The 71,931-nt window shown below is 45.2% G+C and overlaps 2 protein-coding genes and 3 long non-coding RNA genes across 7 annotated transcripts in view; all 5 read right to left on the bottom strand.

The window, feature by feature from the left end:
* eef1e1 (eukaryotic translation elongation factor 1 epsilon 1) overlaps positions 1-2,927 on the bottom strand; it is a 5,096-nt gene extending 2,169 nt beyond the window's left edge. Inside the window, exons 1-3 of the mRNA XM_076161137.1 lie at positions 2,818-2,927; positions 2,136-2,327; positions 165-260 (exon numbers count right to left, since the gene is read on the bottom strand). Of these exons, the coding sequence (XP_076017252.1) occupies positions 165-260; positions 2,136-2,327; positions 2,818-2,901 (372 nt within the window). The 5' untranslated portion in view covers positions 2,902-2,927. The remainder of the gene's footprint in view (positions 1-164; positions 261-2,135; positions 2,328-2,817) is intronic.
* Positions 2,928-11,991: 9,064 nt separating this feature from the next.
* Positions 11,992-28,758, bottom strand: LOC143009121 (uncharacterized). 2 transcript variants are annotated; one of them, XR_012964663.1, is made up of 4 exons: positions 28,425-28,758; positions 28,178-28,304; positions 20,290-20,491; positions 11,992-12,078 (listed from the first exon to the last, which is right to left on the bottom strand). It is a non-coding gene; the product is annotated as an uncharacterized LOC143009121 (long non-coding RNA). The 2 variants fall into 2 exon arrangements; XR_012964662.1 differs by lacking the exon at positions 11,992-12,078 and adding an exon at positions 18,765-19,418.
* A 477-nt stretch (positions 28,759-29,235) lies between these two features.
* On the bottom strand, positions 29,236-30,792 carry LOC143009074 (uncharacterized). Its single transcript, XR_012964656.1, has 3 exons — positions 30,721-30,792; positions 29,683-29,850; positions 29,236-29,284 (listed from the first exon to the last, which is right to left on the bottom strand). It is a non-coding gene; the product is annotated as an uncharacterized LOC143009074 (long non-coding RNA).
* A 36-nt stretch (positions 30,793-30,828) lies between these two features.
* On the bottom strand, positions 30,829-43,664 carry LOC143009110 (uncharacterized). Its single transcript, XR_012964661.1, has 3 exons — positions 43,505-43,664; positions 31,022-35,214; positions 30,829-30,906 (listed from the first exon to the last, which is right to left on the bottom strand). It is a non-coding gene; the product is annotated as an uncharacterized LOC143009110 (long non-coding RNA).
* Positions 43,665-44,457: 793 nt separating this feature from the next.
* Positions 44,458-50,337, bottom strand: slc35b3 (solute carrier family 35 member B3). Of its 2 annotated transcripts, none has more exons than XM_076161144.1 (10): positions 50,207-50,337; positions 48,714-48,950; positions 48,489-48,610; positions 47,932-48,086; positions 47,028-47,135; positions 46,415-46,512; positions 46,184-46,276; positions 45,964-46,075; positions 45,784-45,853; positions 44,458-45,345 (listed from the first exon to the last, which is right to left on the bottom strand). In XM_076161144.1, exons 1-10 carry the CDS (start codon positions 50,228-50,230, stop codon positions 45,195-45,197), a joined length of 1,170 nt encoding a protein of 389 aa, XP_076017259.1. In that variant the 5' UTR covers positions 50,231-50,337; the 3' UTR covers positions 44,458-45,194. The 2 variants fall into 2 exon arrangements, with proteins under 2 accessions (XP_076017259.1, XP_076017260.1); XM_076161145.1 differs by lacking the exon at positions 50,207-50,337 and adding an exon at positions 49,771-50,003.
* Between the last annotated feature and the right edge of the window lie 21,594 nt (positions 50,338-71,931).

The raw sequence follows: 71,931 nt of genomic DNA, 5'->3' as shown, positions 1-71,931 counted from the left end.
GATGGATGACGGAGGGATGGAGTGTTGAGACATGAACCAGAGTCACCTTTGACCCCACACAGTTGGGAAAACATACATTCAACTCCAAACAGTGGACTTGGTTAGTGCCAGACTGAGCATCACTGGGCTCTCTGAATGTGTGTGTGAAGCTTAAAGTGACTCACCATGAGAGGATGGAGCCCATAGTACATCAGGATGTCTGCTAGGGTGAAGTGGTTGCCAGCCAGGTAGACTTTATCCTGCAGGTACAGGTTGAGGACCTAAGAGAGAAAACATAATGGATCAATTATGGAACATTAGTTAAGAGAGTGATGTCATATAAATGAGGATTTGTGTGCAAACAATCCTCAAACTATAACAAATAAGATGAGGAAGAGAATTGTTAATTATCAAATAAACAAACTTTAACAAAATGATAGCAGAGATCTAATGGGGGAATAAGGGCAGATATCTGTGTGTGTGTGTGTGTGTGTGTGGCTCCTAGCACGCATTTGGGTTTCTGTGTGTGTGTGTGTGTGCTGTGCTATGTGGACAGGAATAATCTATAACCTGAGGCCACTGGCCACTTAGCACAGATGTCATATAAAACAGACTATTTACTTTGATGCAACCAAATGACAAACACTCGCCTGAGAAACTAATGAAGCCGTCTGAAACTTGTGCAGCAGCATCATGTGTGTGTGTTTGAGTGTGCAGAGTTGTGCGTGGAAGTGCAGGTCCCAGGGGACGGGACCATCTTTAGCACTTGTACATTGTGCGAGGGGAGCAGCCCGTGCACACCGAGCATCTCGGGGGCAAATGGAGTTATTGTGCGGCGAGAGTGGCTGATGCCAAACAAGGCATGAAGACGGCAGACTTCCTCCCCTTCCACCATCAGATCCTTGCTCTGCTTCGCCTAAAGCTACGGAGGCTGAAGCCCAGTGGAGCAGCAGAGGAGTGGGAGCTCAACCGCCAACAACCCCACCCAGCACACCAGAGACCCAAACCGTGGCCCCTGCGTGATGATAAGGACTTTAAAGGACAGACATTACGCTGAAGTAAACGGACACGCAAACGCTTTAAGAGACTCAAAATGGTTTCCTCCTTTACGTCAGTGGTGCACAGACTGGCACAGACTTCATTTGAACATTAGAGTGAAGTGACTGAGCTGAACATACTGAGTCTGATTGACCGGGTTCACCCTGACACTCCCTTTAAGAGAAACACTTAAAAACAGGTCCGTCTCGTTTAATGGAGGATAACATCTAGTCTGGCATGTCTGCTCACACACACACACACTGCTGCAGATCTGCTGAAGCTTCCAAACAAAACTAATAATTCATTCACACAGACGTTTCTGATATCAGCCATGCAGGCCAGCGTCTCGGGCTGTCGGTAGATTTGTTGCCGTCAGTCCCAATCATGCTAATCGTTCACACCTGTGAGCAGCAGGTTGGGAGAGGAAGGACCCTGCAGTTCAGCTGAGGAAGAGGAAGGCCGAGTGGGAAGGATTTATGTGTGTTAACTGTGCAGTGTGTGTTTAGTTCGACATTTTCTAGATCATAAAAGCTGTGGTAATGAAGTTAGCGGTCATAGTGAGTCAGTCAGTACACACAGGATGGGACTCGGACAGATTTGAGGGTACAGTGACGTTTCTTATTTAGATTCTTGGATGAGAAGGTTAAAGAACTTCTGACAGTAATTCATTTAATAGGAGATGATTGGTGTGTCTGCAAGTGAAGTGTGTGAAGCAGCGAGATCAGCAGGACAGGGGGGCCGGTGGGCTCGGGCTCTGAGCCGCTCAGGGGGGCTTCCCTCTGTAAGCGGCACCATTAAAATATTTAAGAGCCCAGTTGGAGATAACATGCTGCCACACAGCGTGACGCCTCAGCACAGACACAACAGTTTGGCATGCTGAGCAGTGTGCACATACGTAAACACACACACACACACTCTTCATCCTGACAGGACAGTGCCAAGAGGCGCCTTACATCAAGCAGACCAGTGGCTGGTGATCCATTTCACACTGACTGGCATCAGGCACATTACAGTTAAAGGGCCAAACATCAGTCTGTGTTCCAGTCACTTGTCCCTTTACCCCCCCCGCCCCCACACACACACACACACACACACACACACACACACGTCCTCTCTACCTTCAGAGTGCTCTTCACGTCTTCCTTGCAGTCATCCACTTTAGTGACCCTGAACTCCAGCCACTGATGGACCACCGCCCGACTCTCCGCAGTGTCGCCCAGCAACTCTGGGCGCTTGGCCTCCGTCACCAGGTGACTAGCGATGGTTACCAAGCCAACCAGTGGAGAACCATTATTCTGTAGGACAGGGACCTGGAAGGAGACAGATGGGAGAAAAGAGAGATTAATTCAGACTAGATTAAACAACAGAATATGAATTATAGATACAATGTTTGTCTCTCTAAAGTAGTCACAGTATAACAGATCTCCACATGTGATACTGGAGGTGGAGTTGTGAGTATTTAGCTGCATTTCCACAGTGACAGTTCACTTTCATTGCCTCTTGTAAACAGACATGCGCAGCTACGTGGACTGATACATGGACATGAGGCAGCTGGTTATGAGACGTTACAGCCACGGTATCCTGAGAGAATGATCTTATTGATGAGTGAGATCCATTCCTGTCATCTGATGAGACGATACACAGGCAACAAGAACGAGCTGACGGCTGCTGCACACATGGGTGGCTCGTTAGCATTACCTAGCTAGCGACCGAAAACTGTCCAGTCTGCAAGCTTCTCTTTCAATAAAATAGCGGTTAATAACCAACAGAGGAGCCTAAGACGTTATGTGGTCATTTCACCTTTCTATCCCCTTGTGTAGTGTACTTGTTGGGCTTTTTCAATCCTAAATATTTCTCCAGCGACGATAGCTCCTTTAACGCCATGGCTGAGGCTGTCGGATGAGCACAGAGCAGTGACGTCTGTTCTGATTGGGTTAAATTATTTTATCCCACCCACCGCCTTTGATTGACGCTAGATTTGACCAATAAAAACGCAGAAGACACAGATCGAGTTCCTTCAATCTGTCATTAGATTGCATCAGTGACTGAGACGTCAGCTCGAAAATAAAATAAAATAAAATAGAAAAAAATAAAAAATACACACGAATGTCTTTTGAATACTTAATAAATTAAAAGAAAGATAAAAAAAATGTATACACAAGCATGCATAAAGGCATACATGGTCAAGGGCAATTTTTGTTAATTACGTTAATAAAGTATGTATAATAGTTTGAATTTGAAACTGCATTGTATTACATAGCTGAAGATCTAATTTTTCACACATAATCAGGAAAACACACACGCACACGCACGCACACGCACGCACACACTTAAATCCCAGCATTCCCATGGTGTGCTCACCCTGTAATCCAAACCCCCAGCAATTTGAACTGAACTGATAAAAAGTGAGGAATGCAGAGCTGCCAGTTCATAGGAACCTGCCTGTTTCCGCGTAACGTCTCTATCTGGATTCGCGTTTAAATGGAATCAAGATGACAGTGAAAGGTCTGGAGCTTCAATCTGAAGTCAAGCAGCAACATTTCCCAGGGTGCATCTGACCTGCCTATCTCTGTCTCTGCAGTGTACGGGGCTGTGACATTATATTTGTCATGTCTGTTTGGATTTGTACAATGGGCCTTTGACTTCCCCATAATGAAATGTCACCTGTCAGTCAAAGCGGACGTATTTATCTAGGTATTGGCCAGGTGTACCAGTATGTGCTTGTTTATATAAGTGGGATTATGTGTGACTCCATAGAGAGTGACAGTTAGGTGAAGGTGTCGCACATGTTTGGCTGAAGAGGCTTGAGGTGACGTGAGGGATGGCGGCAATGCAAATAAAACAATACACTTATTTGTTTACAATGCCATCACTGTATTCTATCATACTGTTACATACTCCATAACATCACATCCAGCATTGAAAATAAATTGTGCACATCTAGATCACTATGGTAGCACTGTAAAATAATTGTAAATATCTATAATAAAGTGAAAATGCTGGATATACTGTTTATACTTCCTTTCTCATCTTAGCCCTGCTGCTTTATGTGTATTAATTTCTGTGATGTTTACTGCCTTGCACAGAGCCCTGGACCAACAACCTCCACTTCCACTGCATGCACTTAATATAAAACAACAGATGTTATTTTTAAACCCAATTCGTTGAGAAAAAGCTGTCCCAGAAAACAAATTAATTAAAAGAATGAGTACGCAGACTATCACGAATGATTAAATGCCATGGAACAAGGTAAGACTAATGCTCTCTGCCTTTTTTTCGACAACCTCCCCTTTTTTTTGCCGTTTGTTTATAGACTCCAGCACATCGTACGCTTTTACCCCAGCAAGGCTTCCATAAATGCACGCCTGCAGCGTTGAAGTGCGTCTCCTCTAACTAAATGCCTCCAAGCTGCCACATCCTGTCTGCACTCAGGCGGGCTGAGGACAACGATCCCCAGCGCAGGACTAACTGTAGCCCGTGGGAGTTTTCTCATGACGGTTATGATACACAATCTGGGGTCACGTTAGTAAGGAAATCTACTGTAGGGGTCACCAAGAGTGCCGTGGGGCTTCCCAAGGCAGGCATAGCCATAAACACAGCCTCAGTCCTGGTGCATATATCCCCCCTTCCCCTGGTCTGTAGTCTACAATATGCTGTTACACTGATTTGTCTGGCCTGAATGCAGGGCCACGGTCCTGGCTGTCTCCTCTGTTACCTCCTATAACCTATGAGGTCTGAGTGCCGCCTTTTAACTACAGCTGTGAGTAGTCGACATGAATGCTGTCAGCACGGATTGGGGAAATTGCTTATTGGTGCTGGGTCGGATCCCCGGTGTGGAACGAATATTTGGACGGGCGGTAGGCAGCTGGGTGACAGATTGGGGGAAGGCTGAGAGTTTGGAGATGAAGACAGGCAGGAGGTTGGAGGATATTGCATGGTCAACTTGGTTTTAAGGGAGATTTAGACAATACCCTGTACATTGTAGCCCTATATCTATGTATATATCTTTACTTTCATCAGATGCTTCTCCTGTAATTTGGACACTGAAGACATAAGCCGATTAAATCTTTTCTTTAGGTAAGGGTTAGGGCTCTTTCCTTGAAGTTAACTTGGAATTAGAGCCGAGTTTAACAGTATAATCTCATCTCCATGACAAAACCTACTACATGCTCTGAACCAGTGTATTAGTTGGACTCGTAGCAGTCCGCACAGCGCGTCTCGTAGCTCTCGTGGCTCTTGCAGCGGAGGAGAGACAGAGGATGCCAGAAATGTCGGACCTCCGGGCGAGCCTTTGGGCCTTCATGACGACAACAGTGATGGGATTATAGGAACCACCCTGCTGCTCTGTGCGCAAACAGGCACCCAAAGGCTAAAAACAACAAGCTGGTCCCCCACTTCATCACACATAAACAGATGCACACATGCAAATGAGTGTGTGTTTGAATATGTTTACAAGGCGGATGGAAAGGGTTGGATAAACCAGTGACAGGAGTGGAATGATGACATTTTTGTGGCATTTCATGTCTTCGCCTTAACATTAGCGACACGAGATTAGCATTGGAAGGCACGGGCATGAGGATGACAGTGTGTGTGTATGTGTGTGTGTGTGTAGAAGGAGTCTCTGGCTGATTGCAAGAGACCCCCGGAGACAAATGAACGAGTAATAAAGGCAGTTTCTCCATTTCCTCCTCTTCTGCTTACATGTCAACCCAGAAGGCTTAGGGACGTGCTGGGGGACACAGTACCAGCTCGCAGTAACAACAAACCCCCGTCCCTGCCTCCCATCCAGCAGTACTCACTTAGGACTATTAATTACCGCTCTGAATTTCCTGCTCCTTACCCGTGGCCATCCGTGTCCCCCTCAGACAAACAACCACGGTGGGAGGATCTTGATTATTATAGCTTCTGAAAAGTCAGATTGTCTTTTATTGAAGTTGCCCACTGGCCATGCAGGTCTCTCTCTCTCTCTCTCCCTCTCTCTCTCTCTCATTCCATGATTCAGACAAACTCTTGAAACAATTACGCCTGCCCTCTTGCTATGCCTATGAGGTTGATGAGGGAGACACTCATGTTGTTGCAGGTTTGAAGTTATACAACTTATGTGAGCTCAAAGCTGTTCACACACACACACACACACACACACACACACACACACACACACACACACACACACACACACACACACACACACACACACACACACACACACACACACACACACACAGAGGCTTGACTCTAGCTGTAAAATGTGGCCTCAGCTCGAGCGTAGAGCCGCTCAGACTCACCAGCAGGGAGCACTGTGGATCTTTCACAGAAGCCCCAGTCCAGCTCTCATTGCAGTCCGGCTGCATCTAAACCAGGTCTTTGCTTTGTAAAAATGAACTATGAAATAAAAAAGTAGCTATTTTAAAAGGATGGCGAAGAAATTTTATTGAAATCATGGAAAATGTATCTTTAAAATGATTGATTTTAGCATGTTAGATTTTTATGGAGAGGAAAATAGATCATTCCTTTCTGTTATTGAATTTTACTAGTTTTATTTAAATTTGCAGTTTCCAAACCCAGTGTTTTCACCACTTGATGATACTTTTCCTAACTTTCCTGTATAATCTATGGTTTAATTCTGCACATATGTTGTTCAGTGGCAGCAGAGTATGAGAGGAGGACCAGGCAGTGTGTTAGTAGTGAATGCTTTGCTGTGAGACTCATGAATGATTTTCTTTCAGGGTCCTTTTACTTAAAAATTGGTGGCAGAACAAGGAAGCTCCATCTCTTAAATCCTGAAGTTTAAATGTTTAAGGATCACAGACGTGTGAGGATGCATTTGGGAAACCTCTGCCCAGGTCTTAATCCTCCCCGCTCATCTGTCTTCATGTCTTTAACCCATTAATTTGATTCACTACCTCTGGAGCCGGAAAGTGAAAGCTCAGGCCGGCACTTGTCTCTCCTATGACTATGTCCACTATATCCCTTTTGTGTGGCACTTTATGGCCTGGTTGAGAGGGTAGAAGGGACGTGTGTGCGTGTGTGCGTGTGTGCGTGTGTGCTTGTGTGTGTGTGTGTGTGTGTGTGTGTGTGTGTGTGTGTGTGCGTGTGTGAGTGAGTGTGTGTGTAACTGGGAAGAAGACAGAGTATGGGGGGAAGGAGAATGAAAAAAGGATGGAGAAATAGATATAGGGAGATTCAGAGGGTTATTTGTCCCTCTTCTCCTCTCTGAGAGCGAGGAATCATGGTCTGCATGACAGGTCGCCAGCCCCCGTCGGGGGTGATCTATATGAGACCCTCTTTATTGGCAATTTCAACCCAGGGACAGATGAGACTGCAGCCAGCCAGCTGGACAGCCAGACTATGATGAAAGCCACCAGGATTCACCTGTGACTCTCGCATTGAAGGCGAGAGAAATAATGCATCAGAGGTTATATGTGGAGCTATGTGCGGCACAGTGTGTAGATGTATGAGCAATGAGTGTGTATGTGCGTGTGGTAGGAATAATGTATGGCTCCTGTCATGCCCAGAGGTCTCTGTTTAGTATGGAGAGAATCACTGAGCTGTGTTGCAGGCAGATTTCGATTGAGATGGTTTGGATACTTTACATATTGTTGGAATGTAGGGTAAATAATTCAACTCAGAGCAACAGTCAAGAATGTGTCCGGGACTTATTGGCTTCCTCTGAAAAGACATAACTTTTGAATATATGTATTCCATAAAAAAGCACATTCTGTGCTGTATATGAACCGTATAAACTTAGAACTTTTTCTACTGTATTGTTCCGCCTCGCTGCTGGAAAAGCATTAAATAGAATTGTGAAACCTGCATGTAACACTGATTGTGATAAAACATTAAAGCTACCATAAGTGCTAAACATTACTTTAAGATTCTGATTGAAGTGAAACATAACTCCATTCTCCCACAGATTTTTTTTTCTCTTCTTGACGCTGATATCACATCCAGCCCTCACTCCCAAGTCTGCGAAACACATTTCCCATTTTTCAAAGTCTTGCACGAGGCAAATCACTGGGAACTAGCATGACAACATTCAAGCTCTGAGCAGACAATATATCCCCGGGCCATTCCTCCATCCAACGCGCTGCTGAATGAAAGACAGAAGCTTGCAAAGTGACGAACACCATGAAATAGCCCTGTAATGAACAATTGCTCTCATATGAGGAGGCACGTTCAGTCAGGACCAGCCATTAGACCCGTCTCTCTCTGTTCACTCCTAATCCATTAGTACAGTCCACATAGCTTATTGATCAGCCGTTTGCTTTCAAGTCTTGGTTTTGGTGTGGAGGTTTACAAAATACAGATTTAACTGGAAATTAAGTTTAGAAAGCAGCAAATTGCAATCTTCACGCCTGATTCTGAGTAAAGTGGTGTCAGTGGGTGCAACGATAACAACGGCAGGTTAATTAATGATGTAAGATAGGGATTTGGGATATATGTGTGTGTATATAAGTTGTAAATACACACTGATCATAGTGCTGATAATAATAATGAGGAAATCCAATGTTTAAGCACTCATAAATGCTTCTTCAATCTAATCTTAATTTGACTGACAGCACACGTGTATGTTTTCTCTGTACTGCTAGAGGCCAGATCTGTACTTTGGCTTCATTTTGTCATGGAACGGAAAAAAAATGCAGTCAAGTATTCACTTTCAAGTTTGCACTAATGATGGACATGCAGGTGCACATGCTTACATTTCAATGGAGTGTAAGGAGGCAATGCTCTATAATACAAGTGAGTGCCTCTGTGTGATTGTGCTCTTGTGTCTACACTGCAGGTTTGTAAGTATCTTTACACAGATGCATGCTCCTTGTACACAGTATACAGCAGGACTACCCAGTATGTCCCTATGAGTGTCTTCCTCCATGGTCTTGTCTGCAGTGCCTGTCAACACTCAATGTTTGTCATTCTGTCCGTCTGCATTTGTCGTCCTGTCCCTGCCTCTGTGTACACTCAGGCTCTAATTAACTTAATAAAGTGTAGCAATTTTGACATTTAGGGGCCTAATTTGCTCCATAGCGGTTGACCGGCTGACCGCCCTTGCAGATAACGTGGAGTGACAGGATCAGAGAAAAGTGTGTTTATCTGGGGAATTAAAGGGTAGAGAGAGGCCTGGCTGGGTGATAGGTACTCTCCTGCGTGGTCGTGTGTGAACATTTGTGCATCTGTGTGCAGTAAACTGAGAGGAAAAGCCCGGTTATTACTAAATGACTTCTGATCTCTGCCGATGGAGCGCTCGCTTGTTTAGGCCTGTCAATATTAGCCATCTAAAATTTTGATCTTTGCCTCAGGTTTGGTCCAGGTTTGTCAGTGGAGCTCAGCCTGTCCTGTGTGTTCTGTCCTTGCAAATCAGCCTTTTAATAACCCTATCAGATGTACTCCTATAGAGACACAGAGGGAAGTGCTCTGTTTGCAGATATAGACAATCTTCCCATCTACCTGGGGGCACCTGGTGGCTCTGGCGCTTTGCCGCTAGACACATCTTCCATCAAAACATCACTGACAGAGAAGTCAAGTCGCCCTTTCTCTCCTCTCCCGCCGCCTCCGACCCGTAACCCATTTATCTTGAGATAACTTTGTCAGATTGTCAACCAAACTCTCCGGTGGGAGCCGAGCCCAAAGCCTATTACGGGGGAATCAGCGCAGGCCGAGGCTGGTCACTGCTAAACGGATATTCCCTCCGAGCCCCCCCGCCCCCGCCGCCCTCCCCCCCCACCCTCCCCCCCCACCCCGCCTCCGCTGCATTATTGGCACTGCTGTTCCCACATCCGCTCCAGCCGGCCAGTCAGGCGGCAGGTAATCTGGTTGCCGAATCCCTCACCATCAGAAAACGGTGTTGTTTCATTGATTGCATAAACGGAGATTGGTTTTCAGCGAGCAGATGTAAGGCTTGTAAAATGTGACTCTAACTGCATTGGGTGTTGTTGTCCTCTGATGTCACTCACTTCTGTTTCTTCCTTCCTGCATCGCCCCTGGCTGTTCTGGAAAGTGTGTGACGCGTACGTGAGTGTGTGTTTGTGCATACCGGATATCCAAATCACTTGCTGTTAATAACAGTTCTGTTGGTGTTGGTATCAGAAAGATGTGTAGCTCACTTGTGTTTCGGCGTTTTGTGTGTTCACGTTGTCTAGAGCCGCAATGCTTTGTGACACGTCAGCCCGGCCGCTCGGTGCTATTCCAGTCCAGGAGAGCTCGGCTTCATGAATAATTTGCCACCATTAATCTTGAGCAGTCTTGATTTATTCTGGGATAGCGTTTAAAGCGCCAACATGCTGAGGGCTTTACAGGGATAGATACCAAACTAAGGAGACTAACAACAGCAATAAAGGAACCTGAAAGAGGAGAGACAGAGGTGGGGGTGATGCAAATCTATCCTCCTTAGAAAGTTGCTGCTGTGTTTTCACTCTGAGGCTCTGAGGAGAGGGAGTGATTTGTTATGTAACGGCCGAGAGTGAAATGTTGTTGTATCACCGACTTTGCAATAAGGTGAAGTTAGCATGACTTATTGATTTGACATTTGACTTGCAGATACCAAAGTTCCCTTCTTGGCTGACTCGACTTAACATATTCCTATAGAGCAAACAATATCCTCAGCTGAACCAGGCATCACTCTGCTGTTTGAAAACAAAGGTAGAATGGGAGCATTTATAGGGGAATCACCTGTGGTTAGAGAAGCAAGACGGACAGCAGACCACAGGAAATACAGTAAGTTAAGTGTTTTGGTTAAGGGGGATTTGTGGACGCGACCAAAGAGATGGAGAGATGAGAGGATGAATAGATAGAGAGAGAGAGAGAGAGAGAGAGAGAGGGGCACCCATGTCATCTCCTCTGTCGCCCTCTATGTGACACCCCAGTTTAGCAGTGTAATGACCTGGCACTAACAACTTTCATTTGACTCTATCAGGGTCAATGTCAGCCTGGATTCTGACGCACCGGCCACACAAACGGACACACACACAGGTGTGCAGAGAATACGCGATTAAAATACGAGTCAACTATGGAATACAAGTCAACTATTATCCATATCCATCATATAAACATTCATTAATACAGTTTTTCTGCCTTTTACACAATCACAGTGTTAGGTGCTCATTATCTATTCTATCCTATACCTGCACTTCAATACTTATTGATAATAATACAACTTAAACATTGATGGATGGATGCTGAGGGATGATTTCTGCAACTTGTTTGAAATTGATGATAAACAACCACATTATGAAATAAATTCATTTACTTCAGGAAACACCGTCTCCCTGATGGTGTATTCTTAAGTTAATATAAAATAGGGAGTGTGCACGTGTGTGTGTGTGTGTGTGTGTGTGTGTGTGTGTGTGTGTGTGTGTGTGTGTGTGTGTTAGTGCAGAGCAGGGACCTATCACAGTCCCAGGTGCTCTCCGTGGGATCTTATCATCTTTTTGTTTATGTATTTTCCGTAGCTTTTAAATTATAGCTACTCTGCGTTTCATAAAAGGACTACAATGGAAGTAGTTAAGAGACATGAGCAGAAACAATAATATTGATTTAGAACAACTGCAACTTTGGGGACTCCGAGCATCTTGGCGAAGGCCTGAGGGGCTGCGATAGAGAAACCGAGCTTAAAAACACAACCCATATGCATTTAGGATTTCTCCCTCTGTTAATTTCCTCTCTGCATTATCCACTTAGACAGAGAAACGGCTGCGATGTGTATCGCCCCGGATATAAACTCACTTCCAGGAAACACTTAACTAGGATGTCCTGTTTATTATGCTTGTCACTCATCAAACGGAATGTCTAATATACTACAAGCCTTTTGTTATTGCAGTTGCTTCACACAGGTAATAGAATGGATTCAAGGTTTGAATATTAACTGGAACATTATTCAAAAGCACTTTGTAAAATAAGAATTCTGCCAATGTTAAATGTTATGTATGATAATGATAGAGATGGATGTTTGTGTCTGTGATGATTCTATTGTTTACCCTGTCTGGCTGGGAGATGTTTTGGGATTGGGGTCCTCCAACAAGAGCTGGAAGAGCTGGGAAGAAGGACATCTGGACTACTGTGCACAACCTGGGAGTGGGGAACCAGTGAGAAACGGATGAATACAGTATACGGATTATTAAAGATAAAGAACGCTAACCGGCTGTGTGTTTTGCATTGGATTGCCACTCTGCGCCAACATTTGTGATAATGCGGCCTCGTCCCTGGCTGTTGCTGATGTCATGAGGTAGACAGTAAAAACAACAATGATGATCATGTTTATGGCCTTTAGAGGGGATAAAGTGATAACAGACCAGAAATATTCAACTTATTACCCGGTCCGATTTGCCAGAACGCAACCAGACGTGTGCAGCGGCCATGACTAAGCACACACCAATCAGCTCAGGAAGAGGAAGTAAATGGGGCTGCATAACATCGATTCTTTTTTTTGGGGGGGGGGGGTGTCTTTTTTTTGTTTTGAAGCTAACTGACTGAGACGGACAGCCACATCATTACCCAGCGAGACAGATCCAGGGAGCGCCCGCCTCACCTTCCCACGCCAAGCGGCGGCCCAGTGAAGCCAGGGACCACGGCGACGTCGGGCGGGAGCAATTGGACGGCGGACCGGGTGGGGGTAGGACTGGATGGGGGTAGGACTGGATGGAGGAGTCGTCACAGTGGAATAACGGGTAGCTTGCCTGTCATCTCTGTCTCGTCCACACTCGCCAATCTCACTAACTATACTCTCCAACGGCTCAGCCTCTCTCTCTCTCTCTCTCTCTCCTTCTCTCTCTCTGTCCGGGTTTTCTACCAGCGCTGACAACCCACATATAATTAAGGAGCATGAATGCTGCATTACCTATGAGTGAAGCTGACAGCCAGAGGCCCACCTATAGCTCGCCTCTTCACTAGCCTCTCCTCCCTCTCCTCTTCCTCCTCCCTTTCCCATCCATGTCCCTCACACTGGTTGAGCAGCAGCTCAGTGGAGCAGCGGGGAGACAGAGGAGCAGCCACAGACACGCTGGCCCTAATTGATGGTCTCTTATTCCAAAGAGAGAGAGAGAGAGAGAGAGAGGGTGGGCCTGGGTGGGCACAGGGGTGGGGGTACAGAGATTGTGAGGGGTTGGCTATCTATACGCCCCCCCGTCCCATCATCACCACGCCAACCCCCATTCTGTCTGCAGCTCCTCTCCTGGCTTGCTTAACACTGAGGTCTGACACAATTTGCACCTCGGCTGAACAAAATGCCAAAAATGTGATATGAAAATATTGAAAAGAAAAATAGAAACTTTGGTCAATAAATCTCTCACATTTTTGAGAGATTTACAAACTCCTAAGAAAATAATATTTATTTTTCTAGATGCTCAACCATCCTCACCAGTCAGTCATGAACATGATCTGTATCAAGAAAGTGAAAGGATGGACACACAGACACATGGAATGAAGGGGGGGGACAAGAAACTGTAGGAGGAGGAAAGATGGGTGATGAGGAAAAGAGAGTGACAAGGGAACGACAGTGGGGGGATAAAGTGGGGAATAAGGTCAACTCACAGCTCTGCACTGCACCCCAAGAGGTCGCCTGTATCTCACACACGTGTGTACGATGAAGGCTCGGCTATCTCTGAAGAGATCTTCATGCACCGGGCGCTACATTCTGCCATTGTTACTGCATGGGAGAGCGAGTGAAGAGGGGGGGGCGAGATGATGGGGGTGGGTGTTGCGGTCGCGTGATTAAAGCAATTACACGTCAAGGCCCTGTCACGGCCAATCACGTCTGTGCCTTTCGTCTCTGCAGAGACAAGCGAGGGGGTGACCCAGACCTGCCTGCATGGGACAGACTGCAGTACTCTGGGAGTGAGTGTGTGTGTGTGTGTGTGTGTGTGTGTGTGTGTGTGTGTGTGTGTGTGTGTGTGTTCCCATTCCAAGACAGGGCCCTGTCCTGTGTAAGTTGTCACTGACTCTGTGTGTGTGTGTGTGTGTGTGTGTTTGTTTAATAGTGATATTTTGTGATGTTTCTGTGCCCTGACACATTCCAGGTCATTATTCCCTCACTAATGATTTCACAGTACAGATGTGGGAGAGGTGTTGCTGTGGTTCATAATTGGGTGGGTGGCCTTTGTGGTGGTGAGGGTAAGGTGTGTTGGCATGTTTGTATGTGTGTGTCTGTACCAAGAACACATTTGTTAACATTTGTCTATGTGCATGTAGATGGTCACTGGATTTCCACAAGAACAATGGAGAATAAAGCAGAATACACTAGAAACAATACATTTTTGGGCTTTGGTAGATTTTCTTTCTTAGTAAAATGGAGCATCTAAACATGATAGGAACTAATTCTGAAACAACTTCAGGGCAGATGTCTTGATTTGCTGATCTACGACCAGAGGGAAGGCTACGTGTGCGCGCTTACTCTTAACTAACACCACACACATCATCACCCATAGCTCCTGCAAAAAGGTCAGAGCCAGATTCCTCGTTTTTGGATTAACAGAGTGAAGGTTAGTGCGCTCGCTCCTAACTGCAGGGGAAACAAACCCATGAGCAAAGCGAGCGTTCTCCCTTTCCCAACACGCTCACCGGCCACGAAATTTGTAATCAGTTGCTTAAGCCGACTAAATGTTGGTCCACAAATTCACCTAACTCTCTCTCTCTCTCTCCTCTGTTCACTTGCCTGGGCTGAATTCAGAGCGGTGACACCGTACGGGGACTCTTGGCAGCGCGGTGCCGTTACGGAGGACCGGCCGGCCCCCTGCAGGTCCCCGATGTGAGAATCCAAGGCCGCACAGCTTGGAGATCACTGCAATGACCTGCTTCGTTGCTGAGCTTCCTGCACCGTAATTGTTGTTGTTGTCGTTGTGCCCGTGTGTGTGTACAATAGCTTTATAATCCTGCTCGACCTTCTCTCTTGCAAGTGCTGCAAATGTACAAATATTTTATTGCTATTTTGGGCTCTAATGCATCCCTGAGGTTCGAAACACACACACACACACACACACACACACACACACACACACACACACACACACACACACACACAGAGAGAGAGAGACACAGAGACACACACAGACCTGTTGTTTCTGTGTGTGGCCTCTTGCTGCATATAAACATGGAAATTTCCTTTTTTCCTTTGTCAAAGCACACACTCATCCATGTACCTGACCTTCTCCTCTGTGCAGCGAATACCCAGCTCTCCATCATTCACCGTGCGATTGTGAAGTCACGGCTGTTAAACACTCGAGCTACGATCTCACAGATGCGAAACACACAAATGAGTGTTTGCTCCTTTTTCATACAGGAGCATGAATAATCTCAGGTTATATATATCATGCTCCGTGTTTTGCAAATAGGGGCGATTACGAGTGATTATCCTCAAAAAGCCTGTATGTACATATGTATGCCGTATCTGCGTGATTACATATGTGCATAAACACGAGGATTACATGTGCGCTGGAGTCGGCCTATGTGGTTTTTAAGTGCGCGGGCATTTTGCCATTTTAAACTCTGAACTTTGCTTTGTTTTCGCGATTACGGGAGAATGAACGGAATAGAATATGACAACGTTTACGTGACGTACGCAGTAGTAGTCGTAGTTTGTGCTTTAATTAATGCTTTAATGATGTCGTCGTAATTTGTTCTCCTGCAGAGCCCGTGTGTGTTTGTTAAGTGGGCTAATCTTCCATAGCCTTTTAGAGGAGCGACCACTAAGAATAGCAAACAGTGACAATCTGCCAGAAACTGTGGCTGGCTGGGGCTGGGGATGTTTGCTCCAGGCGTTTTCCAGCCCTATCTCTAAACCTTACATCATCTATTATTCCCCTGCTCATATTGATATGTATTTTTTTTCTTTTATCCACGTACAAATTCAAAATGACAGATGCAGAAGAAACAAACACAGAAAAAAACTCAATTTGTAGTTTTGCTCCATCCTTCCTTCTCCTCCCAACGTGTTGTTTTTTATATTTCTCTATCTTTGCCCTGATTGTTTTTGAAGTTGAAGTCAGATATATTGTTTGCGATGTCTCCATGCAGTCCAGCTGTCACCAGCCCCCAATGTCTACATTCTAGATATTATTTCTGGCTGTCCGTACTCCATCTTGAGGCACAATGGAGCCTCTTTCATTTTCTGTGTCATAATGCGATAGCACAAATTTCCCTGCGAGGCATCACACTATTGGAAAAGCGAATAACATATGTTGTGTCTCAAACTCACCCTTCTTCCCCTTATCCCACTGGTGCAGATGACCAGTGAGTCTGCCAGTGCCAAAGGCAGGAGGACGAAGAGGAGAGGCAGGAGGAAGAGGAGGAAACATGTCACATGGAGTATCATTCATCTCCACAGTGAGGAGCAAAATAATATGAATCTTTCCTATCAAAACCCAGAAGAGGGGCCGTAATGCATTAAATTCAGAGTGCCACCACCAAACATGGCTGTGTAATGTATTGCCTGTATGTTTTATTGATATTGGAGGAGAATAGTCTTTGCTCTGCCTTGAGGAACCTTCACAAAGCAGATTATCTTTTCCTTGGCATGTACTGTGACTTGGTACTGCTTTCCAAGAGAAGGAAGAGAAGCTGTGTGTGTGTGTGTGTGTGTGTTTTGTATTGGATCATGTTTCACTAGATGGCTTGGCCATGCTAATCTTTCGCTCAGCACCAAGCTTGCAGGGCATACTGGCAGCTTTGTGTGCTAGAGGAGGATAAATACATACAAAGCTAGAAGGACTTTAGATACCACAAGCACTATATGGCCTCACTATAGGCAATAAGTCATGTTTCCACACACACACACACACATCTGTGCAATGGATAGGGAGGTGTTTGACAGCCAGGTAACTTCAGATGGCTCATCGTGTGACTTGATTGGAGGACGAGGGGTTCTTATTAAAGAGAAAGTGAAATGGAGAGCGGGTGAGAAAAGAGTTAGTGAAAGAGAGAGTGTGGTTCAGATGAGGCGAGAGAGATGATGAAAAGAGTAGCCACTTGGTCCTCTGAGACTTCTTTTCTTCCCTTGCTGCCAAATTAGCCCAATTAGTCAGAGTGGCCTCTGTTCAGGCTGCTGTCAAACCCCGGCACCGTACAGCAGCGCCAGCGGTCATTCTCCCTCATTTAAGTCAGGCTTTTGACTCTCTCCTCTGCCTCCGCCTGGTGAGCCACCTGCACGTCTCTGCTGAGTGATTACTGTACGCGTCTGTGAGCGTGTGAGAAAAAGAGCCATAGTGTATGTGTATGTGTGTGTGTGTGTGTGTGTGTGTGTGTGTGTGTGTGTGTGTGTGTGTGTGTTTGTGGAAGGAAGCATGAAAGGCAGACAACTTCAAATCAATCCCCACATTAGCAGCATGGTGCCTGCGTGTCCTCCTTATAGCCGCCGCCGCTTCCAAAGCTGAGGTGTGAGAAATCTTTTCATTCCTCAGGTAAAACCTACCAAGTCTCTTTAAAGCTCACTATGGCTGCGTCTCTTTTATCTCTGCACATCTGAAGAGCCAAACTTTTACTCAGTGCAAAGGAGGAGAGGGGGGGTGGACGAGTAAAGTCTAGGAAAATGGCCCTGAGCAGACGGGAATATACAGCGTGTGCTGATTTGACAACACAATAACAAAAGCTCAGCCGACAAATAAACTACTACTGTAATTTACTGTAAGTGTTTACTCTGCCATGCAATGACACAAAGCCCCAGACAGAATAGAGAGCTCCACCTATCAGCGCCATGACAGCTTCCCCCGTTAACACAAAACAAAAAGACAAAGTTCATGCAAACAGCCACCGCTTGTTCCCGAGATGAAGGAATCACTCAGTCGCCACAGTCATCTTTCATTTCTAAAATTCTCAAACCGCTCTCTGATAATCACCTGCCTACGGGCAAGCCAGGGTTGAAAGAGAGAGAGAGACAGACAGAGTAATGGGGAGAGAGGGAGAGAGAGAGAGAGAGAGAGACAGGGGTAATTGGACGACCTCGTGTGAACAAACACACCTCGAACCACGGGATTGGTGATGGCGAGACGGGGAAAGCCACCGAGCGAGCCAAAGCACAGGCCTTCATCTGTTTAATTTACCTCAAAAGGGTTAAATTTCACCCAAGGCCCCGTCACAGGAGAGCCACACACAGCTCTGACCTGATTAGATGGAGGCGGGAGTGACTTTACCTGTGTGTGTGTGTGTGTGACAAACCCTCTATCTATACACACAGCAATTTCCTTGTAGTTTTATCATGGAAATCATTTCCCATCAAGGCTTCTGAGGCGACCTGACAATATCTTGTCCAAACACGGTCTCATGCTTTAAGACTAATGATGATCCTGCTGGACTTGTGTCAAAGGCAATTTACAAAAACACTCTGAAAAGGGCTGAGGGGAATGAAACTGAGAAAAAAAAAAACACCTAAACACACACACATGTTCCTTTATAAATGTAATGGAGTGCCGCGCTCCGCCATTGGCTGTGCATACATCGGGTTAGAGGCGTGGTTGGTTGGTCTCCATTCAGAGGCGGTAATGTGATCTGATGACAGTGGGAATGAGAGGCAGCAGGGAAAATCCGTGTAATATCCTCCCACTCCATGTAACGGCAATACTACAATCACACACACACACATATGGATCTACGCGTTGAACAATATGACCCCGAAACCTCTTTCCACATAACGCTTCCTCACCTCCTTGGGAATCTCACCTCCTTCTTCCCTGCTTCTTGTGTTACTCATCCTCCCCTCTTCCTCTCTTCCTCTCCTCACCCCCCCTCCTCTTCCAGCTCCCGTCCTACCTCTCCTCTGTCGTCACCTCGTCAGTTTCACAGGGTTCATATCCGCTAAAAACCTGCCGTAGCTCTTAAGTTACGGAAGGTAACAGAAAGAAGCGGCAAAGGGTAAAGGACCTTTGTTTCCTTCCAGCACCGTCCATTTAGCCACATGACCTTTAACCTCAGGCAAGTGATCCACTCCTGGACTCAGGCACTCAACCATTCCGATGTGTTTTAATTCCCGGATGCCTATGTTTGACATTGCCAAAAACTTTGGTAGCAAACAGACAATCCATTAAGATAAAACAACAATTGAAACTTATGGAGAAAAGGAACAAATGGAACATTGGAATATTCATGCTTCCCAGATCAATCCGCTCTATTCCCGTTCACCTCTCCGGCCCTGGTGGCCACCTCTTAACCCCAGCTTCTGCGTATGTCAGAGCTGCTCCAGGACCCGCCGGGCGATTCCAAAAGCCCACCGACTAATTAGGCCCTCCGCATGGGTCTGATAAGAAGAGCTCACCAGCGACGGAGGATCGACACAGTCCTACTGAGCGGCCAAATGAGCCGGGCAAAGAGACGGATGAACAGACAGATGGCTGCCGGCTGACTGGTGAGATGGGGGCCTGCGCCGGGCTGCGGAGGAGGCCCAGGGGCCACGGGGGCCGGGTAAAAGGGGTCGAGGCAACCGGGGTCTGGTGCCATGCAAATAAGAGGAAAAGAGAGAGAATGAGATGCAAATCAGGATGAAGTTATGGAGAAAAGGGGGATTCAGAAATAGACGGGAGCGACGTGACATCATCCTGGGATGTTTCAGTGGGCTGGAGGGAGGGAACGCTGGCACAAGAACCAGTGGTCACGGGAGGGGGGAGGGGGTCTACTCATTAACCCTTTGTTTAGCCTTTAGATGTTGTTGTTTACAAGCTTCACCTGAGGCGTCATTGAGTACAGAGACCTCTGACTGTGGCATCAGTGTGTTCATGTTACATATGTACATGAGCAATTACAATCATTCACTGGAGGATTATGGTGTCGGGTTTTTTAATGACGTACAGGCTTTTGCTATGAAAGGTGACCAGAAATCAAGCAGTTTCCATGCATTCTTTAATACAATTAAGTTGCTAAAGGCGTTAGTGTAAAGACAGTTCAGCTCTTATTTTGATATGATAAGGTGATTAAATTACTTCCTGTCTACCTTTCCTAACCTCTCCTAACCTTATTTACTTGAATGTTGCATCTTAATTGAGGCACAAACACAATAAGGTGTGTATAAATGCTGTTTACCTTAATCTAGATGACAGAAACGATGCAAACTCAAGATAACAAAGTACTGTTGTCAGCTATTTATACTTAGAAACCTACAGTATAAGTGTGCAGCCCCTTTGCCGCTGTGTTTACTGTGCTATTTTCCAGAGCTTAGCCAGGAGGGTGTGTGTTTGAATTGAACTTAACCTTCCCATTAGGAGCTCCCAGCTCTACGCCCACCCAGACGATTCACATTTCACATAATCAGAAATAGAAAAGGTATGATCTCTCTTAAAAAAAGAAAAAAAAAGAATGACTCACAGAGCAGATGTACACGACCTTTGATGGATGGTTTCTACCCGCAGTCCCTTCAATACAGGCAGCATGGGAGGGTCCTCAGGGAATCAGACTTTCCTCTCCGTCTCCTCTCTGTTTCCTTGTTTTGCTGGGCTGACTGACTGAAGGTCTCTGCTGCCGCGTGAAGGATCAGAGTTCAATAACTCAGCAGTCTGACTTAATGTACCTGCAACAGAAAGAGGATGCTCAGGGGAAATTATTCCAGGTGAAAAATGTGTTCTGCCAATAAAATCATAATAATATGTGTGAATAATTTAAATTCATTCTCATTGTTTTACATCAGCCACAATGTCAAGGTGGGCGCTTTATATTTCCTGACTTATAGGTTTCTTGAGGAATTTGTGTGTGTTTTGTTCCATGTTGTATGATGATGTGTGTGTAGGTGCACTTGTCATGGAGGTAAGAGTGTGTGTGTGTGTGTGTGTGTGTGTGCGTGTGTGCACTCCAAACCATTGCCTCTCTCATGAGACTTGCTGGTCTGAACGGGTTGAGTCGGAGCTGCTGAAAGACCCTTGGCGCAGATGTCACCGGGGCTCCGAGTCTTTTCCAGGCTTATCAGATCATGTTCCACTTTGGGGACGTTTGTTTTAGTTCTGCCTACCTCCTCGCCCCTTCCCACCTTATAGCCTCTACCTTTTTTAGTACCCGGGCAGCTCCCAGGTATCCATCTCAAAGTCACTTCAAGTCTGGCCAACATTCATTTGCTGCTTGGCCTGTGTCTCTTGCAATTTGTGTCTCTCAAAGGCAGCTTGATTTCAGAGTTACACACCTGATGCCAGCAGTTGTTCCATAATGAGGCTGAAGGACGTCTCTGGTTCAGGCTAATCACCGGCCTGTGTGTATAAAGGCTCTTTGTGGCCACCTGGGTGCACCAGTTGACTTTAAAATCCCCAAAATACACTGTAATAGTTCTTTAGCAAACTTTGGTAGGAAGAAACCAAATTCCAAAGTCAAAGCTATCATGTTAAAAGACAAAGTAATTCTAAGGCACTAGCATACAGGCCCTAATAATAAAATGATCTCATACATTTAGCTCATTTCTAGTGAGGTCTTTTTATAAATTGTAATCATTTGACATATAAAAGGCTTTGATAGGCATATTGTACTTCACCGTTGAGTGACTGACCAGGTGTTCCACATTTAATTAACGAGGTGCTGTGCGTTTCCGATGACGTCATCATGGACTCATGCCTGCACATCAACATGACAGGTGTCCTCCCATCCTGTCCTAAACTGCCACCGTCTCACTGTCGGCCCGCTTTCTGAATGTCACATCTTCATCTTAGGGCACAAACACACACACAGGCTTCCAGGTCACACACACACACACACACACACAAAGTGGTCACTTTCTACTAAACCCGGTTACTAAATTGTAAATATGTGACCTTCAAAAGGCTTTGAGAGGAACACTGTTCTTTACTATGAATGACCAGGTGTTCCACATTTAATTAACGAGTATCTCCAAGATAAGATTGAGAAGTTTAGCACCATATAAAATTTAAATTAACTTAAAAGATGGTAGTTAAAAAATGAACTCCCATAGGGGCCACCTGACCATCATGGGTGCCCGAAGCAGCTGTTTATGTTATGTGTGCTTATGTTATGTGTGCTTATGTTGGGCCAGCACTGATCCATCATTTAACCATTTAGTATTTGACAGTAATTTGAATCACAATCCCTCAGTGACATTCTATAGCAAACTAACCTTTGAACGGCTGTGTGACGGTATCTAGATCTAACATCAATATGATTAGTCCAGCACATGATCCCATACCTGAGGTGACAGCCATGCAGCTTTAAGAAAGATTAACTCATCACAATCACATACTGTATACGATGAATTCATTACAAATAAGCAGGCTTCAATATCTCTGCTTCACGATAACAAACTGTTTCAGGTTTGACCTGTAGCGTGCTCCTGAGTAAAAACATCAATCTAAACTCAGTCCCTGTCTGACAACGGGTAAGTGCTGTGCATTTCATATAAATAAATACATATAAACCCAGTAAGTGCCCATAAAGATGTAAAAATGCAAAAAAACACATTGCACATTAAGTACACAGTTGTTTGGAATTTTACCCTTGCTGCATGGCTTTCGTGTATGAAAAATGATACCAGTGCATGAATTTACAATTCAGATGGGTTTCCTTAGGGATGCCCATTTAAGATGCATTGGTATAATATATTTGTTGTCTTTACCGCTCACCACTGCCATTGAACATCATTAGGTAATGTGCACTCACTGGTGGAGGGAGCACTCGTGTTTATCATCATTTGCTTGGCAAGGAGTCGTTAGCGGAGGCCTTGGGTCGACTCTGTTGTGAACCAGACGTAGTGTTTTACAACCACCACTGTGTTTGGCCCTGCTCCGCGCTCATCTATCATATCAGTTTAACATACTAAAGACCACAGAAGAAGAATACCATTAGCAGCGTGTTTAGAGAGGGGGGCCAGTGTGAAGTGGGTTCAGATTGTGGACAAAAATGTGTGTACGTGTGTTTTCTTGTCTATGTGTGTGTACATATACAGACATGTCTCACAAACATGAATGCTTAGAGGTCATTTATATGTCTGTTGGAAACTGTATGACTGATAAATAAACAAAGAGGAAGACAGGGACGGCCATACTGGTTCTGGGGGAGCGAGACCTCCACCGTGAGTGGATCCCTCCTGCCTGCTGTGAAGGATTATGAGAGTCATTTTCCAGGGTCTTGACAAGAAGGCTATGTGGGACTCGACAATCTCAGTTTTAACTCCATTATACATCTCCCTGTGGGGTGCAAAGGAAAACCATCCATCATGTTTTGGGGGGAAGGGAGGCAAAACCGCAGGGAGAAATATTGGTCAACAGTAATCTGGAACTTGATTTCATCTGCTTTCAACTTCTGAGTCTGAACTGCTGTATTATTGTGTTGTTTTGACTTTATAATATCTATAAATGCCTTTGAAAATTTAAATCTAAAAAATATTTCTAGAAATACATTATATCTGTTGCAATCCCTCTTTTGATATTATATACAATTTCACAGTTATCCATCCACATCACTGTAATTGGAATGACACACAAGCTCACACATGGATTTCTATCGTAATATGAATATGAATATTATGATAATTGAGGTTAGGAAGCTATAAACAAGGCAGACAATACAAAAAAGGCTTTAACACCACTTTCTAGGCTACCTTTGGTGTTAATTTAATTATATGATACTGAAATGATTCCCTTATATCAAAGGGATATTTAATCTAAGGAACCTACTGTCGCTCTGATCCAGATCAAAGAGCTCCATTAGTCAGGCATGGATCTCTTAATCCATCTTATTTTTGGTGGACTTGAGGCCTCTATGTTCAGACTCAAAGGGGGTCTTTATGTTGTATGAATGCCAGCAGAGTTCCGTGTTCTTAAAATTCACTTGTTACTACTGAAGCCAACACAGATGAACTCTCTCCCTCTCTTTCCTCTCTCCATCCGAGGCCTGCCACACGGCTACTCCCACAGTTGGTAATGTGAACAGACTCAGTCTCCCGGGTGTTGCGGCCCCCTCTGTAGCCTCGCAGGCAAATCTGAGGCAGCCGCTCAGACTGGGCCAGCACACACACACACACACACACTCACAGGGAGAGTACAGCAGTCTGCAGGGGCAAAGAAGAGGAACGATGTGAAAGGACGATGATGGCTTTGGTCTTGGAGTGGTAGGATTGGATGCGGAGCACAGCGCAGCAGTGAGCGGGACGCCTGAATAAGGCAGAGTGTTCCTGACAGTGCTTTGTTTTGAATCCACATGAACTTGACATATGCCTGAAATCGTTTGCTCTCACAACGCAGTGGAATCATGCTCCGCCGTGGTCAGACGCAGGACCATGCTGTGTATGGCAGAGGGTGTGTGTGTGTTTGTGTCATGGCATGTGTGTAAACCCTGTTGTAATGTGTGGGCAACATCCAACAGAGTTGTTACCTACTTCATATTCCTTTTTGCTCATTTTGCCTTCAGACTCTTAAGGAAAACTGAGAAATTAAAACATCAAGTGACCCCTGACCTTTTGACATGTAACTGTTCTGTCTTAAAGCATTTGGAGACTTTCAGATATTTATATTAAAATATTAAAAGATGTTTTTTGATTGCATGCTTTTATATTTGTATATTTGTTTGATAATTGTAAATTTGAAATATATTCTTCATACAAAAGATGTTTTCATGCTCTGCCTTTCTTTAATAATCAAAAGCTCAGCTGTATGTGTACAGCGCACATGAATGGAGGCACGTTGGCAGTGTGTGTGTGAGTCTGTGTGTGTGCAGCATCAAGAACCCAGAGACTTCGGATGCAGCCAGTATAAAATAGGTCAGTTCTCTGAGCTTCTGATCGTTAGAGCATGGCCGTAACATTTCATGCTACATTAGTTTGGTTTTAAGACCTAATCTGCCTCTATTAATGTTTTATGCTTAATTTCATGGAGGTGAGGACTGGCTGATGCTGCTTGGGCACCAGAACTATTACCTGGCAGCTCAGATGGGTAGCAGTGGGTGGCATTGGCTGGCATGGGTGAGTGAGCATAGCGCAGGTTTGAACCTGAATGCACAGTGTGATTCTGCAGAGACGCCTATTGAGGCAAAGGCACCGGATAATATTACAGGCTTAGGTTAGGGCCTTTGTGTAAAGATTATGTCTTATTACATTCATTAAAAACAATTAAGGTTTCACAAAAGTAACTATACTGTATAATACTATTCTCAATTCTATCTGCAAAAATAAAATGTGGGAAAAAAAGCAAAATGGCAGAAGAAGTTGCTGCTTTACTTTTCATATTTCAATGTCAAAGGAGACACTGAAGAAGATTTCTCATTAGCATTTACAAGCAACTGAGTGAAAACAGGGTCATATTAAACAAGGCCTCTTTAAAGCCAACTGTGCCACACACACTCTGTTCTGATTGTCCCATTTGTGTTGACCTGACCTGGCAACGCAACTACAAACTGTGAAACACAGATGGTGGCCAAACAATCAAACACAAAGCTCTCAGGGCATCTTGGGTCCTGTTAGTTTGGATAAGAAAGATTGTTAGCACATCTCCAGAATAAGCATGTGATAATAGAACTGAAACAAATCACAAAAACACAGATAAGACGAACACAATACCTAAACAACAGCATCTCCTCAAACCATCTGTGGCTAAATAACTCCAAAAAAAACAGCGTATCATAAGACAGCTTCTGAATGTAGAATCTTTTGAATGACAAACACGTAACCTGCGTGCTGCAAGGTTTATTCCAGCAACTTAGCGCTGTCACTTAATACCAAGGTGGTGTGGTGCAGCGCTGCATAATAAATGACTCGCATTGCCCCGGAGCGAAGCGCTAATCAAGGCTGTCCCCTAACGCCAATCTAATTGTCCACATCCAGCTGATCAGGCATAGGAGGCCTTTTTACCAAGCACTTACCGAGATCATTGATTTGAGAAATGATCCAGTGGACTGTACTAACTCAGATATGATTGGGTGGGCATTTAATAGCATTAGGGGGATGGTCTTGTCGATGTCTGCCGCAGCGCTAATTGCAGCTAATTTACTGTGAAGCTTATCCCGCGCCGCAGTTGTTGGGGGAGCAGCAGTAATGGTTTTTATGCTTGCAGAAAGAAGCTCGCTATACAATTTATTGATGTACAATAGAGGAGGAAAGAGAGAGAGAGAGATAGATAGGGGGGCGATACAATGGTTGGTGTTTCAGTTCTTTAAGTTAAATCATCAATTGGTCATCTTCTAGTCTGATTCTGAGCACACAAGCCTCATTTTAAAGCAGAGGATGCTACAATCCCACAAATACGCTTCCATAAAATACAGATAAAAGCAAATTCATTAGTATGAACTCTTAATGAGAGGCGCATAATGAAAGAGCCTGGTGGTTTACAGTCGTGGGTTCACTGGAGTATAAAACACAACGCATACAGATTTGACACAAACACCCTGCGAACGGCCCTCTTGTTGGATACTTATTAATCTTCCGCCTGCCCGTGTCATCAGCGTTAAGGTTGTCTAATGACTCGTAACCAAGGCGCCGCTCTCTTCTTAATGTGGGCCCACTGGGATTAACCCCCACTCGCTCACACCATGCTGTCCACTCATCACGGGAGCTTCTGTTCACGCCGGACGACCCTCTCCTGCCATCTTTTTGTTTCACGCGCGACAGCAAAACATCTCTCATCCCCATTCCGTACCCGGAGACCCTCGACCGAAGCTTGAAACCCGCTAGTTTCTGTGAGATTCCTCAAGAGCTGAAGCCGAGACATTCCTCACCGGAGATCCTGACGATGATGATGTCGTACCACAGTCTTGCCCGGTCTTAAAACCTCTTTCTATTCACTTCCATCCATCCAACAAAAAAAAAAGTCTTATTATTGCTGCGGTGGCTCTCCAGGCGAACTCGTCACCTCTGTGTTACCTCTGGGTTTGCCCCCCACTCCGGGCCCTCGCTCTTTCCCAGGCCGCATTATTCCATTTAAACTTCAATCCTATTTACGGCATATCCTTTCCACTCGCCTGCCCGGGGCTATCAAACTATTCATCCAGCGGACTTCATGTCACCAGGCCCTGTCATAAAAGCCTCTGTTGGGATGTGTGTGTCTGAAGATGTGTATGAGTATTTGTGTGTGTGTGTGTGTGTGGTGCAGATGAAAGGTGTGTATATGTATGTTTGTGTTTTTGCCTGTAGAGCTGCGCATGTTTGTGTGCGCGGTCGAAACAAAGGGTCTATACTGTGTGTGTGTGTGTGTACGCATCTATGGTATCTATGGTAGTATAGATGAAGGAAGCGTGTGTCAGGTTGAGTGTGTGTGGATGCTTTTGTCTATTCAATTCAGCGGAAATTGATTAAAGGTGTCCTGTGGGAATTTGTCCACTAGTGGCACTGTAGAGCAATGTTGTGATGAGTGGCTCCTCAAATTCTTTGGGGGACACACAACCACACACACACACACACGCTATGACATGTCTGCCAGTTGCAGAGGGCAGTACCAGTTGGTGGCAGCAAAGTGCCATAGAGGGGAAGGAGGCAACAAAACAAAAAGAAAGAGGAAGATGAGTTTGAAACGTTAAAAATGGCTTCTACAAATGTATTCTGAGGTATGAAAAGCACTTCCTGTAACCAACTAATTTCAGGAAGTAAAGAAACACTGTATGTAAACAGACCCATGGTTGAAACCTCCACATGTTTCTGTGTTCTAGGTAAGTGTGCGGTGAATGTGAACTCTGACATTACAACGACTCAAGCCTCAAAATCAAACTCGGGCAATTTCCATCTGAGCCTCACCAGCTTGGAAACACTCCCCTTCCTCTGTCAAGCAGGTGTCTCTTTGTGTTCTTCCATTTTGATAGATGCAAACAATGCAAACGCTGCACAAAAAGGAATGCAGAACATGCTTACAAGGCAACATTTGGACACACACATGTGTTATCAGACAACCACACGGACCATAAAGGGAGATTCATCATCTACAGCAAGATATCACCAATTACAGCCCTCGTTTCAGCTCACATATGACAAGTTACTGCAGAGTTAAAGAGAGATTTTTAACTCCAAATGAGGGAATCGGAAAGGAACGCGAAGACAAAAAAAAAAAAGAGACTGACAAGGACAAGTAGAGTAGAATGAAAGGGGAAACTGTGAGGAAGAAGTAAGTGCCTAAACAAGAGAGAGTTTGAACTGGAGCTGTCAACTTTGTGGCTTAACAGATTTCCCCCCTTTGACTTCCTCCCCTCATCCCAATTTGTGCCCCGGCGGAAACTCCGAGATCAGCAGAAAGCAGAAGCTCTGGGTAAGGAGAGAGGAAGGATAAAAGATCTGCCCATCACCGACCTCTTCTCCTCCGGTTTCTGTTGCTGCTTGTTGTTTTCTTGTTGTCTCTTTACGTGGCGTCTCACACCAATTAGATCCGCAGGATGCTCCTTTAATGGGACGCTGCAGCGATGTTTCAGGCAAGGCCCTTTGGTGTGCGTCAGTCATGAGGCGGGCGGCGGAGGGATGAGATGAGGGATAATGTGAGACAGATTGACAACCACAAGAAGGCATTAGGCAAATGGCATCATTAAAAAAGTGTAGTTACCTGGGCCGGGCTCCGTGTGTCATCAGATGAGAGAGGAAGAGGATGAGGGAAAAGGTGTGGGGGTGTGGGGGTGGGGGAGGTATTGAGGGTTTGTGCCCCAAGCTTTGCTGCTCTGGTAATTTTGATCTTCTCGCTCTTCTTCTTCTTCTTGCTCCCTCCTCTTTTAATATCTTCCATGACTTGACGTTGGGGCTCATAACACGGAGGGGGTGGGCACCAAAGGAGAGGCGCTGTGTTCGGAGTGTCCCTCTTTGATGCCTGGTGTGTGTGTGTGTGTGTGTGTGTGTGTGTGTGTGTGTGTGTGTGTGTGTTTGTGGTGCTGTGCCAGGCACTGAAATTTGGAGAATCTAATAAAAAAGAAGACACAGTAGAGTTTAAACAAACACCTAAAGCTGTTAAATCTATAAACATACTGTAGCTCTATATGTTCACATACAGACAAGGATGCTTTTTTTTATGCTATTTTGACATTAAAAGCCCCAATCAGAGCCTCATACGGAGTCTTTTAGTTGTTAAATGAGGTTATTCTAGATCAATAGGGTCTATTTTGAAATCTCTGGGATGTTGTAATGTGCAGAAAACATTTTAACGAAGTTCTACATTATCTTGCTGCAGTACCATTGTTCACACTGAGTGAAAATCTGCATCAGGCCTGACCTGGTATCACCTTGATCCATCTGCCAAGGATTCTCGTCACCCCTCTGCCCTTACCACTGCATGTGCATGGAAGTTTGACTGTGCATTAAGTGTGTGTGTGTGTGTGTGTGTGTGTGTGTGTGTGTGTGTGTGTGTGTGTGTTGTAGGTACATACAGTATGACCGTCCTCCGTCGCTGCTCTTTGTAAATGGCAGCGCAGGCAGCTGAGGAGAAAAGGAAATGTGAAATCATTTGACTGCAGAGATTCCTGCTGGGGTGCCTCTGGCAGATATGCACACAAACACACATACACAACACACACACACACACACGCACGCACACACACAATTTAATGTTCAGGCCACTATGTTATTGAAATATTATCTCTCTAACCGAGTTGCCCTTACTAGCTCACAGTATCCCATACAGTGTGGGAGCAGCTGGTGAAAGTGCCCATCATGCATCTGTCTTGCATAAATAGACCGACTGCAACGAGGGGATCGCTCTTATTCGATGCTACACACTCTGTTCCAAACACACAAGCCGCCTGAACACCAAAGGCTGAATAACTACCAGATAAGCGCTTCTAGATGGATGTACGGACACACAGCATAGACGTCACCTCTGCAGATACTGAAGTCTGTCTGCACCAGCATCCGTCTCTGTGGTCGACATGCAGATGAAACGTTTTCTCATTCCAAACACAAATTGGATTCTGGCAATGAGCGAAGTCCGGCACGGGGGAGCGCGTTCCCCTTGTGATTGTCACAAACTGACAAGTCGCTTGTTCCTGGGTGCAAGAGACCAATGAATGAATAATGAAATAAATAAAATCAATCCCTTGCACATGTTTGAAATCCATAAACCCATCTAATCGGCTCGGCGGAGAAATGGAAAGCAGTTGAGGCCTCACTTTCTCAGCGTTCCACCATTATGTAAATTGAGGCCAATCAAACTGCCGCCATGGAGAAGCTTTGTAATAGAGCGTTGATTAGCTAGGCGGCTTTGAATCAGCCATAAAAAGAGTCATATAAATGGATCAATTCAGCCCAGCATAATTTAGCCAAGTGAACTTAATTTGACTCTGAAGTCACACTGTGTTATACATATAAACATTATGCCGCCATTAATGTTATGTCACTTATTTAGATTATATCTTCCATGGGAATTTAGCTCTACACACGTCTGCATCACAAAACAATAGGCTCATTCATACCTTATGCTTTACGTGTAGTTTATGATGTCATATTATAGCTCATTAACTCGTACTGTAATCATCTTCTTTACATTCTAGGTGTATAGAGGAGCAGTTACAGATTGGCTCCAGTTTCTGCCAATTCGTAACACGTTTGATATTCTATGTACGCAACCCAGATCTGAAGTGAAGGCAAGTCAACTTCATTTGTTCCCGACCCTGCCCATAGGTCTCTAGGAAGATGAGGAAAAACTCATGAGAAAACCTTAATGTATCAGGAAAAAGGGAGAAACCTTTGGAGAGGCAATTCCAAGGGTACAATAAAGCATGCAAAGCAGTAAACACAAACTAGACGAGAGAGAGAGAGAGAGAGAGAGAGAGAGAGAGAGAGAGAGAGAGAGAGAGAGAGAGAGAGAGAGAGAGAGAGAGAGAGAGAGAGAGAGAGAGATGATATAAGCACAATACCTCTCATGGTCTTTGCAGGTCTCTTGGTCTTTGCTGGTCTCTTGGTGGTCTCTTGCTGGTCTTTGCTGGTCTCTTGGTCTTTGCTGGTCTCTTGGTGGTCTCTTGCTGGTCTTTGCTGGTCTCTTGGTGGTCTCTTGCTGGTCTTTGCTGGTTTCTTAGTGGTCCTAGCTGGATACATGTGAGATGCTGGTATAGATGGTAAAATGGTAGAGCAGACAAGAACACGCTCATAAACGTTGCCTATTTTTGAGTACTTGTGGTATTTTAATTAGCATTTTCTATATAAACATGCATGGATTACCTCTTTGCAAACACTTTAAAAGAGGCCTGAGTTGAAGCTTGCTTGGTCGTACACTCCCAGCAGATGATGAGAGTTCTCCCAGCGACCCCTCCACTCCTGCTTCTTGCACACTGAACTGTGCGATGCTCACTGACTTCTCTTTGCCCTTGTTTGTTTTTTCACAGTCAAAGATAGGCATGGCCTGTTTGCGTGTCCTTGTGTGTCCCTCCGTCTCGTCCAAAGACATGTCCATGATTAGAAATAGGTGAGTGAGCACTTCCTCTCGTGTCCCCTCTGACTCGCTGTTGTCCTATTTAGTGTTGTTGGCCGGCGATATCACTCCGGCGTTTCCCCTTGGTGACAGTAAACTGCTGTGTCTGCTGACCTTGTCGCACACCGAGCCAGGTTGTGCAGTTTATAGTCTGTGGTCGTCTGCGGAGGCTCCTGTGTGTGTGTGTGTGTGTGTTTGTGTGTCTTTGGAGTTTATGGAGTTATGTAAATTCCAGTTGTTTTCACTCAGTGTGCACAGTTCTACCGCAAAGGGCATTGCAAAGGGTTCATACTGGAGCCCTGCGTGTAAACAAGCACACATAAATCTCTACATCATGGCCGCTTTGTCGTCTATTTTAAGTGTTAAACCAACAGGTAACGTCGCACAATATTTGATTCACGTCTACATTTTGTTGCACATGGGCTTATTGCGGTGTTGCCTTCACTCCTCTGCCCCGGCTGTGCCCCTGCTGGTAGGCGGGGCGGTGACAGTGCACATCTATTTTAGTGAGTCCTCGCCTCTTCTCACCTCACATCTGGAGGGCTTTGTCTGGTTGCATACATAAAGCCACTTTGTATGGATTGTGCATATCAGCGGCACACCTTGCTGTACACATATCATTTGGTCTGGAGGCAACACACCCAGAAGACAAGGAGGAATCACACACACAAACATACACGCACACACACACACACACACACACACAGATACATATTTGCCTCCCCAGGTCCTCGCTCCTCTCTTTCATCTTTTATTCAAAAGTGCTGAGCAGGAATAAAAGGAATTGGACGATCCAGAGAGAGTGACGAGGGGCAGGGGAGGGTGGTGTGTATGGGGAGTGTGCCTGTGTGTGTGTGTGTGTGTGTCGGGGTGATGGTGGCGGAGATGCATTTGCGTACTCATCTTTTTTTTCCCCCCTCTCCTCCTCGCCTCTCTTCAGCGGGGGGGCTCTCTAATCACGTTTTTAGTGGTGTTTACTAATGTTTCATTCATTAGGCGTCAGCAGCCACGGGAGAGACATCATCCGTCCGCCAAAGTGGAGGTTATTATCGCCTTAAATCATCTGACAGCGTACCTGTTTGCTGGCTGTCACAGGCCGAGAGAGGCCGGCCCCTGCTACCCCGAGGGAGAAAGAGCCTGTCACTCTCTCTCTCTCTCCTCCGTCTCTCTCTCTGTCTCTATTCCATCTTCTTCCTCTCCTCTCCCTGTGATGCCTTTCCTTCTCTCTCTCTCTGTCCTAATCACTTCAGTGGTATAAACATATTAGCTCATCACACCTCAGTAATTAAAGTTTATTTTTGCGCAGGCGTGTGAGATGTGGAGGACGGACGACCGAACAATGCAAAGCTCCTTCATAAGCACAGTAACGCAACTCTAACCTACAGATCTATACCTTTGCTTACAGGGAGCTAATCAAAGACTGTGAGGAGGTTAGAACACGACTAGCTCGGGTTTAGAAATGCACTACTTATGAGCCCGGACGACTGCGTGCATCAGGGCCGGTGGTTGTCCTTGCAGCCTGTATGCTTTGTCTCCAAATCTGCCCTCTAGCAGTATATATACACACACACACACACACACACACACACACACACACACACACACACTCTGTCCCCCTCTTCCTCCATCTCTGTATTGTTCCCTCATCCTCCCTCTCTCTTTCTTCCTTTCATTCTTTCTCTATTCATCTCTGCCTCTCTCTCCCCCCCCTCTCTCTCTCCCTCACGCCGCAATCCTTCACTTTTTGCTGCTCAGCACGGCAATTATCGCCCCACCTCGCTTTGCGGTGACCTCTGAGATGATTAAGTGAGATTACCTGTACAGTACTTGTGGCGAGAGGCATGCTGGGAGACAGTTTGTCTATGTGTGTGTGTGTGTGTGTGTGTGGGTGCAGGATACAGTAGCTACAGTCGTCTTTAGCCACAGGGCAGGTGAGCCCCTACAGTGTCTGTATAGCTGGCTGGCTGCTTACAGTGTGTAACAGTGATTTGTAACCTGACAAAGAAATGCAGCTCTTACGGATTGAGGCCTAAATGGATCAAACAGAAAACAGACTAGAATGTTTCCATGCAGGAATACAAAGTGTCCACTGCTGCTGCATATAAGGGGTTAACTGGAATATTTATATACCCTACAGAAGCTGAAACTGATCCGTTGTGCAGTAACTTCTTGGGGCATGTCAGTCCAAAAAGAAGTCCCAGTTTGAGAGCTCATGCCGATGCTTGGCAGCTGTTGGTTCCCCTCCTTCATTACAATATGCGTCTCATTAGGTGTCCGTTGCTCAGCGGCACCTCCGGGTGGAACTTACACTAATGAGGACACTGCATCTAACGAACATCCTCCTCCCTCTGTCCTTAATTACAGCGCCGTGCCTCTCCCCGAGCCAACGCGGCACCCAGAGTTTTCAGCAAAGGCCCGGTGAAACACAAGCGCCCACAAACCTCAGCGTCCCCGAGAGCCGAAATAGAAGACACGTCCGCGCCTGCCGCTCCTTCGCCGCCGCCGCTACACCGTGTTTGGAGGGTGCAGGAGAGATGCTGTGTGTGTGTGTGTGGGGGGGTGTTTGTTCATTACACTGCATACTGTGCTATTATTTGATATTAGCTGAACCAGGCTGTAGGCTCCTGGGTAGATTGGTGGTTAAACATGCAGTTACAAGTCCATGTGCTGCATTCAGGGATAATAGCTTAACAAGGAATTTAATGACTAATGCTCTTTTTAATGCACTACGCCTGTTTTCCCTGTGTAGTATGAGGCCGTGTCCCTGGGTTACACTTCTGAAAATGAGTTCAACATTACAGCAACAATCATTTTTGATGTAGAGAATTTTAAAAAGCTGTCATGGAAGATTCTCACTCCCAAACAGAAGCAGGAGTAAACAGTCAAGTATAATCTGTGCCCGTTGCTCCATTTGTTACATTTAACAGCGTTAATGTGTTCATCAGGGCTCAATTAATCATTGGGGGAATCATAACTCTTTCTGGTGGCTTCAGCTAATCATTTATCTCTTTGCAGTGATGTGAAGCCCTTGAAAGGACGGGACGCCTCTGAGCCTCGGCCATGAATTATGAGGACCGCGTCCAATCACAGATTCATCTCTGGCAAAAACAAGATGGCCTAATTGGTCATTTTGACCCTCTGAAGACCCCCGATACCATTGTGGGCGGTCCTGCTGCCGGGCCTACATTTCCCATGAACACCCGGGGCTACGGTATGCAGATTCACGACGCTTCCTCAAAGTCTGACCCATGGTCACGGCCGCTGGCTGCTCCTCCTTCTCGGGCTTAGCGGGGATGGGAGGCCACTAATTAGGGCAAAGGGGAAAGCCAAGTGTGCCTCAAAGTTCGGACTCGTTTTAATTTTCTTCCTTCTCTTCTTCCTCTCTGGGGATGTTTTCTCATGGCTGAATTAAGACGCGGCGGGTTCAGCCGGCCACGTACACTTAAACCCTTCCTGTGTCTTCATATCCTCTCTGTTTATTCATTTGGTTCGTGGGCAAAGCCAGCCTAGGTTATTAAAGCATCCTCTCATTCCTCCTTCCATCCTTGACTTCACGCCTTTCTCTCTATCTTTATTCCCACTTCCTTCCCTCTGTCTCTGCAACCAAGGGCGCCCACTGCTTATAATAAAAGGCATAGGATTTTAAATTAGAAATTAATTTGGATAATTTGTCTCCACCGAGCGCCCTCCTCCTACCGCTCCTGCCAGGAATATGTTAATACATCATATTAAGTAATTTCTGGGCCCAGATACACATGATTATGGAGGGAGAGGGAGAAACAGAGTGAGAGTGAGAGAGAGTGAGTGAGAGAGAGTGAGGGAGAGCGAGAGAGTACTCACCAAGGTTGGATCTCTAATTAGTCAGGTTGGCTCTCTGGGCATGCTCAGTAGAGACTGGGATAGCATCAAGCTACTGCCTTAGCACGGCTGCCACACGGAGCACCTTGGAAATAGAGAGATGACAAGGTTAGTATAGGAAAGTGTGTGTGTGTGTGGATGTGTATGTGTGTGTGTGTGTGTGTGTGTGTGTGTGTGTGTGTGTGTGTGTGTGTGTGTGTGCGGGGGGGGTCTAAGGCCACTGGAGAGAGGGAGAGTAGGGTAGAAATGAGGGGAAGAGAGATTTAGGGAGCATCGTACTAACATTTTAGTTATCTAGTTGTTCTGCCTAAAATGAGCAGACAAGTCAACTTATCACACAGAAAAAGTGAGTTTGGTGCTGCTGGTGTGAGATTTCACTCTTCCTCGTGTACACACCCACCACCTGTCCGCCCTTATTCCCTCCTCATCCCTCCCAGCCATGGGATGCTGCACTCACAACCATCTGAGTAGTAAAGAGAAGTGAATCTGCTCCTGACATGCAAGTCTACCTGCTTAACCAGTACCACTGTAATGTGTGTGTGTGTGTGTGTGTAGATCTGCCGCCCCCATGCAAACTACACCCTCACCACCTTTAAGCTCAGCTATTTGCTATATGGCTGTTAATCAAATAAACCTGTGCTGGTGCGGCACGTGTGCACCTTTTGAGCCGGCAGTGCTCCGGCATATTTCCATGCTCTGATGAACTGAATCATTCCCCCACTATGCCAAGGGAAAAAAGAAAAGATGGACATAATGCGGCTCGCTCCCCGTCGCACACGCTGGGAATTGAACGAGGAGAGAAATGTCATGGCGGAGGAAAGGGAGGGGGGGGGGGGGGGGGGGGGGGGATCAGGGCGCTGCTGGGAGGAAGTGGATGGGAGGTGGAGGAAGGGCGGGGGGCTGCATGTTTAAGTGACTACAACCTGAGATCAACTTCACATTAAGAAGTGCCCTGTGGGTAGTTTAACAATGAGAGAGAGAGAGAGAGAGAGAGAGAGAGAGAGAGAGAGAGAGAGAGAGAGAGAGAGAGAGAGAGAGAGAGAGAGAGAGAGAGAGAGAGAGAGAGAGAGAGAGAGAGAGAGAGAGAGAGAGAGAGGTAAGTGCCACATATCACGCTGCGTTTTGACCAAACACTGTTTCATCTGTTATGGATTTTCTTCGCCCTCTCTCCCCGCCTGTCTGTCTGTCGCCCGGCATGCTTGACACTCTTTATGTGACTCTCCTCAGGTCTTAGTGACTCGCCGTGCCTCGTGGCCCCGTGATTAAACAGCAGCCTCGTGACTCAAAGTCCCCGTGCCGTGGGAAGCTGTCATCTCGTATGTTTCAGGGAATCAAATAAGTTTTAAGAGTCTCTCCCGTAGAAACGTGGCCGCAGAAACCGCCACCAAATCTCTGGGCTGATTGAAATGTTTTTCAGAGGCACCCAGAGGACTCGGGTTGAAAGGCAACACGTTCCCTCTTACAAATTTTCTTTGAATGCTCAATTGTGGGAAGACAAACTGCAGTTGAAAGGGACGCCAAAGTGTCTTCTGCATTATTAAAATAGATGATGTAACAGCAAAACAACTTTTAAGCGAGGGGGGGACGGGGGAGAGGGGGGGCATCTTTACAATTAGCCAAGCGTGGCTCATCACAAAAATACCGTGCAGATAATGCATTTCACAAATGTTTAATTAGAGCGTATTAATTAAAGGATTTCTGCTTCCCTTTCTATCCTTCCCTCTCTCCCGCTCGCTCTCTTTTTGTGATAGATCTGCAGCATGACCCCAGTTAATTGAAACCCAGGAGACTCTTCTTGCATAAAATCAGATTTATCTATCCATAAAAGGATTTCGTTAAAAATAGTCCAAATCCAGTGGCTCACAACTAAGAGCCTGCAGCTACCGAGGCGAGCCAGGCTCCAACCCCTTTCGCCCTCTCTCAGTCGCCACGGTGAAACAAGTGCTGCCTACTGCTAACTAGCTGGGGACCCATTAATTAATTGCAGGAAAACACAGACATTATGTCTGTGGGGCACATTTTCTTCTCCCCCAAAAGAAAGGAGCCACTGTGTGTGTGTGTGTGCGTGTGTGTGTTGTCCCTCTTCCACAGCTCCTCTGAACTGTCTCAAATGTCCCAGATTATAATAAGAGGAAAGTAATGATGGGCTGTAGTGATAATGAAAAACATGCATCAAACAAAATGCGCTGATTGCATGAGACGGGTCAAATGAATGGCAGAGGGAGAGAGAGAGAGAGAGGGAGAGGGAGAGAGAGAGAGAGAGAGAGACTGTCCGGCGTTCCTGCTGTCAACCCAGAATGAGAAACAAGGCTAAGCTCTCTCTAAATGACTTGAAATGACAAACGTGAAGAGTTTGAGAAGTAAGCAACATCAGAGCTTGTTGTGAAGCACTCACAGACTGGCACGGCTTCAGTATCTGTGAAGTTATTGGTTCCATTTCCTGTCTGAGCCCCTGGACGCTCACTGCCACCACAGTGGTCGTCTGGGACTCGTGGTGGCCCGCGTCCAAATACCCCTGGATTTATGGTACCGCACTCATCCTCCCCCCCCTCTTTCTCACTCTTGCACCCCCCCAACCCATACCAATGTTGTTGTTGTTTGGATGGGCGCCAAGAGATATGGGTGCTGCCACGCCCTCTTTAGTTATTTGGGAATGACGGGAGGGGTCGGATGCTAAGGTGGCTAATTAAAGCGGACTGGGATTTCCCTGAGAATATGGAGAAGCAAAGCCGCTGTGCCTGGGGGGGGGGCCTATTATTGATGCAGCACCCTAAGGATACGAGTCACATATGGGGCCTCTGTGTCTCTAAGCCTTCTTTATTAATTCACTATCATTAGACATATAGTGCCACCTCGCTCCCATGCAGCCGCTGACATTGTGGGAAACGGCAGCGTGATTAAAATTATGACGCGCGTGTGTGTGTACGTGTGTGGATTCACACGCATATATATGTGTGTGTGTGTGTGTGTGTGCCTTGTTTGGCTCTGAAGTGATACATGATGCGGCTGTGTTGTCCCTCCAATCAGTGCTCCCAGGCTCCCCCCGTTCTCCTTCTGCAGGAAATTAATAGGCGGCTGCCACTGATGCGTTAAATTGCTTTGCGTTGGGCACCGCAGACAACTGGATTATTTATTCTTTATATCCGGCATATTAGGAGCGGCTGCCTTCTGCTTTGCTATTGTTTTTAAATGAGATCTTGTTTCCCAGTGTAGCGTTAAAAGACATGTAATTGTTCAACACCGTCACATGGTTGGAGGTATGTGGTTCTATCTCGCAATGGCTGATCATAAATTCCTTTTGCCTTCTTTATGAATAACTCATTTGAATAAAATCATGACCCAAGTATAAAACAACATAGTATGAATGTTAGAATTGTGTGTGTGTGTCCCTGGTTTAATCTCTCACTGCTGGATCAAAGGCTTAGAGTTTCATAAGTAAGTATCAGATAAGAAAAGGAATAAAAGTTGAAATCTGAATGAAAACTATTCCTCCAATAACAACATGGGTGTTTGGTTGAACTCTTCCGGCCCTCTTGAGTTCTGCATGTTGCTGCCGTTACTCTGCGAGACCGCGACACACCAGAGGCGTTTCCAGTTTAAGCCAGTTTCACCTAAGTGTTGCTACTGGTGGATGAAGGCGAAGACGCTGAGAGGCATGGCAGCTCTTCTTCATCAACCGATCCGCTCTTCACCAAGCATCAGCAGGGCGTACAAAGGAGCAGTGACCAGTGTGACCCTGAGATGCCATCTGAAGGGAATTTGGCTTGAAAGAAAGCCATGTCAAGAAGCATCCACTCTGCCTTAGTGTCCTTGAGCAAGACAGGGTTAGGACTCTGTTGCTGACCCTGACCTTTGACTTCTTTTGTTAGCAACTAAGTACTAAAATCAAGACTTGGTTTTTCAAACTCACTGGAGAGAAAAAAGTGCAGTCAGCTGTTAAAATGCATTTCAGCGTCTCAGCCTCTGACTCATCCTCCATCTTTGCTTTCAGTGTTCCAGTAGTTATCCAACGATTCCTGAGACATCACTGATCAGCACCCTTCATCTCATCACCTCCTGTTACCCTGATGAAGACGTCGACAGTGGTCATTGCTCCTAATCTGGAGATCTCCTTAATCTGGAGGAGTAAATGCTCCATAAGGGGGCAGATACATCATCTCTGGCTCAAAACAAACTACTTGGCTCAACCATGCACACATAGGCAAAGATAATGTCAAGAATATTCCTGATTCAAAGATTTTAAATACAGAACTCTAGTCACTAAGGTCTCAGATTTTGTGCTCGATCACCACCATCCTATTTCTACCTAACAGTAAAGAGATCCCTGCAGTGGAGGTCCTCTCTCTCTCCCCCCCCCCCCCCCCCTTCCACCCACTTGGACCACTGTCAGTGAAAATCTCCCTCAAGCCCCCGCCGCTGCCCGGCCCGGCACGGCACCGCGCTGCCTCCGCACATATGCACGTCAGGCGGTGTCAGCGCCAAGGTGGGCTCTGATGTTATGGGGCCTGACGGTAGCATATTCCCTGCTGGTAGCCACGACTGCCAAGCTCAGGTATAGCTCACTGTGTGTGTGTGTGTGTGTGTGTGTGTGTTTGCCCTCTGAGCCCACCGTTCACGTTCTGGGTCTGTGAACGAGCTGACCGGTTTCTCCCCCCCAACCCCGCTCTGCTCCTACGCGACTCCAAGGTTGGGATTCGCCGTGACAACTGCAGGTTTTTGAGGTCGGCGACCCCCCCACCCCCCCATTCCCCCCTCTCTCCCCTCTCCCTCCCCTGCTCTCCATGCTCTATTTCACCTGGTTCTCCATCCCTTTTTGCCCCCGTTTTTTCTTCCCCACTCTTCCTCCGCTAAACCTCCTATTTTTCCACGTGGCTGAGCTTGGAGTAGTAGGGGGTGGGGGGTTGAGCCCCGCACTGTGACCGGTGTACGGGAGAGCATCGGTGCACACCTGCAAAGAAGGGCCTGAGAGGGAGAGCAGGGAGACGTTTCTCTCCACTTAGTCGACAACATAAAAACAAGGCAACTTTTCTGTCAACGTGTAGCTAACTAATGAAATCGCCAGCGCTAATCAGCAACGAGGGGGGGAAGGAATCCTATAAAGTCCCTGAATACTGTACAGTCCAGTTCCCTCTTGTATTAAAAACAGCACTGAGTAATATTCAAGTTAGCCGTGATTTAATATGACGCTTAGTAGATTTTCGTCTGGCGCGGCGCGGAGCAGGCAGGCACCCATGGGAATCTCCTCTCCCAGCGCACGGCGTTAACATTCTGCATTTGTCCGGCACTCTGTAATTTATTGGATCTCATCTGTAACCAGGGTCCAAGGGTTTGATTTATATATTGATTTGAAAAATAAATAAAAGTGATAGGAACCTGCATTGGGGTGTAATGATGGACTGTGTCGACATGCAGGAGTCGGGATATGAAACATTGGGAGGAAATTAGATATTATGCCCTCAAGACAACTGCAGCCGGCAGCACATTCATTATTGGCTGGATATTTATTATTAAGAATTTCTCTTCATGAGTGAGTGCTGCGGAATATTTCTGCCCTGCTCCAGCGACCAAAAGGCTTCGCAAAATGTCTCTGTGCATGTGTTTGCATGTGTGTGTGTGTGTGCGCAATTGCTGCCATGTTGTTTGATAGAAGGTGACAACCAGCTGAAAACTAGAATCTCTGTGGCACTTACATCTCTCTCTCTCTCTCTCTCTCTCTCTGTCTCTCTCTCTCTAACAAACTGATACATAAATACAAACACAGATATGAAGGCCTCTCATTTCGATCATGGAACGCAGACACACTCAGTCACCATTTCCATATTCCAGCCCAGACTGGAGCGCACACACACACACACACACACACACACACACACACACACACACACACACATACTAAACAGCTGTTAAAAACAAAAACTCCTGGCCAGGACTTTCACCGGCGCTCTGCACCAATTTTAATCACAGCACAGTGAATTTCCAGCAGCAGCGCAGCGGCGGCGGCGGTGAAGAAGGGCTGCTGTCCAAGCCTCCAGAATCCTGATTTCATTCCTCTCCTCCCACCTCTCCGCTCCAATCCACTTCAATTACGTTTCCTCCCATTTCTCCTGATCACTTTACAGCTCGGCAGCACCTGTGCTAATTGTAGTGGCGATGATCGCTGATATGTTTTGCATCCTTAAAGGAGTTTGAGAGAGAGGGAGAGAAGGGGGGACGATAGATAAACATCTCGCCCCAGGGCTTTTTGGGAAAGCGTGGCTCAGCCTAGCAGATGGCCATCATATTATACGAGGGGAGCTTCTCGCGGTGGCTGGGGTACGGGTGGGTGGGGTGTAATGAGTCTGAGGTAGGAGGAGGAGGAGGAGGGCGGGAGGGAGGGACGAAGAGGAAGAGGAGGGGGAGGTGGGGCTGCTGGAGAAGAAAGAAGGAAAGAAGGAAACAAGGTTAGAAACTCGGGATAAATGGAGGAGATGAAGGAAGAATCCAGATGGAGGAAGGACAGATGAAGGAATAAAAGGAAGGAAGCAATCATTTCTACTGAGCCCATCGCAACATTACACTTAATTATATCATTTAAATCTGCTCACTACGGCCTTTCACTGCCACGCCACGCTTTAAAAACACAGCACACGCTCCGTCTTCATGTCTGTGAGTGTAGTCTTTTGTTTAGCCGTCCAAGGGCAGGCATTGTGTGTGTGTGTGTGTGTGGAAGAAGGGAAGAAGGAAAGGAGATATCAACCACTTCATTCCAGCTGCGACCCCGCCCGTGTGTGTGTGTGTGTGTGTGTACCCCTCACCTAAGCCACCTCGCTGCCCCCCGCCGAAACCGATTGCACCTGTAATGAATGGGCTGCCAGACCCCCCCTCTCTCTCCCCCCCTCTCTCGCCCCCTCGCCCCCCTCCCCGCCGTGGCCATCCGAGGTCGCCCAGCATATTAGATCTCAGCCTATCTGAGCCGGACCACATATTATATATCGCAGCCTATTTGCTGGGATGATGAGCTCTGGACACGTCCCATTATTTATTAGGAAGGGCCGCGGCGACGCCAGAGCAGAGAGAGGTCGGTTGGCCCAGGTTATCAGGAGTGTGTGTGTGTGTGTGTGTGTGTGGATAAAGGCATGAAGGGAGAAGAGGGAGGAAGGAAGGTGAGGAACGCTGTGACAAAAGGAGAGGAAACAAGGAAGAGGAAGATGTTCTCTGTCTGTTCCAAGCCTCACGTACTGTAAATCCCCTCAAGATTCCAAAAATATAAATACACTGCTTACGTAAAACACAGGGAAAAACGCTGACTTTGCTCTATTGTCAAGTTCCATGCGTTGCTTTGAAAAATGGCTGAGATCCACGGCGTTCTAACAGGGGTCAGGCTGCTTTGTGAGGTGTGTTCTCCTGGTGCTAAAAGACAAATGATGTACTTTGCCTTGGGTCAACTGGGCTTTCCCATCCCATAATGACCTTTCAGGGAGCTGGAAGAGAGCAGCTGTTCCCATAGCGATGAAGAAGTGCCGCGCGCCGCACGTCAAAGGCGCCGCGTAATGGCAAAATAATGTTTTAACGCTGAAACGCGACCTCCTGACCTCTAAATGGACTTCTTCGCAAATTCATCAATCATAAAAAGCAGCAGTTAAGCGAGAGGCGACGCACCTCATGAAAAAGTGCTCCCGGAACAAATCCACTTCCTGTTTCCCCCCTCCTCCCCCCCTCGTGCAAAAGTCGATGCTGCAGCCAAACGCGGATTCATCCAAAGTCATTTTCTGTTTTTCAATTGAGTTAGCGATCTGTGCAACACTTGCCACTTTGCAAAACTTAGCAGTCCGCTGTGTGTGTGTGTGTGTGTGTGTGTGTGTGTGTGTGTTACCGCCGCACTGCCAAAGGTTCCCTGGAGGAGAAAGGCTCTTTGTCAGTTTGTCATCAGGCACAAGCTGCCAAATTTTATGAAATACCAAATTACTAATTGGCCCAGCGTTGGGTTTCCCGCCTGGAAGTGAGACGGTAATATCTGGGCCTCTATTAGGATCACAGATAGAGCCACTCTCAGCTGCCTCCTGCTGAGCTGGCAACTCTCTGTCATTTCACACCAAGCGATGGCACCGAGTCAGAGACACACACACACACACACACACACACACTGAACGCGTGGCGCACACACACTCATCAGCAAGGGCGAAACAAAAGACTTTCCGAGGATTTTTTGAAAAACTCCTCTCACACTTGAATTGTTGTGCCTTTGGATGCGAACCATTAAAAATAGATAATGAGGTCATCTTCAGAGAGGAGACATGAACCGATGTAGACGGAGGGAAACAGCCGGATGACTACACCAAACTCCAAAACAAAGATCTCGTCTAAACGTCTAATTTGTGGAATCTTCTCGTACTCACATCCTTCAGGGAGCTCGCTGAAGGATCGGTTGCCGCGTCTCCTCCACATTCTGGGTGAAGCAGGTCCTGATTCAGCGCGCGGTTTTACCTTAGTACGCCTCACCAGAGAGGATTGTGGGTAGATTCTAGGTTGCGTCGGTCGGAAACAGCAGCGTTTGGGAATCGCTTGGCAGACCTGCGAGGTGGCGTCAGGGTTCAAACCTGAATGTTTGGACGGAGAATGAGACGTGCTGTAACTCACAGGATGTTCTTAGATCCGCTGCACGCAACGCAAACAAACACAAACACAGACACCTGGGAATAGGCAGCTTTAAAAGGAAACAGAAGTGTGTTATAGTGCAGACTTAGGCGTACGATAAACAGAGAATTAGACTCGACAAGTATGGATCTCATAAAGGATGAGGATACACTGTTTGTACCGTGTTGGAGTGTGTTACAGGCAGATGTTCAGTCATGTTTAAGTGATGATAGACGGTGTTTCATACTAAAGGCAGGGATTCAGTGACAAGACACCAATACTGCAATCACCTGGCTGAACACTGCACACACACACACACACACACTTACCTTCACGAGAGAGGAAGTAAAGAGCAAATGGAATATCTCAACACAATATGTTCCAAATGGCTCAGCAGAGGAAACGGGAGAGGGAGCTCGTTACTAACCAGGTGTTTGCTACATCGTCATCTAGAGAGAGATGCAGAATGATGTTAGTCTCTCTCACACACACACACGGCTGCTGTTTATTTTCTGTCCATCTCTTTTTTTCAGGACTCTAATCAAACATGCCCAAGGCCGCAAGATGGGTAAACACACACACACACACACACACACACGCGCACGGAGTTTGGCAAGATTTCAACTCTTCTCTAGCGATAGCGGTGCGGGTTAGACGCACACACATGTACACGTACACACACACACATTCACACACACAGAACATTGGATCAACCTTTAAGAGAAGTCTGTTTGTTTTATTGTAAAAACAGTTTCCCCTCTTCACCCAAACCCGTGTTCAGCACATTATGGCAGTTGTCATTGTTGATACCCAGCAGATTCCCCTAAACGCCACCGTACGATGACATATCGTTCACAATTGAGGGCACAATGAGATATAAATTACAAAGAAACAATGAAAATCAATGCCACTTTAATGGAGACTGTGATTACGTAGGAGTCCTCCTTCCTGGCACATGTGTGGGCTCACTCACACACACACACACACACACGTGCCTTTTGGCCAATGTTTTTGTTAAAAGGTAGGGCGAACATTCATGTCAGAGGTGGCAGATTGATGCTCACTCCTCCAGTCACTTTCCAGTGCAAAACTGCGTGATTTGGTGAGCTACGGCGCCGACTTCCCTTCAGTCAGAGTCCAGCCTCTGTCCTCCTCCTCCGTGTTTGGAATGTTTCTGTTTCTGTCGGGGCTCAAAGGAACCCACTTGACGGTTCCTTCACAGTCCTTCAAGTTGACTGCAGAGATCTTCAGTCTTTTCTCTTTATTCTCCTTCAGTTCTACACCAGTGGTGTATTTGGTCCATACAGGCGACACACAGCCATCAGAGTCCATCACCTCTACTGGATATGATTGGTGGTGATGAAGATGATGATGAGGCTCATGGCTGGGGAAACAATCTTAAGCTGCGCCTGTGCACTGTGCCAAGACTTCAGCAGCACCCGTGGGTGCCTCCTATACGTTTTGTGATAAAAATCGGACCTTCTTCCCGGCTAGCAGCCAGCTCCTGAGGTTCTTCATGGAGGGAAACTTCATTCTGTCGCTGTTTTTACTGTAAACATTCAAGAAGATGCCAAAGAGCACCAGAAGGCCCCCCCAGACGTACCTGCAGAGGGGAGGACAGAGGATGCAGACGTTCAAATATGCAGCGTAAGGTTTATTAATAATTCAACTATGTGGAGAAAAAAAGGCTTTTAGAGTAAACTGAGCGAAAACAAAAACTATTTCCTGTTTGTCAAAGAAATAAAGGGGAATGTGGATAAACTTATTCAATTCCCCCATTAAAGATTGTAATCTAATGTCAACTTCAGACTAAGTAAGTAAAGAGGAGAGAGAGAGAGAGAGAGAGAGAAAGAGAGCAAGAGAGAGCGAGTGAGCCAACAGTGGAGAGCCGATGTCAGCAAAATGGACTGAGGACATGCAAACCAGGGCCAGGGAAGGCAAAACTAGTTTGAAATGTAAAAAGAGAGGTCAGAGGTCACACTGAGGGCTCTACACAAACAAGAGCACATCCAGAGAAAGTCAAAAAGGTGCAGGGACTTACTGGAAAGTGAACGGCTTTGCAAAGAACATGAAAGAAAGTACGACAGTCATGGCCTTCCGCCCTGTGGTCACTGCAAAGGAGAGAACAACAGAGTCAATGGCGGTTTATCTGCCTTTGTTTATGGCGGTCGAGTTCAAAATCAGCCAATAAGAGAGGAGAGGGGAAAGATAAGGCTCTGACCTGTGACTGCAACCAGGGCCCCGAATAGCTTGATCAAGGCCAGGACGAAGGAGATGCCAAAGTAACCCGTAAGAGAGAAGAAGAAGGCGTAACCGTACGTCTTCAGAGGATGCTGGGAAGGAAGGGAGGGAAGAGAGACAAAGTGAGCAAACAGCAGAAGAAGAATGAAGGCCAGGGTGCGTCTATTCTCCTTCTCCTCCTCCTCTTCAGGCGCCCTCACCTCCGAGCAGAAAGCCACGGCCGGCCCCAGCCCGCCCACACACAGCAGGCCGGTCAGTATGTAGACGAATCCGATGGAGTACGAGTACAACACCTGTAGAGACACAAAGCTGTGAGTCACACCGCGCCACGCACAACCCGCCGCACGTTCTGAATCTCACGTCAAAGCTACATTGCTGAGGGTTCGGCGGTTTGTAGGGTTTTGTCGGGGTGTCAAATTACGGCGAGGTACCATTTCTGAATTGGAGCCATTGTGGAGTTTCATGGCTTTCTCCTGCACGTTCCCGATGGCTGCGTCTGCACAAAGCGCCATGGAGATGAGGAGGACACCTGTAAGCCACACCCACCCACACAAACACACACAGACATACACACAAACACACACAGACACACAAGAACATGAACGTGGGAAGTTGAGCACTTGAGCAAACAAAGCACTTTTACCTGAAGCTGATCTGACAGAGCTTTGCACAGAGGCGAGTGTTTGGGGGGAAACGTCAGGGGACTAAACGTTACAGCTACAGCTCCGTGTCTCCATTTTGACATTGTCTCTGGCATTCTGATCCTCCTCTGTGTTTCCTGGCTGTAGGTGTGCGTTCGCCGCTGAGCCCTGAGCCGAGCAGAGGTCAAAAACTTCTGATTATGACTCGCAATTCCTCGCCGTTGTGACCATCTGGGCTTCATCACACACTTGTGTAGGCATGTGGTTTGGCTGTAATAGCGCGGGGGGATTACGCAACACTCCTAGGCGAGACAACCTGACCGTACGAAGCGCGGCCTTGACAATGTGCTTACTTGTATTTAGAACACGTGGAGAGTCTGCTGTCTGATCTCAGGGATATTACCTGTGACGTTGAAGTTGGGGGCGACTTTGCTGTCGGCGAGCGTAAACCAGACGAGACCCAGACTCATGCACAGAGCAGCAGACACATCGGCCACGTTATAGCGTTTACCTGAGAACACACAGATCCAAATACACTCAGCCACATTCGTCTGCTGTTTATCCCAAACCTGTTTCTACTTCACGTTTGGAGGAAACTTCACAAAGGAAATGAGAGGGAAAGTTTATGAGATAATCCCAGCGTGAACTCTTAATTTATTATAATGAGTCATCGGCACATTGGAAACTTTTTGAGGCTTGGAAAGAAGCAAAGCAACAAAAAAGCAGGCAGAGGAAAAACAACAACAAAAAAGACAGGGTGATGAAGACTTCTAAACACAGGCTGACGGACGGATGCCTGGAGGAAGACAAGGGGACGCGGCATCAGCTGGGTTGGGCTTTGATTCCCCCGACTCGCCTTTGAAGGCCCTTACATCAGAATGCTTCCCCCTTTCCCCACTTACACCTTGAGGTACACCGGCCTTGCATCTGTCCGTCTGCGGAGAGAAGAGAGGACGGCAAAGACGGCGGGACCGCGAGGAGTTCGGAGTGAGGCGGAAAGACAGACGGAGCGAAGAGCAACCCTGATGACTGACAACTGAAAACAACAACAACAACCACGGATAGACAAGGACTTCAAAGACGGACATAACCTCAAAGGACCCAGGAGTGAAATGAGATGGAAGGAAAATAATTTGTGTGTGAACTGAAACTGATTGTTTTGGTTGTAATCCATAATTTCTCTCATTTCTGGACAAATCAAATACTACATTGTTAATAAATCAACTCTAACAGTGAGTGAGTGTGTGTGTGTGTGTGTGTGTGTGTGTGTGTGTGTGTGTGTGTGTGTCTACGGAGAAGATGCTGACCTTGTATAAAAACGCCTCCAATCATGACAGGGATGAGTTTACAGCACTTAAAGATGACCTGTGTCGGGTAGTTCAAGTAGCCCAGAGAGGTATTGGACAGGCCCATGGTGCCCACTGTGAGAAATGCAATGATCATGTAGGTCTTTCCTGGTATCCTGCAAGAGACAGGGAGCGGGTTTCTGCGTTAAAGAACGCTGCTTTGACATCACAACAAAAGTTCTCGGATCCAAACTTATAACTACAAATGGCCTTCGTCTATGACTGCTATGGTTACAGTTTATAGAAGGAGGAAGGAAACTGACTTCTTTCTTTGTTTAGAAAGAGGAGGGAGGTGAAGTGGAGAGAGGAGTGATGGTGGACATTCTTCCTCATCAAAGTGTCATATTTCTTCTTTTCTGTATTATACTTGCTCCAGAATTTACACTAAACATTACTGATCAGTATTAACAATTATGATTTAATACGATGACTACTGCATTACTATGATTTTCTATCTTCTCTAATAAACTGTGTCCCAAAGAAACGGTGACAGAAGGAGAATCATGTCATCATCTTACCGTCTGCGCTTGTCCTGTGTGAGCTGGAGCTCCACGAGCCCAAACGTGGAGTAGAAGCCAAACTGGACCAGCGTGAGGTACCAACCAAAAGGTTTGAATCCTTCCACGGAAAATATCAGCTCCTGGGGTGGAAGGGCAGGAAACAGTATTATTATGGATCAAAGTCTTCCTTGTTTGTACACAGACAAACATGCAACCTTCACAACAGCACCACCCTTTCTTTACCTGCAGATAGCCATAGATGAGGTAAAAGACGAATACTCCAGCCACGCAGATGAGGAACTGCGTAGGAGTGCTGAAGCTGTTCAGGTTGATGCCCAGGACCCTCAGTTCCTCTACGGACTTTATGTGGGGTGACATCACCTCCGTGGACGAGGGGATGGAGATGGACAGGTGCTTCCGCGAGCTGTTGTAGCCCACCAGGCCAAATTTGCCACTCATAGTGTCCTCGGCTGCTGGGGGCTGCGGGGACAACAAAGAGGAGAGAGGATTTGTTTCAGTAAGATTACACAATTTGTTCTAATATACAGATTTGACTATAATTTGATGAAAAGTGTATGTGGCTTAAAATGCAAAAATAGGGAGGGAGGACAGGGAAATGTGCAAAAATTAGAATGTTGTTAGTTTACAGGCAAAGGAGAAGAACTGAAGAATGAAAGAGAAGAATTGTGTTCAAGAGACAATGTTGTTTTTGATTTGTGTCTCAGTTAAGCGACTCAAGTACACATAATATCAGGTGTCAAGTCAGGAAAAGCTCTAATCCAGGCCAAGTCACTGAATCACTCCTCACCACTGAGCCTGGATCTGATCATTAAACACGAAACCCTTTGAATACTGATCAATCATCGGTTATTAATTGTACACATTGGGGCTTCCTGACCCATATCACAGATCCATATCTTCACAGTCTTACATGATTTCACGATATACCAGACATATTCCGTTTTAATCAGTAGTGACAGTGACATTTTGCATTCCGGGCTCTCAAACTAAGCACACAAACTCTGCTCCACCTGTTAACCTGTTTAATATTTATGTGTGAGACTAATAATGAATGAACTGTAGTACGGACGCTGTTTCGAAGGCGCAGTGGTCTTCAAATTAGCAATGCTACATGAAAGCTGGAGGTGCTAATGACCAAATAAGGAGTTAACACAGAGTTAGAGAGCGTAGGGTGCACATTTTAGGATTTGTGATAGTTTAGGAGTCAATTTCATGTCTTCTCCTCGTCTTTGCGATCCTAGCAAGTGGACTACGGAGCAAGCTAGTGTGGCTAAGTTACCTTCAACAACACTTCCGGGGTTCTTTACGCTAGCTTATCCTGTTCTCAGAGGTTGTTCCCCGGTGAAAATAATGTCCCTGAACAAGTCGGCTTCATCGTCCCCATATTCCGAACATTTTTACATCTTTCCTGTCCGGTGACAAACAGCCGAAACCTTTGGAATTAGCTTTTAGCTTTGCAGGACCGCGGCAGCATTTGCTCCGCTGTAGTGACGGGGAGCAGCGGCCAACAACTTCCGGTCGGCTACGACATGTCAGCCGAGCTTCTATTGGTCCACGAACAATTCCGAAATATTCACTTCAAAACACTTTGCACGTCGAATCTAATTTAGTTTGTTCAATATTAAAGATGTAAAACGATATCACCTCTGGTCACAACAGGCGAAGTGAAATTCTACCTTTGTTGTTGTTTTAAACACGACGCCTCAGTGTCTCACCTGTGTTGGAGGGTCCATCTTCATTTACCAAATCGACATTTAACACAAAATAGAATGTATAAATGTTGTTTGCATGCTGCTGGAGTAATGTTCCATTCAGGAAACGTCCTGATCCCTGATATCCACTGCTGTGCGCCTTAAACATACAGTATAAAATCAGCCTGTCAGTCCAGTTGAACAACATTTGAGTCTGTAGGCAGGTGTCAGCTTTAAATGTCTCCAGGCTACAGAAACCACACAAAGAGTTATTTAGAATATATATATAATTTGGATATCCGAGGCTCCATTTGATATTTGCAAAGGATATCTAATGGACAGTCAAATTAATTAATAATGTGAGTTCAGACTTTTTGGAGCCTGAAACTGGAGACTTTCAGAACACACACACACACACACACACACACACACACACACAGTAGTAGGCGTTGGTACTGTTATAACCCTTACTGTGACGCAGGGCCGGCCCAGGGTAATTTATTGATATGCTACATAATGTCCTCCTTTTTGGTGTTATGGAAATGGTCACCATACCAGGTCAACCCGGAACCAGTTTCGCCGGCACGCTTGCCGGTGAAAATCAAGGACAACACGTTTTTGCCTTCAGAGTATTTCCGGCCACCGGGATCACTGTCCGACATAACCAGTGGGTCTGGCGCCCCCTGTAACTCCCCCTGAAACCTCTGGTTACAGAGGGGTCCGTTGCCGGCTAAAATCACGGACATCACGTTTTTGCAAGGCATGTATCAGAACACACCTGGGTTTAGCTCTGATTATGAAGTGAAGTTGTGCATCATAAAGTCATCTTATTGTAGTTGTAGACGCACAATGCAGCCAGGAACCCGGAACCTGTTTTGCGCGTGCGGGCGCCGGAAACGTCCGTTGCCGGCATGCTTGCCGGTGAAAATCACGGACAACACGTTTTTGCCTTTAGAGTATTTCCGGCCACCAGGATCACTGTCCGACATAACCAGTGGGTCTGGCGCCCCCTGTAACTCGGGGGGGATGATATTTAACCCGGAACCAGTTTTGCGCGGGCGCCGGGAACGTCCGTTGCCGGCTAAAATCACGGACATCATGTTTTTGCTTTTAGGCATGTATCAGAACACACCTGGGTTTAGCTCTGATTATGTAGTGAAGTTGTGCATCATAAAGTCATCTTATTCTAGTTGTAGAAGCACAATGCAGCCAGGCTGTTACCCCTCCCCCCACCTTTCACTGTAAACAGCGGGTCAGGTTCAGGGCGACAGGTCATGATCTCACACTCACAGATTCAGACCAGAAGTCAAAATAATTATTAACATATTTATTTAAATGTACTTTATGTGGATTGCAGTTTGGCGTCCTGCCCACTAGATGGCGCCCCGGGCGACCGCTCGGTTCGCCCATGCCCCGGGCAGGGCCTGCTGTGACGTCACTTCCTGGACTTGTTGCCTCTTTCTCGTGTCCAACAACGGCAACATCAAGACAAGTCAACCTATTAACAAAGCAAAACAATGATCAATTAACATATATATAGCAGGTACTACATGTTCCTGTAGTACCTGCTACTACCTACTGCTTACTGTCGCTATGGTAGTTGCTATGCAATTTATAACTGCCGGGCTCAGGAAGGAGCTTCTTACTTTGTATCAATCAGGATCTACCCTGATATTTGATTGGGATTTTTGAAGAGGAAAATCGCACAATATTTTAACTATATCAACATATTTTGGAAATAATAAGAAAAAGCTTGAAGCATTCATAGAAATTACCATGTAAAATTATAAAATGAATATTAAGGGAGAAACACTCATACAGGTTTTCCCACTTTATTCCCCTCTCTTGGCCGTTATTAATCCCTGCTTTCTCCCTCCCTTCTTTCCCTCCATAAGGAACTAAACTCTTCTCCTCCCTCCTTAAGCCTCCTCTCTCCCCACTGTCCAATCTCAAATCCCTCTCTCTGCCCTTGTTCCCTCTCCCTCTCCCTCCGCTGTCCTCTTTCCCCAGCCAGAGGTTAATACACTCCAGGATGGCATTATTTCTTCCTCGGCCCTCTGACAATATAAAAATTCAGAATGGACAGCTCAATCCCTCTTCCATCTCAGATTTGATTGTAATGGTATTGCCTCCTGTCCCTGGGAGGCCCCTGCCGCCTTGCCAACCCGGCCTTTATGACACTGAATGGCCAGGCTACAATTTTTCCATCTATTCAAAAAATTCTGTTAATAACTCATTTGGAATGAGACGGCTGTGCTCCCTGGGCTCTCTGCGCTCTCTCACCCCTCTGCTCTTAGGGGTCACCATATACAACAAGAAAAAAAAAAGATTCAGGGCTGAATTACTAATGTAAAGGGTTAATTAATCTCTCTAAATTTACAGCCCCCTTCCTCCATTCCCCTTGCACTCCAATTGACAGCCCCAAAGAGACAAAAATGGCATATTTACGACTTCCATAGAGAAAGTATTCAGCAATGCACAGTAGTCAAGTGCAGGCACAGGCCCGTCCCTCCACTTTTCCCTTTTACCCCGTCTAACTTTACAAGTGCACCCATTCATCATGTGTGATGGATTTATATAAAAAAAACCCATTTCCTTTCCCCATAAGATCCTATTGAATAATAAAATAATTATTTATTGATTATTCAAAAAGGTACATATGCGCAGGTAATGGCTTTGTACCACATCAACCACAGGACCGGCAATAAATAAAGCAGGCAGCAGAGAGAAAGCGTGAGAAAGTCAGAGAGGAATAAAGAGAGAGCGAGAGAGAGCAAGAGAGAGAGAGCAAGAGAGAGAGAGAGAGAGAGACTTTTGAACCACAGAAATCTGGATCCAATATGGCTTCTTGCTGTGCGGATCAGGAGGGACATTATTCAATCTTCAGGGGACTCATATCGGGCCTCGACCTATGAATGGTTTTGATTTATCATGTGGACCGGAGAAATTAAAACACACAGGGTCATTGTCCTGCATGCAGCTTGTATGATCATATCATTTTTAAATTGAGAGCTATCATGTGTATTATCACAATAACATGAGAGATGATATCAAAGAGTTGTTTTTTTTAAGACCAGCTCAACGATAGCAGACAATATATAAAACATAAAGACAAGACAAGACATTGAAGAACTAAACACTAAACACCTGAAAAGTGTTCACCCTTCTTCATTACATCACATTGACATTGTGGCAAATGTAGATTTGGACTCTTCATTATACATTTATGTTTATCTTCAATCAAAAAAGAAGAACACTGATGGTTTAAAGGTCTGACCAGGATTGATAAGTGATGACCTTTTTTCTTCCAATCTGAAATCACATATTTGCGTATATGTACCTCTCCTTAACGATCCTTTGTATTCTTTATTTACCATCAATATCAAACTCTCCATCCCCAGCAGAGGCTCATTTCTAAAGGAGACACTTTAATGTCAGCCAGATATTACATCGGAGGGTTTCTTAATAACCCATTTGTGTTTGCTCTGATCCGGGGCTAAAGTGTATTCGCTCTCCGTTGTCTTTTTCTTGGGCTTGTCTCAAGCCTCCTGCATGCTACGGGAAACAGATGCTATCTCGTCTATATTACTTCTCAAAGCACTCATATCCTCTCCCATGTTATTTTCTTTGATCTGCTAGGCTTGCTGCTCTCACATTTTTCTTCCCCCCTCTCACTCACCCTCCTCGCTCCCCCCATACTGTCCATACCATTAGGGGGCCAGAGGCAGGAGGTTCATGTTCGCAGATGTGGTAGAGCTACAGTAAATGGTTGTTCCTCTGTATGGAATGTGAAGGGTTAAAACATGCATCGGTTTTTAGTGGTTCAAAATTTATCACTTGAACAACACAATAAATGTGGGGATTGATTCCAACAAATGTTGTGTCATGTATTATGATTCTTACACTCAGGACACACATGCTGTGAAATGCACACAACATGATGAATCCACCTCTATTAATAACTAAATACAGATACATCTATGACCACAGATTAAACTAACCCTAACCCTAACCCTAACTGTTGAACAACAACCGGCTCAGCTTCACTCACTGAGCTAAAGAGGGGTGACGTTTTTACTGTTGCCTTTATGTAAAAGGAGTTTCACTTTTTACAGTGGGAGCACACTGTAAAGTTCACATACCCACCTCACCTTCCTGTGGGTGATCCACACTGACAGAGACATAGGAGAGAGAGAGAGAGAGAGAGAGAGAACATGATGACTCAATTCTTCTGCCACAAGCTTAAAAAAATTCTTTCTTCTTTTACTTCAATGTGAACCCCATGTACGGCCTCATGAGCCAAAATCATCAGCAACCCATTAACAGCAGAGACACTATTCTGTCATATTTATATTCATGCATAAAAAGTTTAGCAAGAGATAAACTATGTCCTGTAGCACTGCTGCTCAGCCCGCTTCACTGCAGGCACTGTGCAGACATCACACACTGACGTACACATTTCAGCAAGCATGTGTCCACACACACACACTTACATACATACACATCTACAGCCGTGTAAAGGTGCACTGCAGGCAGGAACAGGAGAGCGTCTTTGGCTTTCTTATGAGCAGCCAGGAGGGGGAAGCATCCCTCTTTGCAAGTGTGCTGAGAAGAAAGGAAAAGAAAAAGTAATTAAACAAACAATTTGCCAGGAACGGTGTGTCTGCTTATCCAATCTTCAATTCGCTTTTGCACTAATACATACAGACAGAAAATGGGGGGAAAAAAAGATTGTTTGTTGTCTCCTCAGAGTGATGGTAAATGACATACATGTTTCATTGCCCATTCATTTAACCTGTGCTGTGCTTATGAAGAGAAAGGGATTGAGAAACAAATTATGTAGCGTCATTTAATTAGGAGTTTTGCTGTAAGCAATAATCCTGTTTCTTTCCCCATAACCTTTAACTACTTAATGGATTTGAGAAGCTATTACCTTTTAAGATTTCTGTTTTTAATTATTTGGAGTCACAGATATGAAATGCCAATCACACAGTGGGATTAATGCGGCGGTTTATGTCAGAAATGTATTAACTGATGGATTGAAGGTGGTGGAGTTCAATGAAACACTCTGCTTTCTGGCCTATTAATTTAAGCTTTATGCCCCCATATGCTGGCAAATCCATTTAAATATGAGTGGCAGCTAACCACAGAAAAGATATGAAAGTAATAAAAATGATAACATCAGACCTGTAAATCTCATTGCAAACTGTCATATTTGGATTATAGGAATGTGAATTTTAGGCCCCACTAATTACAGTGATTCTGTTTTAAAAACAAACAAATGAGTTACATTTCCTCTTCTGGCATTCGTGAAGAGTTTGCTTTATTTAGTTATGCGTCTGTAAACCAGCAGACAAACAGCCTCTCACCCCGCTCACATCCAGACAAAGCTGTCAAAGTGGCAGACGCAGAGTTTGTTTAGTGTCCCCTGGAGGACGCCACCATTCTCTGCTAACAGTCTAACCCATGTGCTGTGACATCAGAGCCTGAATGTATACATGAATATACTGTGGCATTAAATACATGAGCCATACGAGGTGCGCTTGATTTACTCTGCCACACACTCACAGAGCCGAGAGGCCATGTGTCCGGATCTTATATCACCGCTCTTATGGCAGCAGGCTGGATACCTGGTTAAAATATTTAATATGTACTTTGAATTCTTAAGTGGATTGTAAAAAAAATACACAAGAAACCTCAGATGTCTGCTGGCCGACGCTTCTGCTTTTTCAAGCAGGATGAATGAAACGCACCTCAAGCAGTTCCAATATTCAAAACCTTATTCAAATAGATGTTTTCACCCGGGTTTGACACGGCTCTTAGGCAGGCGTGTTGGGCTCTCAGACCCCCATGGCATGGGGCATGTAATCATCCTGAAAGTCTCTCTGGGTGTCTGCACTCTCATAAAGCAGGAAAATGGATCATGTGGCCCAGGAAGGGGAAAATGAAAGAAAAGGAGAATGAAATTACAGACCTGACTGACTGCACAAATCATGCATATCATGTTTTATGGCTTGCCAGAAGAATTCAACACCTGTGGATCACCGTAGCTATAATTGTACATGAACGCACCGGGATAAGGGGGGTGGGGGAGGAGAGTTGTGGTTTGTGTGTGTGTGTGTGTGTGTGTGTGTGTGTCAGCGTGCATGTTTTTCTTGGCACAGCCGGGTTTAACAGTCAGCGAGAGGATGATAAAAGAAAGTTACGGGAACGCCTGTTGTTCGCTTCTTCAGTACATCCTGGGTGAGTCGCCCACAGCCCACACGGCTCGCTCACACAGCCTTCATTTACCATTGTAATGACCCTGTTTATTTACCCTGCCTGCTTATGGTGGTAAAACAGTGGCAATTTATCAGATCAAGATAATTTGGCCTACCTTTGGCTTTGCCATTTTGTTTAATTAAATGAGGCAATCAGTGCATCATAAATCAAGGAGCGTCTGTGTGTTTGAACCTGGGATTCCTCTCTAAAGCCAACACACCTTGTAGTAAAAATCCACACTCAAGCCGCTGCAGCATACTTCTGAGCCTATATCACTTTTTTGTATTATTTCTATGTTTATTAATTCTAAATCATCCCTTAATCAATAATTTAACAGTATGTGAGTACTTTTTGAGAGGGGCGGGGGGGCGCTTAAGGAAACAGTACACCGGCCTATTTACACTCAATATGCACAAGGGTGTTGCAGCAGGGGTGTTTGGGCGCATTAGAGTGCTGCAAAGGCTTCAACGAACTTCAACTTGGATATGAGTTTAATGTGTGTACAGGCAGATGAATGAAGGGTACATACCAGATAAGATGACAACATGGTGGATCATGACTCCCCCCTCTCTCTCTCTATCTCTCTCTCTCTCCTTCTCTGCCGTGGATGCTGATGCTTGAGTCAAATTGATTACACCACTCCATCTGCATCATGACTGGCCTCCTCCTGCGCCTTGCCGCCTCTGCCTACAGCACAGAGTTAGTGTACAATTACATATAGTTTAATATATCTGCCTGAGCACCTTTAAACAAGCATCACAAGTCCACAAGGTGATTTGTCTTCCAGCCCCATTACTCCATTGTACATCTTGATAGCCAGGGATCGCTCCTAGCTATGTTTAAGCATTAAATAGTGTATTATTATTTCACATAAATCAAGCTGGGATGTGAGGGGGGTATTCATAAATTTTGCATTTCTCACAGACAGTATTTTAAAGCCTCTCTCTCTCCACTGCTTGGAATTTTCGAGACTAAAGCAATTCGGCTCCCTGCACTTGATAGTACATTAAAGACGGGCATATCAGGGAGGTATATTCAAAACAACATGTAATACAGTGTATATTAAGTTTGAGTTGCTTTAACACATTTATCATAGCACCGTTTCCATAATAAGTCCCCCTGCTCCTGTCAGTGTTGCAGCCGCACACTTACACCATCGCCATCAGGATACACTGGATTGTTATTGTCATGAATAATGGGAAAAATACAAATAAAAGCCCATTTATCATAATATTTCCTTTAACCGTGGCTACCGAATGTCTTATCAGCGCTCCACAATGAAAGGATAAAATTTAATTTAATGCCGTACGTTTGCCGTAAGTCCTTTTTCTCCGTGACATGCTGCCCCCCCCCACCCAGAGCCCCTTTTCCTATTAGTGGTGTGTTTGTGCAAAAAATGTCTACTGAGGAAATGACTTCACTCAGGAAGCTGCATGTCAGCTTTACACACAAGCAGGAGGAGAAGTGCCGATGGTTTTTAGTCGGCCTGATGAAAACCTCTTTCCTCAGTTTAGGATAAAGTTACACACATGTCAAAGGAGTAAACTGGACTGTTGGACACCTGATTACGTCATCAAAACATAACACACCAATCTCAATAGAAAATAGATAGATAGACTGGATCTAGATGACCAAAGTCTATATGTATATTTGTACAGGGCAGCTGCAACAACTACTAATGTGTAACTATTTAAAAATATATTTAACAATTATAGAGATTGTTTAGAAAAAAAATCCTGTTTGTTGTCGATGATTCTTTTTCTTTCACTCTGATTATTGTCAGATCTTATCCTTTATATCTGCCATTTTGCACATTAACACCATGTTTGGAGGCACCTGTTATTATGATTATTATTTGTTCATATGTACAAAAACTGTGTGTTCAAAATAAAAAGTCTAACTTAGAGAAATAAACAACAAAGTTCATGAGTATTTCTGAGAATGAAGTAAACATTTTTTAGTGAATATTACTACAACCATGTGAGTCAAACATCTGTCTAATAAAGCAAAAATCTTCACTCTAACTTTTGTCACTTTGCACTCACATTGTTCTTGTACAACGCAATTAAACCTCATTTTCATTTTTTTTTTAAATGCTTATGGGTTTTTCTGTACGCCATAATAATACGACCCAAAAGCCTCGGGGCTGCAGGGCTGCAACAAAGTCAGGACAGAAAAAAAAAAGAATCTTGTAAAAGTCATTACAAATTGGAAATTGTCTTGATGCCAGGACAGTAAGTTGAGGATTGGGGGAGTGAGTGAGAAAAAATGTCTTTGAACTAGTTTTTGCTTGTAGAAAAAATTGCTCCTGGGATGAAAACCTTTCTGAAGTGTTTCACGGCAACAAGGATGAAGAAATAAAGCACAGATGGCAAATGATTGAGTGAAATGATGGCACACACCCACAGGTATTCTGTTCTCATGACATCACTCTGTTGTTTACAACCGACTTCACCTTCTTCGTGAACTTTTTCTTAAAACCAACGGATGTTGATCTTTCAGTGGCGTCGCACGAAACACCAAATCAATGACATGAACCTTTGCTGTCATCAATAAATTATAATAGAATGAAAAAGGCTTTTGTTGATTAGTATCTGATTTGTTTTAGATCTTTCAGATATGAAGTTCCAAAGCAGATCAGAGGCTCATGTTTGAGATCTTTATCTTCCTCTGCCTCTCCCTCCATTCTTTAGGAGAATGTGTCTTCTTCTGACCATGACATGTGCTGGCTGGCTGCATGTTTCTCTTCCAATGTACTCTCCCCTCTCTCCCTCTCTCTCTCTGTCTGTCTCTCTCTCTCTCCCTCTCTCTTTCTCTTTTTCTCTCTGCTTCCTCAACTTTCAAACGAGCCGTACACCGGCCTGAATACCTGGGGAGGATAAACGCCGGGTTAAATTGAATAAACATAATCCAGACATGCTCCATTCCTGCCTGTCTGTTGCGGGCAGCTTACATACACACACACACACACACACACACACACACACACACACACACACACACACACACACACACACACACACACACACACACACACACTGTCCCAAGATTCCGTCCGCGCTTTAAAGCATTTGAAGACAAATCTGGAGCGAAAATCATCATTTCAATCAGATACGAGCCGATTTCACTGAACCATTTCAATCACTCCTGCTTTTGGATGAATGACATACAATCCAAATATTACATAAAGTGGTTCTCAAATTGTCACACGTGTGCCGACAGTGGTACATGAAGCGCCCTCCTGTGGTACATCAGATGAGCCTGGATATTGAAATCTATTGAATTTCCATTTAAAAAACATGAGCCCATACTTTTCAATATAGAATTAAAGCCTGAATCTGTGTACAAATGTTTTGCATGAATCTCAAAGCCGTCTGTGCTCCTACTGCAAACATTCTCTCTGTGGGGCAGAGGTCAGAGGTTATGCTGCTGTAATATTCTATGCTACCATATATTGCCTGGCTTTTGATGAAACTAATGTGTGAAAGCTTGCAAATTGCATAAATGCGACAGTTAAAGTATGAGCCGTCTGTCTGCTGTACTGTTGCGTTGAAACACAAGCTTGGACCCGCCTGTCAAGTGACCACAGGCGCTCCGGGTGGGGCAGGATTCAAGACTTATAAAGTGAATGACTTTTAAATCGCAGGCTCAAAATTAAATGTTTATGGTGCATCGGGGCAAACTATTTTAGACGCCAGAGCATGAGGTGAACTTTTGGAATCATAAAACACACACACACACATACTGTATATGCACTGTATACATGCTCACCTTCCTGTGTTTTATTGACTTATAAAGCCATTACAATACATTAAATTGAATTTAGTTATGATACAAGCTCATACACAGCAGATGCAGGCACACATGCATTTATGGATGACACCCCCTCTCTGCTCCAAACACACACACACAGACACACACACAAGCGTACACAACTCCAAACCGGCTGCAGTAACACAACATTAAGCGGTTTTCTCCTCTCTGTTATCTCCGGCTTCCTTTTTGCCCTTTGGTTAAACATTCTCTTGGCATGCATGATCTCATTTAACTTTGATTTCCTCTTTTTTTTCCTTTTTTCCAGGACGGCATCCTCGATGGTTCCAATTTCCAGCCCATTCCCCCAATTTTCAACCCCAATGACAGACAACACACGCTGGATCGGCCGCTTAGCCAAAGAACGGAATTGGTAAGTGATGATTTTAAATGCTGTTTAAGATAAAAATAGGGCGAGTGTGCAGCAGATAAGGATTCATCTGGACACACAGCAGGAAGCTTTGGAGATCTTGTGTGACGGTGTGTGTGTGTTTCCCTGCGTGCTTTACTTCTATTTATGTATCTATTTATTTAAACTTTTGTCATATTAAGACAACTTTTTCTTTTGTGAAATGTTGCATGCGGTGATTTCAGTTTCACACAACAACAAATTACACCCTTTGCTGTTGTGTCTTTGTATGGATTGAAAAGTAAATAAGTGTTTATAAAGAATAATTACTTTTAAATGTGCCTCAAGTGTAAACTTTTCCATGTTTGTGCAACACAAATAAACAATTTCTTAACTTTTTTTGGACTGTTCTCATATCATTACTTGACTTTAAAGTAATCAGATGGTGTAATCTGTGGTGTCTGAAACTGGGAAATTATATCATAATATATTACATTATATTAAAACATTTAATTAAAATACCAAAAGGGTCCGACTCCAGCTAATTTTAGATACACAATATATCTTAATTTATATATTCTATTGGTGTAATCATTTTGTGTGAGTAAGTGCATAACTTTTGCACACATTTTACAGGAGCAGTTGGTTGATTAGTTTAAGGTCCAGTGTCCAGTAGTTTGTTCCTCTGTGACAATACTCAGTAATAAAACTTGATAAAACAACACCTGAATAAAACAAAACAAGCTTTGTCTTCAAATGTATGGATTAGAGCTCCAGCACATTCAAATATTGACTTAATTTGTTCCTGATTAACCTTTACTCCGGTGTGGAGAATGTGTCCAGCATGAGGGAGATGAAGAGAGAAGCACATAGTGGAGCTTTAAGTGTCTCATGTAATCCCCTATAACCAAAACCATGAAGCCTAAGGACTCAGAAAATCTGTTTTCAGCACACTTTGAGTAGGAGCAAACCTGGGAATTCACTCACTCTCTCTCTCACTCACTCTCTCTCTCTCTCTCTCTCTCTCTCTCTCTCCCTCTCTCTCCCCCCAAGTCTGTCATGAAACACAGCACCCTATTTCCATATCAATCGGATTAGTTCCAAGACCAGGGAAGTAGGAGTAATGTAAGTAAGCGTACAAATTTAAATATAGGACATCAAAAACATTGTTAAGCATTCATTTGTATTTGAAGCTCTCTCTCTCTCTCTCTCTCTCCCTCTCTCTGTATGTGTGTGTGTGTGTGTGGAGATGAGATGGAAATGGATCTCTTCAATTTTATTTTCATTTTATTTTGAAAGGTGCTGAACGCTGCAGTATTTTAACATTATTCATGTCGCACCCGGGATCCCGCCGCTCCACTCTGCTTAACCTTATTTGCAAAGCGAATGTGTCACGAGAAACAACACACTTATTCACATCAAAATATGTTCAGGTGATAGCCAAAAACACACGGGGCGAAAATTGATATAAAAACATCCATCATAGCCGTTACTATAGAAACTGACTGGTAAAATAATTTACTCCTGTCTTCAGTCGGTACTTCACAGTTATGAATATGAAATTTATAATGTAGTTCAATGTCTTCATATTCATTTTCACATTTGCATAGAAATGTGTGTGTTCATGGCATTAAACTAGGTGATACTGGCAGAGGGCAGGGTTCCACTAGGGGGTGCTAGAGTGCAATGTCAGATTTGCCTTTTTAAGTAAGGGATTCAGTTTGACTTTACAAAAGCTTAAAATACAAAAAAAATATCTGTAACTGGATATTCTCAAAGTGTAAACCTGTTTATAGGCCACTATAAAATTACGATATCATTTTGAAAATTGACAAGTTTTGAACAGCCAAGATTTTTCTCAGAATCAATGTGGGAGCTTTATGTGGAGCGGGCGCTGATGCAGTTCTTTGTAACATCCAGTAGAGGTCAGTAGAGAGAATCACAACTCCAGCTAGTGCCAAACATCGAGGATTAAGAATAAAAAAAAAAAACAGTTTGGAGAACAGGTACGGATAATACACAATTACACATTATCAGGAAACGCTGCATATAATGGAGCATAAAATAATAAATGTGTTTGGAGAGTTTACACGCCTCTGCATAACAGTGTGTGTTTGTCTTTGCTTGTGTATGAGTGTGTGAGTGAATCAGGAAGAGATTATTCAGCAGATCTGACCAGTCTGTCTGTTAGCATGTCTGTCTGTCTGTCCTTTCTGACCGAGCCCGTCTCGCTGTAATTGAAAAAACTCGCTGGGCTTTGTTGTCTTGGGATTTGTCCCCTTATAAGGCTTCCAAACAGGAAAACCAATAGTGGGAATAGACCAGTGAATGTAATTAATTTCCAGGGGGTGGAGGGGTGGATGGACTATTATTGCAGGAGGAAGAATTCTAATCAGTTGCAGATTCCTTCCTGTTTGGTTAGCGTGACCGTGGCCAATTACCAGTGAACTCTGTGTTACAGTTTCACTTCCTGTGCTACCCAAAGAATGGACTGAGGCCGCGGCACCGCATACTCGGGCAGAGCGAGCGAGTGAGAGAGAGAGAGAAAGAGAGAGAGAGAGAAGAGGGACAAAATAAGACACGCGGAAAGAGAGGAAGATAAGAGAGATTAGTAGTAAGAGGAGGAAGGGCAACAGAAGCGGAAGGAGGGAAGAAGGAGAGAAAGGAGGGAGTAAATCTGTCGTGAGATCTGAAGGTGTGCAGACGTGGAGGCACATACGTCCTTTATCCGTCTAATACAGAACATGGCGTGCGGTTCGCAAAGGAAATGAAAGGATTTGGGAGCTGACGTCTGCCGGTCGGTCGGTCGGGACGTTCTCAGGTAGAGACTGAGTCAGAAATGCAATAACGCATAACTCAATCACTGCGTTGATCTTATCAGAAAAACACAATTTGGCATCGCTGTTTCCCCCCTAAATCGAATAAAGCAACCGGACTCAACAACTGAATGACAATTGCTAAGGCATACTCGGATTTGCATAACGCGTCTTTCTTTCTTTCCTTCTTTTGTTTTTTTCCCAGCACGTACACGTAACTCAATCTGCCACGGTACATCCTGGGAAATTCTCCACGCTTATTAAGCCATATACTGCTTTTGGCTAAAGGCTCACCAAGCCAGTAGTTTACACCATATTACAACAACATGCTCCAAATGTCAATCACAATTTTTTCCTCGGCCCCTTCGCTCGCTGGGACGACACGGCGTTCACCTTCGCTCACACACCCACTTTAACAAATCCACCAAAAATAACAGAATCGTTTTTTGGTGGAACGACACACAAAGACGATCTCAGGCCAAACTCAAACAACTTGACCTGCCAGAACAATTCCCTTTGGCGCCATCCTGCTCTTCTATTCTCTCTTTTGCTTCTCCGGAGGGGTCCATTCTCATATTCTCCCTCTGTAATCGCTTATTTTTGGCGTATTCTCCTCCGTGTTCCACCCCAGAGGTCTCCCATAATTCACTTTTTGATATGATTGTTTGGATGTAGAATTAAGAAGCCTGGAACAACAGTGGCACATTAATTAATTCATCTTAGTTTTGATGTGATAGACTCCCTCAATGCAAGCATGAATCATACAAACATGGATCCGGGGGCTTATCGTGTTCAAAAGAATAATTGTATCATTCTAATTACGTTATCAACATTCCTAATCAGTTAAAAAGAGGAGCTGGTTTATGCAGAAACACATTTTTGGTCTTTTGAATTTCCACAGTGACAGCGATGATTCAGCTGATGGATGTAATAAATACGAGGAGTGATAAGAGCGTAAAAAAATACTGGAAGTAAAAAGAATCAATTCCCCTTTTCCAGTAAAACTCCAGGAATCTGTTTTGTGTTACTGCAGTGCGATGACATGACATTTATTAGCATTTTCCAACACAGTTCAAAACATCTCAAGGGGGCCGATACTGAAGCGCTTACAAGTGGAATAAACTGCTTAGAAGATGTTCGAGGGATGATGCACATAACTGGCAATATGAATGTGAATTCCCCGGGAAGCCTATTTTGCACACACGCACACACGCACGCTCACACACACACACACACACGCACGCTCACACACACACACACACACACACACACACACACACACACACACACACACACACACACACACACACACACACACACACACAATGAACAACATGAGAAATGGGCTGCGTGCCATACCATTCAGTGTAAACTGGAGGGTCCAAGTCGCTAAACTAATCCGAGTACCACAGGATCCCACTTCCAGCGTCGTCTCTCGCTGCAGCTGCCTGGGATCATTTCACAAACACGAGGTATTCCTGGAAGAATTGATTCTGTTAGATAGTACATTGATCACACACATAGCCTGCGGACAGAAGATGGCTTTACAAGCAATAAGATGGGAGACAATTATATTATTTTAGTGAAATAAGACAGAGTACAAGCAGTGAGTGCCAATAGCCCAGGCAAGGGGGGGGAGAGCAGGGGGGGCGGTAGGGGGGGTGTAGGGCTCAGGCAGCCCCCTCTGTGGCTGCCTCTGTGTGTTTGTGCTCCATCCTCAAGTGGCACGGTAATCCACTAAACTTTCCTCCACCCGCTTCTCTCAATGCAATCAGGATGCGAAGGCTCACCAGTGATTGCGTTCATTTGTAAAAGCATCCAAGCCAAAATTGAACCCCAAGGCTGATAAACTATAAAGATGCTGATCAGATCGCGGGCTAAGGAGTCCACACTGGAGGGCAGGAGGTGTCAGGGCCCGAGCCAAAAGAGCAATGACTCTGTACGCCTCACTCGGAGCCAGGCGCCTGCCCCGGAATACAAACAAGACGGAGAAAACACATAAAAAAGACAACAAACTGCGGCAGGATTTTTCATCCCCCAGCATGTTTGGGAGGGGGTGGGGGGGGAGTATTACCCGCACGGCAGATTAGCTCTTTGTCACGTGTGTTTTTATTGACCCTATTGTTAAATGGAGTGCATTTATTGTTGGAGCTTTAGAAATGGCTTTGTATGTATTTTATTGATGAGCTGGGCTGGAATACCATAATCCCTCTTATGTGGAAGGAGAAGCAGCGGAAAAAAGATCCAGCTCACCTGCTGCTGCTGCTGCTGCGTCTGCGGACTTTGCAACAGAATATTATAAACACTCGATCAAAATGTAAACGATACACAACGCGGCGGAGTGAGTTGTGCGCTCGGAGAGGAGATCCTCGCGTCAAATCTGTTTTGGTTTTATTGCAGGCGTCACCGCAGCCGACATGTCGTCCTCGCACTTATGAGTTATGATGACTTCTTTCACAGCTATTGGGCCGTCTGATGTTAAACGAACAGTGTCATTACTTTAAACACACACACACACACACACACACACACACACACACACACACACACACACACACACACACACACACAGACATAGACAGACACACACACACAGACAGGCCTCTCCCTCTGCTAAAACACGAACATGGAGGACAGACAGACAGACAGACAGGCTGAAAAAGAGAGAGAGAGAGAGATAGAGAAAGAGAGAAAGAGGGAGGATCTGAGGATGTCCACCCCCCCTGCCCCCTCCCCCTCCCACCCTCCTCTTCATCCTCGTGGCCCCAGTGCGTTAAATGTCAAAGAGCAGTCAGCGGGAGAGACTGATTCCAGGAGGCGATGTGAATGGGACGATTGAAGACCGGCTTTGATTGACAGCTCTTCCTCTCTCTCGCTCTGCCCCGAGGGTGATTGACAATATGGTTCATCTCACATTTTGTGACTGAGCTAATCCAGTAAATTCCTACCAGACGCAGCACAACTCAGCAGAGACCCGCCGCTCCTTTCCCAGGTGGAGCCTTTTATTTTATCTCTTCCTCCCCAAAATAAATATGTTTTTCCATCTGTGAAACTGAAAACAAACTAGGGGGAGGAGGGGCGGAGGGGGGGGCGACTATAATTAAGTGTAAGTACATAATTAAGCAAGTTTAGAAAAGTGCTAGTTTTCAATGAATTAAAATGTAGACTAATTACATGTGGGAATTATCCTGCTGTTGTGTTAGTGATTAATATTGTCATAGGTTACCGTCTCAATATGCTGCCAGTTGGAAATGGGATCACCTCACTGGAACCATTGATCTCTTGCCAAGTTCAATAATTAATTGACTCAACAATCACTGCCACACAACTCAAAACCGTCTGACACGTCGGGCCCGCACGCCCACGAGGTGCTCGGCTCGTCCTCACGACCTTGCACCTGTGTTTTGATGTATTTTGATGAATTTGCGTCGGTTTCCCAGCTGCCAGACCGCGACAACAGACAGAATTCACTCAGGAGGACCTCCACCGTGGCGTTTACAGGGAGGCCACAGTAGCAAGTCGGTCCAGGGGTGCTGCGGGCGCGTCGTCCCCCCGGTGGACAGCCGTGACCCACATTAGCACAGCTGGGCAATAAGGAGAGGAATGTGAGGAATATTTGACGCTTTCATTAATCATCATTCCTAAATGATCACTCTGTGAGGGGATGCATTTAAGCGTGATTAATTGCAGAGTGAGTCTAATCAAGCAGTGAATTACCTGCCTAACCTTTTGCAGGGGGATCCAGTCAAAGCAGAGCGAGGCAGCGCCGTTAAATGTGTCAAAGAAAATTAACAAGAGACAATAATGAGAATCAGTTATGGAGCGATTTATAGAGCGATACCAAGGCCGAACTTCTGCTCATAATATACTGCCAACAAAAGAGAGAAACAGGATGGACTTTACTTCATTTGTCTTCAGATATGGTATTTTCAAAAAAGCATACATATCTGACTAAATTAACTAAATTGTACCTGTTCTCTGTAATCTGCAGTGAATTAAAATGCTGGATTTAGTTTCATTTGATATGGAATTTCAACTAACAAATATTAAATTGAAACTAATATTTTTGTATGCATTTTCAATTAATATTATTTTGAAAATATTTATACAATTAAACATTATTTTTACTTTCTTAATTCTTATTATTTTCTAATATGAAGATTATTTTTAGTTAAACCCCTGCAGTTGTCATGGGTTACCAAATGTAGTCATAATACATGTGAATAAATTTTTGAGCAATCCTAAAAACAAACAAACCATCTCCCCTCACACACACACACACACACACACACCACCCCTCAAATCAAGTGACCTGCACATCGCTCCTCAAGGTGGTCAAGCTGAAATAACAAAAGCCGCTCTAACATTAATAATTCTTCTTCTATCTTCGTGCGGTCGGCTCTTGCGTTCTGTCGAAAACAAAGCCCAGAAGACAAAAACCCCAGTGTGTGCAGCTCAGGTGTGTGTGCATGTGCGTGTGTGTGTGTGTGTGATGAAAGCCTCGACAGCCACTTACGACAATGGAAAAGTGAGATAATAACCCGGCGAGCTGAAGTGAGGATGATGGTGTACGGGGCATTGCTCAGTGTACATGGTATGCGTTTGAAGTCAGAGAGGCCGATGGGCGTGGTCCGCTCCGTCTGGTCCACCTCATAGACTTTTGGTCTGAAAATGATGTATTCATTTTATGACACACAAAAGCCAAAATGAAGCAGAAAAACCCTTGAAAAACGCATAAATATTGCATTCAAACACACACACACACAGGGTCCGGAGACAGAACTCATTAGAAGCAAATATTTTGTTCACACACCCAAATGAGCTCTTATAATGACACGATTTTATGCACAATTCAAATTCAAATCATTCCTTCTTGACACAGCCAATACATCTGTCATGCTGCTCCTCGTTCCTCTTCTTCTTTTTTTTTGAATAATTAAAAAAAGAAATAGAGAAACATACTAATGAGAGAACCTTACTTGAGGGCTTTGCCGCTCCACTGACTATCATATTAATGTATTCCTGTGTGAATTAAACGCATCATCAAACACCTAAGTTCCCTCCATATTTTCCTCTGAAGACGAGGGCTGGACACCGGTGTCTACCTTGCCCTCTGCAAAAATGAAGGGCATTCTTCATTATTACACCTCTTGTGATTACTTGCTAATAGCCAAGTACTAAAGGTCCTCCCTCTAGATTGTGGAAAACACTGGGAATTTAGCTTTTTATGACAATGACATTGTTTCGGTCAGTGATTGAGTCATTAAGATATGCTAAAGTGAGTTAAAAGTGATTTATTAGACTTTGTTGGTGTTGTCTTTCTTTGTAGATTATAACTTTCTGCTAGAACTCTTCTGTAACGTCTGAGTATGTCTGTCCAAAAAGACAACAAACATCCCTCAAATGTACTTTTCTCTAGCCAACAGACTGCCTGAAGCCGCGGTGACTCCCAGTCTAATCTGTGCCTGACCTCTCTCCATTCCTCCCTCCCTCCCTCCTTCCATCCATCCCTCTCTTCCCTTTCTACTCGGCGGAGATTGACAGTCATCACCGCTCCTTTCTGGCACCGGCTGACAGCTTGATTCGGCTCATTAAGGCAAATTGGGAATGGAAGAGCCAACTGAGCGTGCAGAGTTATTTCAGAGGCCGGGTTGTGACGGAGCAAACATGCCAGCTCATGCTCCGTGTAATGGCTCGTCCTGGGTTGAAGAAATGTGTGAGATTTAATGATCATAATAGCCCATTAGTGTGTGGTGCTAAATGTTTGAGGTTCATTTCACACGTTCACCTTTGCAGATAAGGAAAAGTTGCCTCGGAATTGTTTAAATAAGAAGAAATATGTTGTTTTTTATGCATCCAGCACAAAGGTAGAGAAAGGGGAAGAACAAAGCAGCAAAGCGTGCAGTTAAGGTGGAACTGAATTGTTAGTTTGAATATTTTGAATAGATATGCCCATAGCTGTTAGAGAGCAAAGCGGGCGACGTCTGATTGATCACGTCCCACGGGGGCGACAGCCAGCACGCCATTTATACACAACAAACGGTGTTGGCTGCACTAAACTAAGCTCACACAACCTATGCAGATAGCTCAGTCTTTCATTTCAACATGTGCATGCTAAACCTGGCTGATAAACGATTTGCCTAGCAGCACTTCCGTCCATATTTTATCACGGCAGACAATGCTCGGTGGCGTTGCCAGACTTGGTGTATATCCAGTATTCAGGCGAAAAAAAAGAAGAAGAAAAAAAAAAAGCTTCTTCTCAATCCCACCCCCCCTCCCTCAACAGCTTGGCTCCCATAATTAACTTCCACAGGACTGATGGGGGCCTCAGTCAGAGGCAACAGGAGTGGAGAAGAAAGGAAAGAAAAAGAAAGAAGAGAAAAGTGGGCAGGAAAATTCAGGATACAGGTGCAAACGCAAGTACAAGACGACGTGTCAGAAAGAAGCAGCAGACAGAGTTACAATGTACTGACGGATTGGCTTTGACAGACAGAGGGCCTGGGTCAGTCATGCTCCCAGCTCTTTGCTTGTTGCACAGATAGCCTGAGTCATCCGACAAGAAGCTCCTCTGGAAGGCAGATATGGCTGAGAGGATTAATGAACGCTCGTAGTTAAAGCTCTGCAGCCACCAGACACCAGGAAAACCTTTAAGCAGCGGCACGTCGGAAACATGGAATTTTAACTGCTCTGTCTAGAGGCGATGGCGGCTGGGAAATGTGGAGCTTCAATGAATTCCACTTTTCTTGAACTGAAACGGAGTTATTTTCATTATTTTACAGTTGTTTTAGATGACGTTCAGTTATTAAAATGGCTACAAATGAGTCAACATAAAGCCAGACGTTCATACGATCTGATAAGCCATTGACTGACCCGTTCTTTCCCACACACACAAACACACGCATGCATGCATACGCCAGAGCGGCCAGCCTCTGCTCTTCCTCAGTCTAACCTTAACCAGACAGTTCTTCTTCTCCAGGCCCCAGGTGACTTCCTGGCCCAGCTCTGATTGGACGGATCCTGTGCGTGCTTTTTGTTAAAAGGCATCATTAATAGCCCCGACTTCGACCTCTGACCGCCCCTTTAAATCATTAGCCGGCCAACTGATGGTTTCTATTTACCGTCCCCATAGGATGTCTTAAAAGGGATCTAAGAGGACTTGTTATTGTGAGGATGTTGTGACAGCGGAGTTTGTGTCTTTAGATCCAAAATAATACGAGAAAAACAGCATTTGATGAATTTAAAGGTGCAGTACAGCTTTAATTGCGCTGCTTTAATGAAATACATCCAATATGGGGTCTGCCAGATGCTATTTTAGAATGAAAGATTGTTCAGAAATGTAATTCGTTCCCTACAGAGCTGCAATGTAAATAATTTCTTACAGAACAACTTCATGCTGAGACCAATTATGAATTAAAAATACTAAATAAAAGTCACATTATTAAAGTCGTCTGCGTGTGTGTGTGTGTGTGTTTTCTTCCACGCACCCAGTTGTGCACAAGTGTCAGCGTGTTTGTGTCCATGCATATGTGTCCGTGTGTGTATGTGTGTGTGGATATAAATGAGATAGGAGGCTTAGCTGCGCTCCCATTCACTAACATATCACTTAAATCTGGCTCCGGGGCACAAAGTCCATTTGTCACGTCACGCTTTTGTTATCGCACGGCTCTTCAGAGAAAACAAACAACAAAGCGCACAAAAGACCTCCACAAGAAAAAAAAAAACGCTGCCTCATCCAATAAGACGTCTGCATCCCAGATATGACGGCCAAAGCTGCGGAGACGGACCACGGAAGGGGCACGTGTGATTAAATGTGTGTGGTTTAGAGTGTGTATATGGATTTGGGGGGTGTGTGTAGGTGTGTAGGTGTGCGTTGGGAGGATACCCGGAGCCCCGTCTCGCCTTGCCACCCCGTGCCTAAATCATGTGTACAAGCTGTTTCCAATAAACTGTTAAATTTGATAAAGAGGTCCTGTATTATATTACAAAGCCCACAGGGCGCTCGGACCTCTGCTATCATGAATACATTCTGCCTGATAATAACGCTGTGACTTCAATCGCTGCCACAGGAAAAAAGCCGCTGCCCTCCTGGAAATCAAGTTGCCAGGCAGGGTGACACCTGTATAAATGGACAGGCGATGAGATTATAATATATTTATGCTTTGTGGGTTAGTGTTAAGGGACTCCTACAAGTGAATGGGAGTAACACGAGGGACTGGAGGGCGAGACCGGGACTGTGGGAGCGCCAAGAGGAGGAGAGGAGGGGAGAGGAGAGGAGGAGGAGGGGAGGGGGGGACAAATCCTCTCACCTCGCAGAGACGAAGGCCTTTTATTCATGAGGGCGAAGACGCTGCAGAGACACAGTTTGGATCATTAGAGCGAGAGTGTGAGCGATAGGACGGATCGTTTTTTAGGGAGGTTTCCAGTTTAGGAGAACGTCGGAAAATCAAGACAAATACATTCCCGCCGTGGTACCTTATAGGAATTCTGTGTTACTTGGTATTCCTGTGCGG

Source organism: Genypterus blacodes, unplaced genomic scaffold, assembly GCF_046128005.1.
Source record: "Genypterus blacodes isolate CSIRO-AG114 ecotype Tasmania unplaced genomic scaffold, CSIRO-AGI_Gbla_v1 ptg000110l_1, whole genome shotgun sequence".
Lineage (NCBI taxonomy): Eukaryota > Metazoa > Chordata > Actinopteri > Ophidiiformes > Ophidiidae > Genypterus > Genypterus blacodes.
The sequence above is the reverse complement of the archived record's forward strand: the minus strand, read 5'-3'. Positions and strand labels throughout refer to the sequence as shown.

Coding starts and splice junctions, on each gene's coding strand:
- slc35b3 (XM_076161144.1), bottom strand. CDS start 50,230: ATGAAGATGGACCCTCCAACACAG. Junction 46,277..46,414: donor ATGGCTCCAATTCAGAAATG/GTACCTCGCCGT, acceptor GTGTCTCTACAG/GTGTTGTACTCGTACTCCAT. Junction 45,346..45,783: donor GCAAAGCCGTTCACTTTCCA/GTAAGTCCCTGC, acceptor TCCCCTCTGCAG/GTACGTCTGGGGGGGCCTTC.